Here is a 72,089-nt window from a genome sequence, read left to right as displayed (position 1 = left end):
ACTCCGTTCACGGCTGAGAGATGTTCTGTTACCAAGGAAGCTCACTCTTCTCCAGCTACAAGTGCTTATGGGATATTTGGTTTTCGCTTCTAAAGTGATTTCACATGGCACAGCATTCCTTCAGTGTCTCTGTAATGCCATGACTGGTGTACACTCCCGCTTTCACCTCATCCAGATTTCTTCCACCATGCGGTAGGGCTTGCGGATGTGGTTGACCTTCCTGGAAGAATACAATGGTATCTTTTTCGGGAGAGAGGAGTTGCTCCTTGAGGCAGAGCTGCAGGTGATGTCAGATGTGGTGGGCAGCTTGGGCTTTGGAGTGATCTTTAGGGCTCAGTGGTGTGCAGAGCCTTGGCTTCAGGCATGGCGGGATGCTGGGGTCACATCCAACCTGACATTCCTTGATTTTTTTCCCATGGTAGTGGCAGTGCACCTTTGGCCCTTGGACTTCCAGAACCGCACTGTTCGGTTGTGGTGCGACAATCAGGTGACAGTGTACGTTGTCAATGTGTAAACCTCCAGGTCTGCCAGGGTGATGCATCTGGTTAGGGCATTTGTTTTGCAATGTTTACGCTTTAATATTTTATTTGTGGCCAGGCATGTACCAGGCTTGCAGAATGACATTGCTGACACCCTCTCTTGCTTCCACGTGGAGCATTTCAGGGTGTTGGCCCTGGGCACATCACCTGACCCTGCACAGATGCCACACCACCTTTGGAATCTTGGGAGCTAGTGGGTAGAGCAGCTATCGAAGCGGCTCTAGTGCCTAGTACTAGAGCTGCTTATCGGTGCAGCTGTGCAGACTTCCAGCAATTTCAGGGGTCGCATGGCCTGCCATAGGAGTGGCCCATCCTGGTGGGTCACCTCATGCACTACATGGTGTCTCTCAGGGCTGCCAGTAAAGCGGTGAATAGCATTGCTGGTCACTTGTCTGTGTTGGCCTTCATTTGCAAGGCTAATGGCATTTCTGGTCACACCTCTGATTTTAGGATCAGGAAAATGCTGGAAGGATGGGCATGCACCACACTGGCTGTGCCTGATAAGAGCAGGCCTTTCACACCTGATTTACTTTTGCAGCGGTTGCCTGCATTTCACTCCTTGTGCTCATCTGCTTACGAGGCTACTTTGTTCTCTGCTGCAGCTCTTACAGCATTCTATGATGCTTTGCGTCCTAGTGAATGGCTTGCCGGCTCTCAGTATGATGCATCCCACAGTGTCCTTGGAATTGATGACTGTGTGGTGTCTGATGTAACAATCAAGTTGTTCCTCAAGCGATCTAAAACTGATCAGAAGGGCAAAGGGAAGATGATTGTGTTGGGCTCATACCCTCTGGTTGCATTATGCCCTGTTACGGCTATGCGTTCATATCTGATTATGAGGCCAGCTGGGCCTGGGTATCTTTTTGTCCACCACGACGGGTCTGCCTTGACTAAGTATCAGTTCTGGTCTGTGTTACAGAAGGCCTTGTTGGCTTGCAGGTGAGATCCTGTGGTTTTTGGACTACATTCTTTCCGGATTGGGGTGGATACTGCTGCGGCTCTCGTGGGCCTACCCCCGGTCAACATCCAGGCCATAGGCAGATGGTGGTCTGCAGCTTACAAGGCCTATATCAGGTTTTAATAAACAGTTCCATTGTTGTTAATTGTTTCTTTTGTTCTTACAGGTTTGTCTCGCCTCCCAGTCCTGGCTCATGTGGTTTTGTGTGGACATTCAATCCTTTTCTGGACATGGCAGAGGGCTAATGCTTCCCCGGTCAGGACTCAGCTCAGACTTTCAGCATGGGCCAGGGTGCATTGGAAAACTAGGAGGGGAACGTTATGGGGGGAGCTTCTGCCGACCATATGTGGGATGTGTTCAGAGGGAATTATCCCCCATATCTTAGTCATTCATTTGGGAGAGAATGACGTGGTGCAACGCCCAAGAATAGATTTACTTTGAAGAGTGACACATGACATGAATTGGATAAAACATAAGTTTCCAGGTTTGTTTGTCTTGTGGTCTGATTTGCTTGAAAGGAGAGTGTGGAAGGGGACATTGCATCTCAGTCATATTGATAGGGCTAGCAGGCGGGTGAATAGGAGCATCCATAAGTTGGTTTGGACATTGGGGTGGGCCTTCATTTCACATTCAAGGATCAGGTATGATGCCCCACATCTTTTCAGAGATTATGGTGTGCATCTCTCAGCACAGGAATGTGACTGGTTTTTGGAGGATCTGCAGAGCGGTTTGCCCAATCTCTTTTTGGTGGGTGGAGGTGACCAAGTGGCTGCTGATCGCCTCTTGTGGTGTGGAGTCTGGGCAGGTAAACAGGTTGGGGCTTAATGTAGGTATACTGAGGCATTTAGGGTTCAGGGGCACCCTTCAGGGATATTCCAGGGCTTCATGCCTCAGGGCTGAACTGGGGGGTGGCCTTGCTGGTCTGGCTTGCACTTTTTGGGTGAAGCCAGTATGGGGGGCCCGAGGGCATGGGTGGGGTCAACATCCTAGGCTCGCTCAACAAGGAGGGGGTAATTCCTCTTCATCCTTGGCTGGGGAGCCACAGGCAATGGCTGTTAACATGCCCAGGGATTGGGGGGGTGTCATGTTTCCCGAGTTTGAGTTATGTTCACCTACCCGGACATTTGGATTTTGGCATAATTTGGTTAATTCGGTGGAATTGGAATGCAGGTTCTCTAAAAAACATGTTATATTTAATAAAATATGACATCAACCCATTTCTGTTTCTCGAGTATTCCTTGGATGTGGGAGCAATTTGAATTTCCAGTGAGCACAGACACTCATGTGGGGATTCAAATGTACACATGTAACACATCTTACATAACCACATGCCGATATTAACTCAATATAGCACCCTTTAAAACCCCAAACTCTGAAGGCCTGTGGTTGTTTTGGGTGCATAAAAATATATCCTATGTAATCCTTTGAAAAATTACAGTATGGTTTATTGCAAAGCTTTGATTTATTTTTTTAAATGTGATTTTTATTCAGATCTGTGTATTTAACTGTAGTTTAATGTGCTTATATGATATGCCCTTTTTCTGTCAGGGGCAGCATGTGGCAGTGGGTGGGAATGGAACATGTGATAAGTTGAGCTAAAACTAAAAGTGAGTGGGGCACCTCCATTTCTCTCTCCTTTTCTGCCACCCCCTTCCTGGGCATTTCCCCCTCCTTTAATATAAATAGGCCAAGAGCCACATGAGACCCTTTGGCTTCAGGTTGCCCACCCCTGTTATTATATGTGTTTGAATGTGTTTGGATAAGACCAAGCTCTAGCTGAATTTGAGCAAGGGGGGCCACATAAACCAAGTATAGAATTGCTTTCTGCTACTGTTAGAGCTGCCCCCATATTTCCTCTCCTTAATGCAGCTGCATTTTGAGTGCACAAACACATGCAAATTATAGGGGCAGCCATGATCAGCAGGTGCCATGATGTATGAAAAAATACTGAAGCAGTGGCCAATAAAAGGCAGTAACAATATGGGAAAGATTAGGGGGTATAGCAATAATACATAGCGATCCCCCACAAATTCTAAAGCTCAATCCAAATACCTCTCCCACATGCCTGTATACACTTCAGAAAAATCACATTAAAATTTATTTATTTATTTATTTAATGTTTAAATGTTAGATACTGCTGGGGAAATACACAAGTCAATGGCTTTTAAAAAAAAGGTCCTTTGTGAGTTGTCCTGAAACTTTCAATTGGAATTCATTATGTTCTCTTGCAAAGAAAAGAACAGCTTCTACTTTAGCGAATGCTTAATGAAGTGTATATTTTATCTTTTCCTTGACTATGATACACAAACATTTGAACTCCTGTAGTCATTTTGAAAGTGTTAGATCTGTCATTATGCATTATGATGCACATGAACTAAACTTCATAGGGATCTTTTGTAACTCATTCTGTGGGACTCTTGGGCCAACAATAGGAGGCAGTAGTAAACACTTTGCATTTCATTAGACTGCACTGAGATTTTTTGTCATATTTGATGAAGACAACAACCCTATTCAGGCATTCCTTTCTCTACACTCAGGTTTCCAGTCTAGGGGGACAGGCTGTGTGCCCTCAGTAGGATTCCCCCTGTGCAGACATGACCATAACAAGTCGACAGCAGTGGGGCAGGGCCAGCAGGGGATGTAAGGGTAGGGCCACTGTTTGTAGCCCTTCACTCTCACCATGCAATCTTAATAACAGGAACAAAAGAACACCCAAACAGGGCTAACTAGTAGCAGCAGAGAAATGGAGTCGCCCTCCTGACAATAGTGTTGCTATAGTTTACCTAGGCTGTATAGACAGACTGGCTCCACTGGTGCATCTGCATAGCCCTGAGCATGCAGTTGCTTGCTCCAGCATTATCCACGTAGTGACACAGGTGGCAGGACGGCAGCTCTGTGGCTCTCCCCTACCACACTACTGGGGCTAACATGCATTTTTATGTTATATGATTGACCCTAGAATGGTTTCAGTAATGGAGCAGGTTAATAAATACATGTACATCACTTGATTTTTCACTACTTGCAGTTGAATATGTAAACAGACTCATGTATGAAGTGAGGAGAGCTGATATCAAAGTCCTGTCTGTAGTGTTTGATTTCTGATGGCTCAGTCACACATGAAACACCCTACTTGATACTGCAGTAATCAAACATGGGCACAGCAATCCAAGTCATGAGAAGCCAGGGGGGCTGTGGAGGAGCTGGTGGGAAGCTCCGTGGCATCCACTTTCTTTCAGGAGCCGCCAGGCCAGCTGAATGCTGGCTCAGTCAGGACCTACATATGGGGACTAGGAAGTAAAAGCCAGCTCTGAAGAATACTCCTACCAGGGAGTAAATGCTCCACATTGACTGCTATTGTAATTAATTACCTATGCTGACCATTTTGCCAGTGGAAATTTGGGCCAGATCACAACCCATGAGAATACCCCAAAGGGGTGTTGGACCTGGCAGAAGTCCGCTTCTCTCAGCTCCACCTCCGCCACACTCCTGGAATGCCCCATATTCAGGACGTCCACCACCTTCAGCCGACTCCGTCAGCTGGGCCAGGTTTCCCAGCAGATCCCCAACTAAGGCAACAGGGTACCAGCAGTGCTGTGGCTCCACCAGGATGAGGGGTTTCTGCCTGTGGTGCCTAGCGGCACCTAGCAGTACTAAGAATATGCCAGCTCAGCTGCAGGTCCACCAGGGAAGCCCAGTCTGGCACAAATTCAAGTTGGATTGTGTCCTAAGCAACCATGTGTGAGCTGGTATTTATTGTATTGCTATTCACAGATATCTGCTGGCATTTCTTTTGGAGTGGCTTGTTATTCATTGAAAGTGATTTTGCATAAGAAGAGAAATATTTGGGAAGAGCTGAATTACACCAGAAGACTTAGAGGCCAGGGACTAGACTGCAGCATCTCCTCAAATGCATTATATTGTGTGTGTGTGTTATATATAATGAATATTCATATATTATACAGCCACAAGAGTGGCTGCATACCATAGTTAGCATGGTTTTTCGCATTCCGCAATGTTAAATTGAAAATAACCCCCATGCCATTCTGATCCTTCCCATGAGCTCATTTCAAAACAAAACCTTACAAAATGTATAGTCCTGAACCCAGAAATGCTTGCCCCCTCCTGTCTCACACCCAGGGAGGGCCAGCCTTCTGCCAATTACAGACTGTCACTCTGAAGGCATCTGGTAACTTTCTCCTATCATTCAGTTCACTGCACAGGCTCCCACCCTGTGCAGGAACTACACATGTGCCACACACCCTCTCTGGAGCAGAGGCCGGGCAGGGGGGCCCAGGCTTGCAGCACTTACCAAGGACTTCAACTGTCTGGACAGACAGCAGCCCAAAGGACCTAGTAGCCAGCACCCAGATGCCAGATACTCATGCCCAGGGCAGGTCTTCTTCAGTCTCCTCGTGCTGCAGCTATTTTACCTATCCTAAGCATGATTGAAGGAGACTAAAATCCACTGAACTCAATAAACATGCAAATAATCAAATCTTCCCTCCTCCTCCCCCTCCCCTTCTTGCCTGCTCCCCTCCCCATCCTCCCCTCCCCATTCTCTGTGGTCAGTTTCACCTATCCTAAGCATGATTGCAGGGCAGTAAATCCCACTGAACTCAATAAGCATGGAAATGATTATTCCATTCTCAGCAAACTGGCACAGGATTCCATTTCTTATCTTCTGGATTAAAAAGCAGAGAAATTCACTAATAGGCAAAAACCCTTGCAGTTTAAGAATATACCTATAGCCCACATATATTTCTATCCAACTTTAAAAAGCAGGGAAATTGGCCAGCTATAGTGAATGCACCAGGGGAGAAGGTGAGCTGACCTCCTCTCTGAGATATTGTACCGCCCTACAAATGTGTCAAAATGCAAACACCATTTGGGTTGGTCTTTCACAGTCCAATCCACTTCCTGTGTAGCTTGGAAAAATTTGGTAACATGTGCCTCTGAGCATTTGATGAGTGGTGGGAACACCTGTAAACAGCCCAAATAACAGAAACTAGACATGTCCTGTACTGATCTTGTTTTAGCAGGGAGGAAACAACAATACTAAAACAGTTGATATAGTTCAGATAGTCACTTTAAATATGTATGATTTACTTTGCAATTTTAGTGAAGTTTTCTATAGTAAATCATTTTCTTTTGCTTCTGTTTCTGATAACATGTGAAGTACAGCAACACTTTGCAACACTAAAAAAAGCTCCAAAAACAATTGTGGAATAATGACACTGACTGTACTGCAGAATACTTTCCAATGGACACGAGGAGTATCTCTGTTTGCACAAGATAAAACAATGGGAGTTGAAATACATTCTAGCAAAATGTTAGACATGCTCTATGTTTTTAATTGACCATGCCCACCTTTCCTTAAGTGGAGTAGTTTAGCGTAGCAGGCTGAAAACATGCATCTTGGGCAGGTCAAGTTTGTTTTTTCCAACAGCTGGAAAGTAGCAACGTATTATAATCAGTCTGATTTTACATGACACTGCAGTTTCAGATTCAACTGTTAATGCGTCCATAATAGAAATAGAGCGTAACCTCCAGTTTGAAACACAAAAGACTGTCTTCACCATCATATTATATTGACCAATAAAAAGGCTTTGAAATTAATAAAAATAAATTTGACACAGATTTCTAGGATGAATAATGTGAGAAATATAATTTTCTAGATTAGATTCTCTGTAGAAACAGTAGTAACACAGAAAAGAAGCAAAGTAAGAAGAACACCAACAAACATACAAAAATGTAATTCTCCATCTGTGGAGATGGCAGGTGTTGCCATCACTCACCATATGCTCAGAGGCACGTTACCAAATTCTTCCAAGCTACACAGGAAGTGGATTGGACTGTGAAAGACCAACCCATATTGTGTTTGCATTTTGACAAATTTGTAGGGCAGTACAATATCTTACAGAGGAGTTCAGGTCTCCTGCTCCCCTGATGCATATACACTATAGCTGCCCAATTTCCCTGCTTTTTAACGTTTGATAAAAATATCTGTCGGCTACAGGTACATTTTTAAACCTTAAGGTTTTTTTGCCTATCAGTGAATATAAAGTGTATATTTATCTTGGATGAGTAACTGTATTTCATTACCAATGCAATAATAATTATTATTAAAATTGGTGAGATTTCAGAAATTTGAGGTTTGGCAAAGTCTAAAAAAATCCAGGTGTTTTGTCTGATAGTAATCTGTTGGTACTCTGGCATGAACACAGACAAAGCTTTATTTTGTTTTGGGGGGGGAGGAGAGATTTAAACACTTCATCTTAAATTGCATCTGAGACTTATTAGTGTTTGCTCTGGAGATAGGAGTTATATTGACGTCATAGTGAGCCTTGTTGTATGCATTGGCAATATCAGTACTGTTCCTCTTTTGGTTTAATGCTAAAAGTAGAACAGTCAGCCTAATAAATGTGTCTAGGGCTAAGATACCATATATGCCCTGATCCAGTGGTCTAGCAAAGTACAGGAGGTAGACAGGTTCCAATATATTTGTGGGGCTCCATTCATTTAATTGGGCAGTTCCATGTTCATATTGTTTTGCACACGTTGATCTACTATAGAAATGAATGAAGACTCTCTCTCTTGTAAGCCTTCTGCACTGTGCCCTGGGGAAACCATCTAAAGGATACTTCTCCAAAAAAATAACCATATATTACATAAATAATTTTGCATTTTCAACACGAGGACTAATTTATTTATAAAGATTACATCCACATTCAGATGTATCACATTATCACACAATCATTATATAGCTTTTAGAGAACAGGTCAGAGTAGGAGGAATAAGCAGTTTGAAATGGCCTTATATTTTCACTGTTCTAATCTGAATATTCTTTGATATTTTTGTCTTTTTCACTTTCAGTTGAATGTCCATCCCTTCTACTGCTTCTAGTTCTTCACACTGCAATTGATGTCTGTTCAGTAGATCATGACAGGTGGCTGGTTTCAAGTATTAAATTTTTCAAGTAGAAAAGCCGTCTTGCCATCAATAGGCATTTGAATCAGCTCCCAAAGCAGCAGGACTACCTAAAAGGAGCTATTGAATGGGTTGTTGGTTTTTCATTCTGCACTGAAACCCCTTCTGTACTTACCAAATTCCTACAGCACTTTTCCAATATCTCAGATCTTTATTTTTTTTATCTCAGATTTTTATACTTTACAGTGTCTTTCAGAGAAGCATATTGCAGCAGGCATTAACTAATATCAGATTCATTAATGTAGAGAGCATTAAAGGAGTACCTAATATGATCCTGCAAAGAAACATCAAGATATGGGAGTTGTGCAGATCCACTAGCTGGTATGATGGCAAAATCTAGTGTCTTGGAGAACTGCTGGTGAAGGCATAATGCTTCAGGATCTTTGGTTTTTGAAAGGAGGGGAAGTAGAATGTTGTGAACAGCAGCACTGATTTCAGGGAAGCTCACATACTGTACATCTTCCTGTAGTCACCATCTTGGGGTTATCAGCAGCAGGACCTCAAATCAAACCTGAACCAGTATGAACCCATTAAACTGTTCAGAGTTGGGCTTCCCCCTTCCTAAAAACAGTGGGACAAAATGGAATATGAATTTTAAAACTGTTAGTTGCCTTGAACCTAAACCAGAAGGGATCACTAAACCAAGGGCAGGGAATTTTGGTGCCAGGAACAGAATGTGCTGTATGTTATTGTTTTACTTGTATGCTCTTAAACTGGGTTGCAGTATTTTAAGTGTATGTCTAATTGGTTTTAACACCTTAATAGTTTAATTCTGTTTTAATGCTGATTTTATATGTTTATATGTTTTATATGTTTATATGTACTTAATGATATGTACTTACTTTTATCTGGAAGCCGCCTTGAGTTCCAGTTTGGAAAAAGGGCGGGGTATAAACAACAACAACAGCAACAACAACAACAACAACAACAACAACAAATGTCCTTTCTCTCTGGCTCTCAGAATTCTTCCCATGCCACACACCCTCTACCTAAGAGTGACCCTTACTGACCCTGCTTTGCACCTTGAGTGTTTTAGCCTGGCTCGAATATAGCTTTGCACTCTAATAATGCCTCTTGCTTGTCGGCATGGAGGCTACATAGGTGTGTGTGTGTTTTCGTGTGTAAAAACTAGCATACAGTACAAAGATAAAATTCAAATTAATTGCTCCACCTACATTTGCCTCTGGTCCCACACTCCACTGATGTGTGGCCCTCAGAGGATTGCCCAGAAGTCAGTGCAGCCCTCAGACTGAAAAGGGTCCCCTATCTAACCCCTAAATCAGCTTTCTCCAATCTGGTGTCTCCAGATATGTTGGACTCCAGCTTCCACCAGCCCGAGCCAGCATGGCCATTGATCAGGGATGATAAGAGCTATAGTCCAAGAATCTAGGGCTGCCGAGTTGGGAAGTGCTATCCTATGCATAAAATGAACTGAATAGTTACTTGTTTACACATTTGATTTTGTACTTTCAAAAATAAACATAAAAATAAAAAATAAAAAAGATTTTGTTCCAATAGATTGTACTTTCTGACACTGATTTACACCTAGGTAAACCAATTAGGTCTGTACAGTTCTTCCCACACTTCATTTTTAGACTGTTATTAATTGCAAGTTCAGGGGACAAAATATCATACCCTGCTTTCTCTCCCTCTCTACTCCCATTCTTTTTAATAACGAAGAATTCTGAAGAACACAAAAGCTTAATCACAACTTTGTGACATTTGAGTTGGTCTTCTTAAAGAATTACATCCCTATACTTTATCTTTTGGCTTTTTTCCATAGTGAACCAAAACAAGGAACAGCAAAAAAGAATGGAATAAAAGATGGAGGACTGGGATTTCAACTCCCATTCCTCAAGGTGGCCTGCTGTCAAATTGCTGCAACAGACTTCACCTCTATACTCTTCTTTGTCTCACAGTTGTAATGGGGAGGGGAATGTTCGGTCCAGGGCCTCCAATCACTTCACTCTGTTTAAGCTGAGCATACCTCTTTCTTTCATTTCTTCCCACAGCATATTAAAATGGGTTGCCAGCGTGGTGCCTGTGGGCACTAGTAGGCCCACCAGTACCTCTTATGGTGCCTGTGGAAAGTCTCAGAAATTATTCCCTTAAAAATCCACAATACATGAGAGACGGTTTGCTCTTCCTGCTCAGTTCTTGTTTGCACTGGCTTATGTGAAATGATCTCTTTGCTGGTTGCTCGAACCCCACCCTTTCAGGTTTGTAGCCAGTAAGTGAAGTCAGGGTTGTGATTGACAAGGGATTTCTGGGCCTCCAGGCAGTCCTTAGACTCCATTGCAAAGGTAGAAAATGATTGTTTTGTTCCTGTTTATCTGAAAATCTCATAAACTCAGTAAGTACCAAGCCTTTTTTTCACTTGTGTTCACAAGTCAAACAAGTTTAAATTTTCCTGGGCTGTTGAAGATGGCAGTGAATTCAATGAATTCAATGGGACTTACTTTTGAGTAGATATGGTTAGTATTGTGCTGTAAATTAATGGGACTTTTCAGTGAACATAGTAAAGAACTGTGTTTGTGTTGTAAATCTTTCTCTCCCCCTCCAATATTATTTTTAAAGCAATTAGGCAGGATTTACATAGATATCACTGCTTTTATTATGTAGGAAACTAATACCAATTTTATTTTATTTTTTAAAAAAGTTCTGCAGTGACCAACTCATTTGGACCATAAACTATTATATGGGGTGTATGTATTTTTACATCTCCAGTGTGTATGTATTATTATTATTATTTATTAAATTTATATACCGCCCAACTAGCAATAGCTCTCTGGGCGGTGAACATATTAATACGATAACATAGGAAATACAATAAATGACACAATATAATACAAAATAATACAGTCTAAAATCAATACAGTAACATTTTTAAAATTAAATCAATTTAGATTAAAATGCTTCAGAGAATAGGAAGGTTTTAACCTGGCGCTGAAAAGAGAGCAGAGTCGGCGCCAGGCGCACTTCCTCTGGCAGACTGTTCCATAGTTCGGGGGCCACCACTGAGAAGGCCCTAGATCTTGTCACCACCCTCCGGGCCTCCCTATGAGTTGGAACCCGGAGGAGGGCCTTCGTAGTAGAACGTAGTGTACGGGCCGGTTCATATCGGAAGAGGCATTCCGCAAGGTATTGTGGTCCCGCACCGTATAAGGCTTTATAGGTTAATACCAACACTTTGAATCTGGTCCGGAAACATATTGGCAGCCAGTGCAAGCGGGCCAGAACAGGTGTTATATGCTTGGACCGCTTGGTCCTTGTTAGCAATCTGGCTGCCGCATTTTGCACTAGCTGTAGCTTCCGAACTGTCTTCAGAGGTAGCCCTACGTAGAGCGCATTGCAGTAATCGAAACGCGAGGTTACCAGAGCATGTACCACTGATGTAAGGTCCTCTTTACTCAAATAGGGATGTAGCTGGGCTACCAACCGAAGTTGGTAAAATGCATTCCTTGCCACCGAGGCTACTTGAGCCTCAAGTGAGAGGGAAGAGTCTAAAAAGACTCCCAGACAACGAACCCGGTCCTTTAGGGGGAGTGTAACCCCGTCCAGGACAGGGTATATATCCACCATCCAATCAGAGAACCCGTCCACCAACAGCATCTCAGTCTTGTCTGGATTGAGCTTCAGTTTGTTAACTCTCATCCAGTCCATTGTCGCGGCCAGGCAACGGTTCAGCACATCGACAGCCTCACCTGAGGAAGATGAAAAGGAGAAGTAGAGCTGCGTGTCATCAGCATACTGATGACAACGCACTCGAAAACTCCTGATGACCTCTCCCAACGGCTTCATGTAGATATTAAAAAGCAGAGGGGACAAAACTGACCCCTGCGGGACTCCATATTGGAGAACCCACGGTGTCGAGCAATGTTCCCAGAGCACTACCTTCTGGAGACGACCCGCCAAGTAGGAGCGGAACCACTGCCAAGCAGTACCTCCAACTCCCAACTGCGTGAGCCTCTCCAGAAGGATACCATGGTCGATGGTATCAAAAGCTGAGAGATCAAGGAGAATCAACAGAGTTACACTCCCTCTGTCTCTCTCCTGACGTAGGTCATCATACAGGACGACCAAGGCTGTCTCGGTGCCAAAACCGGGCCTGAAACCCGATTGAAATGTATGGAGTTTTGCCAACAACCCTGTGAGGTAGGATTGCTGATTGGAAACCAAAGCAGCTCACAGCAAGAAATAAAACCCTTTAAAATCCAATAACCATAAAAACAAGTATAAACACTTGCAAAACAGCTTAAAGTAGCATGATTCTGAATTTGGGGTTGGGTGAGTGTTCCTGATCACTTGAGGCTGCAGTTCTGTGCACACTTCCCTGTTTGAGTAAGCCCCATTGAATACATTGGGACTTGCTTCTGAGTAAACAAACATAGCATTGCACTACAAATATCTTTACAGGTTTTGTAAATAAATATCTTTGACAGTCATGCTTATATAAATATTTCTTCATTTAAAGCACATGACTTCCCCTAAAGAATCCTGGGAAATGTAGTTTTCCCCGCACAGTTATTCAACAGTTGTAGTATCCCCCGCACTACAGTTCACATGATTCTGTGGTGGAATTCATGTGCTTCAAATGTGTGTTGAATGTACTTTAAATGAATGGTGTGGATCTGCCCTAGGTATGATGTGCATTCATTAGTGAATTGAAAAGAACAATTTTAAAAGATACTTTTTTAAACAGGAGAAGGGCTGTAGCTCAGTGGTAGGGCATATGCGTTGCATGCAAAGGTCCAAAATTCAATTTCTGGAAAAGACTATTGCCTGGAACCCTGGAGAGCCAATGTTAGTCCATGTCATCAGTATTGAGCTAGATGGTATCAAATGGACTGAGTCGGTATAAGATAGATTCCTTTGTTCCTAAAAGTGGAAAGACACTCAAGGGTCACAGTGACTCCAAAATTTATTTATGTATTTTATTTGCAACATTTATATACCACTTTATTGTAAAAAAACCCTAAAAGGGGGTTACAGAAGGAATTAAAACAATAACATTATTGGCAAAAACCATTAAAGACAGGTATTTAAAAACATTCAAAATGTATATAAAACACAATAGCTTCTACATTCCGGGATAGGCTTGCCTAAACAAGAATGTTTTTAGCAGGTGCTGAAAAGAGTACAATGAAGGTGTCTGCCTAATGTCAGTAGGCAGGGAGTTCCAAAGCATAGGTGCTGCCACACTAAAGGACTGATTTCTTACAAGAGCAGAACAAGTACTATGTGGCACATGTAGCATGGAAAGCTCACCTTGAACTTGGCCTAGTAGCAAATCGGCAACCAGTGCAGATTTCGGAGCAGAGGTATTTTGTGCTGATAGGCTCTCACTCTTGTCAGCAATCGTGCCACAGCATTCTCTACTAACTTCAGCCCCCGGGTCAGGTTGTACTGCATGGGGATTTCTGTGACTTTGGCTGGCTGGCTGCCAGGATTTTTTAGTTTCAGTTTTTGGTTAGGAACCCTGACTGGTTGTGGGATGCTGAGTTTTCTGCCTTACTCATAGGAATTTTGTTGTTGTTGTTGTGGTATTGCATTTAGGAAATCATCACTGTCTTTTATTTTTATTTTTCTGTTTGCATTTCATTTACCTTTAACCTCACTCCCTTTCATCTGTAGATGCAACAACAGTGGTTCCATGTGCTCAGCTCAACCCCCTTAAACCCACTGATGATGCACCTTGTTGGTTGCATGATGGTTTGTTTCTTGCCCAAGAGTGGCAAAAGAGAATTCACATACTGGGAAGTGTGGATGCAATTGCCACCACACCAAAGAAGACTTGTGACACATATATGGTATAATGTTATATTTATTAAAATATAACAAATATTGAATCAAATTCAATTCAGCCAATTAATCGAATTTCAACTACTTCGGGCAGGTGAGGCTTAACCTAACTGGGAGGGAATACTCCTTCCAATCCTCAAGGCAAGTCCGACACCTCGGAGTGTAACTCCCCAGTCAAGGATGTAGGAAAACTTATCCCTCCTTGCTATTGGAGTAACATATGTGGTTCCAACCTCCGCATCCTGGTCCCACCGTACAGACATTCACCATGATACGCAAGCCGGTCCCATGAGGATACTCCCCAGATCCCCACCAGACATTGTGCCCTGATGGTTCCCTAAGGAGTGCCCTTTACCAGAATGGCTCAGCCGCCTCAATTTTTACCCCAATTACCTCACCTGCCCATATTCCATGCCAGCCAAAGCAGGATAACCACAACCCTTCCCATCAGGCCAATTAAATCAAACCAAGCAGTATGGAGTAGGCAAAACCAAAGGAATTCTGAAATCAGGATCCCTCCAAACAAATTCCTACTCAGCCCCAATTGGCGACTAGCAGACCACATACTGACAAGGGAGGGAGGGAGGGTGCTGCAACACAAAAAAGGCAAGTTTAGAGGGAGGAGCAGTCTTATTTATACCCGCTCATCCCTTCACCTAATTGGTCCTAAGACTCCACCTGACCTATTCAAAACCTTCGGGAACCTTCCTGAGCCTTCTGAAGAATGGGGGTGTGTGGCAAACACCCCCCCACACACAAGGCAGGAATGCCATTGTTGTTGTTCCCAAGCTGCTGTCTGTGAAGGTAGATCAAAGCACGTGTGTTTTCTCTCTGTCAATTATTACTCACTGGAATTACATTGGCTGTCAAAGTGAGTTTATAGTAGCCCACAAGGTAGACAGAAAAGGGTAGAGAATCTTCTTACTCTTATTCATTTCTCAAACCTCTTTCTGAAGTGAAGGGTCAAATCTGTAAAGATGCTTGGAGTAGCCATGTTGAAAGGTACGGGCAGGGTATTGTAGGCAGGGGGGTGCCAACCCTGTTTGGATATGGATATCTTTGCAGAGGATCCCAGGTGAAGCTTTACCAACAGCACAATCCAAACCATATCTACTCAGGAGTAAGTCCTGTTGAGTTCTGTGGGGCTTAATAAGTGTGTTTAGAATTGCAGCCTTAAGGGGCATCCATCTTTACTCCTGAGTGCTCCTATCTAACATTTCCACAACACTAGGCTCCTTTCTTCCTACAATGGCCTTCTGGTGATTGGCCTGGCCTGAGGGAACTTAAATCCTTCTTGCCAGAATCAAGTAGGCTAGATTAGATGTTCCTTACCCAAGCTCTATCTTTCAGCTAAGATTTCTATCTTAATTTCCAGAAATGTTTTTGTTTGAATTGTATGCTCCAAGCAACTGTGGTTGATGCTTAATGTATCATGCTTAATGATATCACTTGGGCCCACCTCTATGACATCATTTGGGCTCACCCCTGTGACATTCACTACAGCCCATCCCCATGACATCACTATGACCTGCCCCCATGACATCACTAGGGCCCACCCCTGAAATCTCAGGCTTTGGGATGCTTCTGACCTGGCAACCCTAGTTTCTGCGGCTTTGCAAAATGTGGTACCTATCTTTCTCACTTCCTTCAAATCCTAATCAAATGCTGATGCTTTTATTATGCATTATTTTCTTCCAGTTTTATCATTAGTTTGTTCTGCACAACATAGGAAGCACATGTTTAGTGTTGTGGCACCTACCCTTTGGAATTCTCTTCCTTTAAACATTACACAGGCACCATCTCTGTTATCTTTTCATCACCTATTGAAAACCTTCCTCTTTCAACAAGCCTTTTAAATAGAGACCTTCAACCCAGTCTATGTCTATGTTGGAGTTGCTTTTTATGATGTTTTTAAATATGTTTAAATATGTTTTCAAAAATGTTTTGTTTTAATATGTTTGAAAAGATGTTTTGTTTTAATATGTTTGAAAGTCTTTGGTTTTTAAGATGTTTTAGAGTATTTTTACTGGCAACCTTCCAGGCATACGGACAGACGGTCACCATGGTGGTTGCCCCAGCAGGAGGTCACTCGGCTGTCGGCCCAGCGGGTCCAGCGGCCTTGTGCCCAGGAATGCCTGCATCGTTTCCCCGCTATAGGGGCCTCGGCGGAGGCGTCTTTCCGGATGGCTGCGGGTATGGGAACTTCATCTATTTGAGCGCCTGTGTGGATCTCAGCCCCTTCAGTGATGACTTCTGGTCTACCTTTTCCTAACTGGCAGGCAGCTGGAGTGGGTGGCCGTGGCCGACAGTTTGGAACACAGCAACAGCGTCGGGGCGGGGATGCTGGGCCACGGATTCTGGCAGGGTGGCAGTGGTGGCCTGCTGAGTGGTTATACGGACAGACTGAGTCTCTCCGTGATACGCAAGCGCCTAGGTGTGGTCCCCCCCACTGCCTGACTTGTGTCCTGTCATCATGCAGGAACCCCAAGCTACCACCTACACCAGCCTCTAACCAATACACCCCTGCTGCCTACCACCTTTACCATCACCAGCCCTACTTTGTCATTGTCGGGCAGGAGTAAGAAGACTCTGCATTACAATATAGTTAGGTTTTATTTCATTGTTTAGTCTTTTAGATGTGTTGTTGTTCTTGTATTGTTTTTGCTTTATACATCGCCTAGAGTGGCTGGATAGCCAGCCAGATAGGTGATAAACAAATCCAATAAATAATAATAATAATAAATTTTAGTGGTTTTGTTTTCTGTCCTGGGAGGAAGGAAGGAAGGAAGGAAGGAAGGAAGGAAGGAAGGAAGGAAGGATGCATGGATGGATGCATGGATGGATGCATGGATGGATGGATGAGCTGGGTTTTGAAGCACTTTGGACATTCATCTACAAAATAACTGCAAAAATATATTCTGCAAGACTTATAGGTAACAGTATTGCTACTGTCTTCGCCCATCAAGTATTGGCAATGGTTAATGCTCACTACCATCATATCTTTCAAAAACGAACTAATGGTGAGATCCTATCCTCAAACTATGCTGGCTATATGAAGTTGAAGATAGAATACGATTGGTACTAAATAAGCTACCATAAATCCAAATGGTGTATCTTAACTTCAGTAGCTAAAGGAGAAATGCATGGAATTAGAAGTGTGGTGAGGGTGGAATGGAGGAGTGGCCAGCATAGTAGGAATCCTATTCTCTCCTGTGGCTAATCCTAGACTCTCCCACAAGTATAAAATTAAGACAGCAAAATAGGTATCACAACAGAATAAACATCAATTTAATGCTCAACACAGCTCAACATACCAATAAGTTCAACACAGAGATACCTCAAACCCTGGGAATGTCTTGACATTTACAAGCATGCAAGTGGTAATTTTTGTGATAGGGTACTTTGTATCATGGAAGAGAGGATTTCTCCAACTCCATTTCTATGTTGCTCTGCCCTGAGTACCACTTCTCAGTTCTGAAAAATGAGGATTTCAGAAGTTAATTTCAGAATTGCAGTTTGCTGCAAGTTTCTTTGTTTTTTGTTCCTTTTATTCTAGGATGGAAAACTTTTGGCCTTCCAGATATTGTTGGATACTGGAGCAAAACACCAGTTGTCCCTTACATTGGCCATGTTGGCTGGGGCTGCTGGGAGTTGGAGTCCAACAGCATCACTGCAAAAAACGCAATGCTGATTTATTTATTTATTTATTATATTTATATCCTGCCCTTCCTCCCAGTAGTAGCCCTGATGTGATTTTATGTATGATTGCATCACGACTTTTTTGTGTGTGGTACACATGAACATGAACATTGGTAAAACACCACATGAAGATAAGATTGGTACATCTATATGCACCATAACACTGTTTGCTTTTTGTAGCATTCTCTATGAGCCTTGGGCAGATGTATGTAAGGAATGTGGGATAAAGATAGGAGTGAACAGAAGTCCCGCTCCGCCCGCCCGAGTGAAGCCTGGGTGGACGGTGCACATTTGCGGCCTCGGGTTGAAGCCCCAGTCGCCATTAGAGGTGTGGCCAGCAGTCGTATGTCACGCTGCTGGCATGTTGCGCATCTCACTGCTAAAAGGGGTGGGGTGACATTGGGTTATTTAAGCCTGTGCCGCCCTCCCTACCTCCTCTCGGCACGCGACACCCACCCCATCCTCCCATTACTATGGTGTGTTCGTGGTCGCTTCAGGGCCGAGTAAGAATTTTTGTCCTACCTACCCTAGTTGGCGGGTAGGTTTTTTGCCTGCTCCACACTGTAGTGGCAGGGATGGAATTGGGTAGGGGGTGTTGCGTTTCTAATAGGTTATTTTGGCTGATTTGGCTAATTCGACAAGATTAAGGTTAATCCCTTGCTTTGGGTATTGGTTTGTCTGGTCACTTGTGCGGATAGGTGCAGGAAGGGAAGTAGGTAAGGACAGCTTTGTGGCCCCCTTAGGCAGCTTTGGAGGTGATTGGTGGTTCCAGAGACCTGCCAGGAAGGGCTTTACAGCCCAATGGCAGGATATGGACTGCTTCTGGGGCCTTCATACCTCATCCACCCGGAGTTGCACGGCCCTGGGGTGTGGTGACGTGGGAAGGCCCCCCTGCTCACCTACAGGTGTGGCCGGGGTGAGGGGTAAGTTAAAGGGCTTACACTTGTCCCAGCAGGGGCTGGTCGCTCGAGAACTGTAAACAAAGACTTGCTTATAGATAGTTCGGCACCTAGGTTTTCCTCTGCAGGTTAGTTAAAGTTTGGTTTATAGTTTAATAAAGTGGCCCTTTTTTCAACCCAGTTTACTGTGTCAGTGTCTTATTTCAACCCTCTGCCGCAAGGCAATGGCAACTGTGGGAAACTGGGACCACAGTGCTTTGTACAAAATTTAGTTTGTGTTTTTGTGCTTTGTTTTTCTTTCAAAATGGAACAAAATTAATTTATTGTAAGCTGGTCAGCCAAGAATATAATTTCCTGGAATCCTAAGAACTGTGCAACTAATCCTATATGCCCAAAGGTTTGTCTTGCTCAAACAACAGCACTCTGTGTCACATGGCAAACTGTTTTTGAATCCAGGTTTAAAAAGAAGCTTGCAATATGGCTTGAAAAAGATAAAATCCCACTAGCCAAGCCCAAGCCCTTGGATACGCCTTTAGTAGTTATCTGGATCCATGCCTTTGTTTCTAACTTCTTCCACCAAGTTACACAATGTCTTAAAATCATGAAGTGTTCTTGAACTTTCGCTGTTTGGATTGCAAACCTCGTTTATCTCTCACAGATATATGCCTTCAGTTTCTCGTCGATCGTAAAAGCATTTTCAATTCTGCAGTATTTGAAAAGAGGGTGGGTTTGTTTAGTTGAAATGTTCTCTCAAATGACTGTGATCCCCCATGGGACAGTGATGTAGTTTTCCCAGTCCCAGATAATCACACTTCTGTTCCTGCAGGGTTTTCTTGTGTGCATCCATGATTTCTGACAGCTGTCTTTTTCTTTAGTCAGACAGTTGAAGAGCTAGTTTGTTGTGCTGGGCAAGGGAATAAATAAATCCCCAAGGGTTTCCTTGGCTGCCACAGTCAACATTCTTGTGAAACAGGCTGTATGTGCATAAGAGAAAGAGAGAGAGAGATGGGTGGGGGAGGGATAACTTATTTTATTCTTTTATTTCAGATGACCACTTGCAGCAGAGAGGGGAATCAGTTCGAGATTGTCCCTTACTGTTATTGAAATTGATAGCCACTGCCAATCAGCATAGACAATACTGATCTATGTGGACCAATGATCTGACTCAGCTTCAGGTAGCTTCCTATGTTCCTAAGGAATCAATAAGCATAACACATTCCTAACTAATGAGAAATGTAGATATTATATTTATGGGAAGAAAGCTTTCTCTAAAGATGACATTGAGTGTGTGTGTGCTTTAAAGAAATCTTTGTGTCAAACATTCGCTGAAGAAAATGTTCCAGCAAGGTCTATGTGTTCAAAGGTTCTGTGTGCCAACAAATTGCAGATTACTTTCTGAGCTAAGTTTGGCACAGGACTGTAATATGGGAGGCTTTGTAACAGAGTAATTTCTGGGCCTTTCATTCTCAAACAATGTCCTGCATATGATATTTGGCTTTAGAAAAAGAAGTGTAAAGAAAGATGAGTAGCCAAATAAGTGACCTCATGACAGATTGCTTAATTAGAATAAATTAGCAGAAAATATTGTTTTAACAGGAAAGAATCACTAGAGTTGACTTTAACAAGGCACTTAATTATATACATCAAGGGAAATTTCTTCGGGGATGTCTCTTTTCTTCATCTAAGTGACTCTCTTAATGCAGTTTCTCATTTGCAAATGTGATTGGGGACAAAGATCTAACAAGATAAATTAGATCTAATTTCATCAGCCATTTTTTTTAAAAAAAAAACTTTGTAGAAGTTTGAGCCTACAGGAGGAGTGATAGGGATGAATGCAGAATGTAGCTTTCTTTTGCTGACCGTGCTTTTTATTTTTATTTTGTTGTTAATTATGAATAAACAGTTACATTGAAAATGGTCTGAAACCTGTAATTATTTTGAATGCCAGGACACATAATTTTATTAGAACAAGGGAAACTGTTAAACTAAATGAGTTCTTTCATGGTTTCCTTCTGGGAGGAAGGGTGAGATAAGGCTAGCCTGGGAGGCAAGTTGAACATGACCCAGCAGTGTGATGCTGCGGCAAAAAGGCAAATGCGGTTTTGGGCTGCATAAACAGAGCTATAGTTTCCAGGTCGAGGGAAGTAATAGTCCCACTATATTCTGCATTAGTCAGGCCTCATCTGGAATACTGCGTTCAGTTCTGGGTGCCTCATTTTAAGAAAGATATAGACAAGTTAGAGTGGGTTCAGAAGAGGGCGACGAGGATGATAGCCAGTATGGAGAACAAGTCTTATGAGGAAAGGTTGAAGGAACTTGGCATGTTCAGTCTGGTGAAGAGAAGGCTGAGGGGTGACATGATTGCACTCTTTAAGTACCTGAAGGGCTGTCACATAGAGGAGGGTACAGATTTGTTCACTGCTGCCCCAGAGGGTAGGACTAGGTCTAATGGTTTTAAGTTGCAGGAGCGTAGATTCAGATTGGACATTAGAAGGAACTTCTTGACAGTAAGGGCAGTTCGGCAATGGAACCGACTGCCTAGGGAGGTGGTGGGTTCCCCTTCACTGGATGTCTTCAAGCAGAGGCTGGACAGCTATCTGCAGGAGATGCTCTAGCTGTGGATTTCCTGCTGTGAGCAGGGGGTTGGACTCGATGGCCTACAAGGCCCCTTCCAACTCTATGATTCTATGATTCTTAGATTGAGTTTATCCTTTTTTCTGTTAGAGGATTTTGATCTGGATCTCATAGCTGCTGATCCTAAGCTCAGTGCCCATACTTTGAAAGTGATATGGGCATCACCGTCTCCAAAAGGAATCATAGGTGACATAACATGCTGAATAAACATTAAAAGTTGCTAAAGAACGAGATTTACACAAAATTTGGATTTAATTCACAAGACAATACCCCCACCCCAGGAAAAAAGACCCAAACAATGGATAATTCTTGATTTATCATGACCAGGTAATTCATGCGACAATGTCCAATTCTATACACTTTTTTCTGGGAGGAATCACCACTGAAAACAATAGGACTTATCTCTGAATAGACATGTATAGGATTGCTCTGTGGGAAAGCCAACATCTAGGGAGGGATTTAGACGCATCCCAGCTTATAGCATGCTCTCTGCTTAGGTCATAATTTTCTGTCTGAATATCCCTGAGCCAATGCAATGCAAAAAAGTCCAAGGAGTCTAAAATACTTCCATTATCTTTCAAAAACATGTTTTGCTCCAATAAGCATGTCACCTCTGTTACTTCAAATATTTTATGCAAAGTAAGCTTATAAAAATCAACACTCAAATACAGTGCTTAAGCTACAGATATACATACAACTGCAGTTATAATGATCTATGCCTAGTTTAAAACGATAAGATCTCATTGTATTGGCTAGCTAGAACATGAGTCTAGATAGAACTATATTTAACTCCAGTAGGAAGGCACATAGGCTGTTGCTAGGGGAGTATTGATTCCCACTTTCCCTGCATCTTGATTAATCTCAGAAGCAGAATACTGATTTGTCTCCTCCTAACCCAGCTATGCAATTCCACATTACGTTGATTGATGGGCTCTGAGACCCAATATGCCATTATCTTATTTTACCCAGACTTTTCTGATCTCTCCTGTTGGGACCTTCAGCTATATTTGGATTCATGTGACACTTTCTTCTCTCCTCTGAACCCAGAACAAGGCTGAACATTTCCATCTGAGCAACCTTTGCCCCACCATATACACTCAAAATATTTAATTTGATTTATGAGATCTATTATGAAGACATTTAGAAGCTCCTGCTTTAGTACTTGAAAGTTGAAGTGATAAATCAGGGGAAAATGTTTCTTATAGATATTCATGAACATATAGATATTCATCTAAAACATGTATTGTAGATTTATAATTTTCATTGAAAAGTGTCTATTCATACAAAAATGTTAGCATTCATAATTGAAAGTCATAAAACATTTGATGTATTCGTATATTTCAGTATTGTTCAAGATGATAAGAATACTTGGATTAATGCAGTGTTGTATTTATGTCCTTTGTATGGATGTAACTGAATGAAAAATTGAAATTATGTATCATATATCCTTGCATAGATTTTTTTAATGTACCCTGAAAACTGCCTTAGAAGCAGTACAGGTGGGCCCCGCTTATACGGCAGGTTCCATTCTGGACGGCCGCTGTAAAGCAGAAATCGCCGTAAAGTGGAACCCATTGACGATAATGGGGCGCGTCATGTGAAAATGACATCAAAATGGCGCGCGACGTTAAAAAAACCCGTAAAAGCGGAACAAGCGCATTAATGTGGGGACTTTCCCAAATTCAAAGCCGCTGCATTAGCGAATCGCTGTAAAGTGAAGCGCTGTAAACCGGAGCCCTACTGTACTTGTTTTTCAAGGGAACTAGAACCCTTAAATCTCTTTTTTTTATTATATTGCTACTAATATACATTCTGGTGTTGTTTTTTAATGTTTGCTTCTCCAGTTCTGATCAGACACAGTGAGTTACGGTATGAAACTGACAAGAGTGTGAATGCCAACATAAATAGCTCAGTGTCTAGATCTTAGTGTCCTACAAGCTATTGGGTGCTGATGAACGAAGTTCAGTGAGAAGAATGGTGTTGACAATTTTTATTTGATTCAGCAATTAAAATGGTTTACATTTTAAAGGAAACACAGGAACAAAATAATTGTCAAGGGAACATAAGGCTACCATAAAGCCTCCACTATTCCTGATCATGGCCTCAGAAGGAAGGAAATGCCGTCCAGAATGGGAGGGTGGGAAAGCATCTGCCAGAATAGCATACTTCAACATCTTCCGTCTATATAGCCTGTGTTATTCTGAACAACAACAACAACACACACACACACACATGAAATATGGGTGTAGGGATGAACAAAATATGTGGAACAGATGCCTTTCTTCCATAATAGAACCCAAGGCAACATACAGAGAGCTTTCCCAGGTAGCCTCCATTAAGGTACTGACCAAATCAATACCTTATTAGCTTCAGCATAGGGGCTGTTATCATACAGCCCTGGGGCCATATCAGATCTCTTTTAGCTTTGCTTGAATTTACATATGTGTTTTGCCTGAGGTAGTACAGTACCTGAACATTTCTCCTTCATTTATTTTGCATTCTCAATAAATTAATGAAAACAGAAAATTGCATTTGAAACTGATAAAAGGGAGTGAAAAGTTTGGAGAAATTCTCATGGGTGGGGTGCAGGGTTTTGTGGTATTTAGTTTACTTTCACAGTGGCGAAGGGATGCTTGAGAGTGTCTGCACTCTGCAGCCTTCAAAGGTTCCTATGCTTCCTGGTGTCCTTGGTGTCGCGAGGAAAGCACCAATGCTTGTAATAAGTAATAAAAACCAGTTGAGGAGGGGGCAATAGACAGAAAGGGAAACTATTCTTCATTGCTGATTTTTCCTATAGTATCTACTTGTTTGTTTTTTCTCAGGCTTTACTTCTCTTCCTCTTCCTTGCTAGTCAGTCAGAGATAGTGGCTGTGAGTGTGAGCCTCATGGTTCTGCAATGGCCACATGTATGCCTATAATCAGAATGACTATATTTCCCAGTAGTAATAAACCTTACTCTTTTTTTATTCTTTCAACCAACAGTCTTATCTCTGCATTCCACTGAAATAAATATCAAATTCCAAAATTTGGCTGGGCTTTCTTCTGAGTGCAGAAGGTGGGGGTTCTGCTTACCACTTGCCTGACTCCTGCTCTTTGTTTTTTTTTAAATGAAGTATTTTTACTTTTAAAGAAAGCAGTGCATATTTTTTTTTAAAAATAAAAATAAAGGTAATCTTCCCTTAAAAGCAAAACGAGCAAGTTTACTGATCCCATGCAATTGGTAGACATCTTCTCCAGCTTCCCGCACTTCAGCTGGAACCTAGGGAAAGATAGCATGAGGTAATTTCTCCCTGGGTCTTATTCAGATTAGGGCATGCAGGCATTTCCAGAATGCAGCAGCCATCTTGTTAATATCGGGAGCATGTGACTGCACTGTCTTCTAATTTGTTTCTGGGTCCTGCCATTGGGTGGAGTGAGAAAATTGCCTCAGATGGCAGACATTGAGGGGCAGCAACAGCAACCCTCCAGGCATTCCTCCTGAGCCCTCCCTCCAGCTATTCCCCTCTGTTGGACATTGGAGCTATATGCCACACAGCCTGTCATGTACTCCATAAACTAGCCTGCCATACTCGGGTGCAGCAGAGGAGGACTCATGATGCCCGTACTGAAGTAAGATTCAACTGCAAGTCTAGTCAGCTTCTGTAGATGGAAAGGAGATGATCAAGAACGTCTTTGGCTGGCCTACTGGGCCCAATTCAAAGTGGTAGTGATTATTTTTAAATCCCTTTATGGTTTGGGACCAGGATTCAATGGCTTGCCACTCTGGGCTCCTTTGAAGGAAGTGGGGGATACAAATTTAATCATCATCAACAACAACAATAATAAATATCTGAAAGTGTGGTTTCTTCTATGCAAACCCACTTACCTACTGAGATCTTTTAGGGAGGCCCTTTTGTGTCCCAGCCTCAACATCCCCAGAATATTTATTTAAAACTTGAGACAGAGGACCTTTTCAGTTGTTGCAACCATACTCTGAAACTTCCTCCTGAGGGCACCTTGTCTTTCATGGGCTACCATTCAACAGGTCAAACCTTCCTTGTGAAGAAGGCTGTTGGACCATGGAAGGTTGTATTCTCACTGAATCTAGGGCTCTCTCACTGAACTGTTTACCAGACTCAGCCTGACGAACGCATTACTGACTACTTGTATTCTTTTGAACAAGACCAACGTTATCATCATTTTGAAGAAAATTGAAACAAGCATCCCCTGATGAAGGCTAGATTTGATTAGCCAAAACACGTTGGGCTTTTTACATATTTTAATTCTACAAACGGAATAAAATTGTGACTTTTATTTTGTCATTCTGGGCACCTGCCTCCAACCGCTTGTTATATTGAATGACATCCACCTTTTTCCACCCCCTTAAACTTGCTAGAAGCAGTGTGTTTAAATTAATTTTAAAAGTTGTCTGAACTTTTAAACTCTTTATTCTGCTCTTTTAGTGCTTCACTGCTGTTTTTAATGTTTCTCTATTATTTTACAGTTGTTTTAATTTATTGTTAGCTGCCTTGAGATACATTGAGATAAATCAGGGTATGTTTTAAATAAATAAATATGTTTCAATTTCCATACCCCTTTAGGCTAAAAGAGGAAAAATGGGACTGAATTACTTTTCCCTTCTCTGCTATGGAAGGAAAGGGGAATCCTCTCCTTATCTGCAGAGACTTTGATTATATTAATGTCATTATGCCCTCTTGTCTGATCTCCAAGAAGCTCAAAATAGTAGTTCTAGCTGATATCATCTTAGCTCTTGAAGATTTCATAAATGTCTATTAAATCCTTTCTTTCTTTCTGGGATATATAGATGCAGACTATTCAGAACATCCTCAGCTTTTGAGATTCAGATACAAAACCCTATTGCACAGCCCTATGCCATTCTTAAATGCTACTATATCTTTTTGACAACACATAGCAGAACTTATTGTAGAAGCCTAAGTGGGCTCTTATCAAAAATCTGTATAATCCTCTTATCTCTTTCTGAGATGTGTGCTTCTGTTCTTCTCTTTATCCTAACATCCAGAGATTTCTGTACCAATTTCCATTCTAGCTATCCATGAGGTATGGTGTGTTGTTGTTTTTTGTAACTTACATACACTGTACATGACAATTGACAACATATTATATTCAAAGATTTCCAGCTAATTCACAATTATATTCCTTTACCACTTGCACTGGTTTTATTTTACCATATGTAACTCAAATCCCATGAACTTCAGTGCCAGTATTATGCTATCAGTGCCAGTATTGTTGTCAAGAACAAATCTTTCCAGACTAATCTATCTCATTTTGTGATCGGGTAAACTCTCTAGTAGACTGTAGGAATGCTGTGGACATAATGTATCTCGACTTTAGCAAAGCTTTTGACAAAGTGCCCCATGATATTCTCATTAGCAAGCTATGTAAATGTGGACTGGATGGAACAACTATCAGGTGGATCCACAGTGGGCTACAGAAACGTACTCAAAGAGTGCTTATCAATGGTTCATTCTGAAACTAGGGGAAGGTAATGAGTAGGGTACCACAGGGCTTGCTTCTGGGCCCAGAATGACTTGGTTGAGGAGGTTTCCCATTCATTTCAGTGGAGGGCCCCAAGACACAAGCAAAGGAATATATAGGGAATGGATCCCTTCATGAGACATGTAAGACAGGATGCACAAAAGATCTGTGCTCATGCATCTCTGGATAGATGGTGTTGGCTGTTTTTAATGAGACTACATCAAAGTAAGTATACAATGGCAGATCTCCTATAAAATAATTTCTACTTTAATTTGATCTCATTTTAGGGCTTCCATCTATTTTTTAAAAATATTTCTCTCATCAACATAGTTTCCCACATCCTTTGCCAACTGCCAAGCAAGAATGATATTCCTAAAAGAGCTTTACAACTGCATATAAGCTCTGCAGAAAGGGTCACCCCTTGCACCTCAGACTTATAATGGGATTAATACAGTGGTACCCACTCTGCCCCTGTGTTTGGAGATAATTAAATCTTTATGGATGAGCCAGAGACATTTTAAATCATTAGTAATACAGTATGGCCAGCAGTTGTACAGCAGTCAAGATTGTGTATGTATATGTTTTAAATTTTACTTGCTGTTTGCTCTTTGGTTCACTCCTTTCTCAATTTTGAATAATCATCAGATTGTATGATGATGATAAATAAGAATAAGAATAAAATGTATATCCTGCCCTTCATCCCAGTAGGAGCCCAAGACATTTTATAAGTTTGCAGTTAGTCTTCTCTTACATTATTAGCTTTAAGAAGCAGGACACAAAGAACATTGTTTATGTGAGCTGCTGCAAAACCATGCCACCAGCCCTGTAGCCAGCCTTGCTTGTTAGGTGTGTCAGCCACATTTCTAGATGGGGCATTTTTGGGGAGGGGAGGTACATAGTGTCAACTAATATCCCCCCTCACTGGTAGAGAGGATGGGAGGGTCAAGCCAGGGGAAGAGAAAGGCAGTGACCTTCCCCCTGACGCCTCCATGCAGAGAGTGTATTAACTTACATAATGGGTTATATAAAGGTCAAGTTAACAGGAAATTTAGTATGAACACCAGGAATTAAATGACATACATTTTTATTTCATAAGAAAAAATGATCTTTAGGATACAGTGAACAAGGGGATACCAAAAGACTGAAAGCAAACAAAATAGTTTATGTTATAACTAGGAAGTTAAAAACTAGTATGGAGTTTGTTTTCTCAAATATTCAGTTTTAATCTTGTATCATGACACACCAATACAAAAAAAAAACAGGTTTAGAAACAGAGAAGAGCATTATTACAATGCAACCATAGTCAAGCATTTCATCATAGAAACTTTATTGTATATAGCCAAATGCCTTAACAATATATACAAGTATTGGTTAAAAGGCCCTTCTGGTCAGAACACACGTTAAAAACAAGACATTCATTAAAAGGCATCCAATAGAAAAAGAAGAAGCACTTGGACCTTGGGGTAGGATTTTATATTACCACTAAATTCTTAATGTGGTGGGCCCTCGGCTTCTTGGCTGCCAGTGCAAACTGGGCTACCAAATATGTGATAGATAAATATTTATTGGCTAAAAGTTCCACTACCACTTCTTGGAGCGTTCGATCAGAAAACAACCTAATAATATATGATAGGTATTTTTTGCAGGGGTCCAAATACAGGGGGCAGTACAACAGGTAATAGATTATATCCTCAATCTGATTACACCCACAAATACAAATCTGTTCTGTGACTGGAATTCTAAGGTATCTCCCATCAAGATATGCAGAGGGCATCTGCTGAAACCTAAGTTCCGTAAATGCCCTTCTGAGCTGGGGAAAAGTGAGAACCTCAAAGTAGTGAGAAACTACGTGATTAAGCTTAAATTGGGGATACCAAGGAGAGAAGCAAGCAGCAGCGATAACTGCCCTGTCTTGAGCAGCATCATGACTTCCAACTCTTGCTTAAATGTTTCTCCCCATAATTCTGCCCCATAAAACATTTGGGCAACAATTTTTGCGGTGTAGACCTTAAGAGCAGGTTTGATTAGTTGACTCCCTCTAGTATGGAATAAAACCCTAGACTGTCCAACTGATCTGGCGCACATTAATTTAATGGCTTCTAGGTGTTGTTTCCAGGATAGCTTCTCATTGAAATGTAAACCGAGATATTTAGTCAAGCATTTAGGAAGAGCGGTGAGAACAATATGCATAGCTTTGTTGCTGAAGTCAATGAGACTCAATTTTTAACTTTGTAAAATATTTACTGCATAACAGACTTCTTTTCATACGCTTTTTAAAATGCTTGATAAACGTGTAAGAAAGCTTTCTTGAGTGGTTCAAAATACACTTTTCAGAGAGAAAATAAATACTTTAGAGTGTGTTTGTTAACTCCTCCCTGAAGGTCCCTCCTTCTTGTCTTTTGATTTTCCTTCCTTGTTGAGCAATCAAGGGAGAACTTTTTAACTATTTGATATACAAAGGACTAACTAAACAATACGAATCTAACCGTGGAAAGCAATTAATTTTTTTTACAGATTGCTGAATTGATTTTTCTGTCCAGAAACCCTGAAAAGGCCTCATGCTGAGCTGCCACACATTGGGAAAACCAGAAATTAGGCCTAAATTATAGCCTAGGTGGCCAGCCAGCCAGCTAACTGTAGTGTACACAGCAATGTTTTTCTTCCTCTAGGGCTGTTTTCAACCCTTGCCATCAAGTACACAAGAAAAAGAAAAAAATTAGCTACTGTTACTGTGAGTGATTTAAAAGCATAAAGGTTAACTTAGGGTAGATATAGTTTCAGATCACTTTAAGTTATCTCTTTATTTGATTCTTTAGCAACAAGCACCCAATCCTGCTCTACTCATTGTAATAAATTCAGAGTAAACAAACTCTTACTTCTCATTGCAGGCAAACAAACATGTTTCTTTACTGCTGGCTGAGTAGAGAACAAAACAGAAACTGAGAAGCAAAGCAAAGGAAGTCTGAGGGGTGGGGTGTAACTGTAGCCCTTAATGCAGAGTTCTAATATATAAGTCTTCAAGGGTCATGTTACTATACAGGCGGGTTTTTGTCAGGATCACTTCTGTAATTATAGGGTGATTGTGATTATGAAAAATCCCCCCTTAGTCAGGGAAAGTCTTGAGTGAGCAGAGATTTGAGGGCTCTTCCAGATGGGATGATTGTTGTGCACTTCCCCTGCCTTATTCCCTGAATTTTCCAGAGGGTCCTGTTCTTAACCTGCTTATTCTTAAAACAAGCCATCATTCTTTAAATGAAGGCTGTCGTTGTCTGTCATGTCACAAACTAAAAATACATTTTTTAAAAAATACAGGGGGCATAGCACAGCTCGGGGAGGGTGCAGTGCACTCATTTGTCCCACCCTGGCTACAGGGCCGGGTGCCACAGTGCTTTTCCCCCTCTTCCCAACCCCATATGTCTTTGTTCTTACTCTACTGGATCTCACCAGAAACATCTGTAGATTTTTCATTTGCCACCCTGGGCTTCTACTGGGAGGAAGAGTGGGATATAAATCAAATGAATAAATATATAAATTTGTTTGCTTGTTTGTTTCTTGGTAGAGAAACCTCAGTTTCAAGCCAAAATTCAAAATATGTAACCCTGTGCATTGACTCTAAGTATAATGTTGTTGCTCAGACACCAAATAAATTGAACTATCGCCCATATCTGTATTAATTTACATGTCTCATCTTCAACTTTCTTAACCTCGTCAAACTCAGTGTAGCTTTACTTGCCATCAAGGTGTGAGCTATGAAGAGCCATCATTCTCACAAGTTACTTTGGATGGGCAAGCCACTCAAGCTACAAGCATCAGATCTGGGATATAACTAGTCTTTGGCCTTCATTGTCCTTACACCTGAAAGGTTCTGTCAGCATTGTCAGCCTTGAGAAGGTCAATGAGGCCATCAGAATCTAAGCAGGAGGGGGTTCCCTACACCCTGTTTTCTTGAACCAGTAGGGCATGAGAAGTTGTTTGGGATATCCCTTCTCCACTGTTATGCCTCAGGATGCTCACCAATGTCTACCCCTTCCTCTAAACCACAATGAACCTGCCCGAGGTGATCTATTTAGATGAGGAAAGCTTCAGGCCAAATTAAAAGAAAAATGAACCCAATCAAGACCAATTTAAGAGTGGAAACCAAAAAACCCACACTTGACCTCATTGGCAACTGGATAATTCCGTAATGCCAGATGAATTGGTGGGTGGCATGCCTCCATAACTACATGTGAACTACATGTGAGGTACAGCCACACCCCTTGATTGGCTGAGCTGCATCGAAAAACTGGAGCAAGCTTGTGTCTCATTCCTCTAAATGGTGAAGGCAAATTCCTGCACACAAATAGTGGAGCTGCATTGCTAATGAGGCTTGGTACATGCTGTTGCCATTGCTATTGTCAGGAGCTGCCTGGGCTCAAACTAGTGAATCACTGACTTGCATCTTCCTAAGCAGCTTCGTATCTTCAGGCCCTGAACTTTTCTCGCCCATCCAGGCTGACCACTGGATCCTCCTAGACAGGAAGCAGTATTTAGAGGGCTTCCTGTTATAGTCAAACCATGTTTGAGCAAGTGTCTGCTTAAGCTCTGGTGTACTCCTTTGGTTGTCCTTCAGTCTGGCCTTGTGGCTTGCTCCTTGATCTGGCCTTCTGGTCTGTCCTTTGATCCTGACTCCTCACTTCTCCCCTCCCCCCCGGTCTTCTGGCTTGTTCCTCAGTCCTGACCTTTGGTTTGTCCTTCACTGTTGATTTCTAGCTTCTCTGCTTCCTTCTTTATTTTTTATTTTTGATATACTCTTCAGTCCTGACTACTGGTTTCATCCTACAGCTCCTGGTTTCCATTTCTTGTCTTACCTCACACTGCTGTCTATGACCCAGCTCTGTTTTGATATCTATACAGAATATCTTTGTGTATGGCTCTTCACAGAGTAAGGCCCTTATCTGGCCCACACAGGTAAAGCACTATGGTACCACTTTAACAGTCGTGGCTTTCCTCCAAAGAATGTGGGAACTGCAGGTTGTTAAGGGTGCTGAGAATTGTTCTCCTCGCAGAACTATAATTTTCATAGTTTCCTGGGAAAAAGAATTGATTGTTACACCATTCTGAAAACTGTAGGTCCATGCGGGGAATAGACGTCTCCCAACAATTCCCAGCACCCTTAACAAATGACAGATTCTTTGACCATTAACAGATGATTCTTGGGGGGAGGCCATGACTGTTTAAGTGATACATTACAGCGTTAAATGTAGTATGTAAAAAAGCCTGTCCCAAGGAGCTTACACTTAAGTTTAGACAGTGTGTGGGGAGAAAAGGCAACTAAAGAAAGTGTGAAAAAGGCAAAGGTTACAAGAGATGAATGCAAGCGAATGCAGTGACATGTACTTAACTTTCATTTTAGTTAGGATCAGGGGTGAAGATTAAAGTAAAATCTTTTCAGAGCATAAATAAGCAAAGGGCCCTAGTTTTAATTCCTATTAGGAACTCTGGAGTGCTGCTGCCAGTCAGTGTAGATAATAATGAGCAAGAGAGACCAATGACCTAACTCAGCAACTTCCTATGGATTTTGAATTAGAGCTGAAGGAATCTAGTATGTGCAATTTCTTCATAATTTCACATAAATATTTTTCCAAGTTATGTATCTGAAGATACGTAAAGGAGCATTGGTGTAGTGCTATTGAGACTTCATATTCTCAGTGCTGAGTTCCTTCAGGTATAATGACACTTCATTGTTTAAACATGTGAAGCCAGCTTTTATTTCTAAAAATCTATGCCCATTTGAGAGATACAGTGGGTAATTTCCTTCCCTTACCAAGATAAATCCTTGGCTTTGTTTATGGGATCCTCCTGCCAATCTGGAATGCCATCAGAGTTCTTTCTTGGCCCTATTCGTATACACTATTATTTATTTAATGATCCTATTCTAATCCTGTGAGAATGAGAACTTAAATGGGGGAACAACTTTCTCAAATATTAAATTTGCATGTAGAAAGCAGAACGTTTCAAAAATCTGAATTTTGGATGTGATGTGCTGAGTGACTTGGCTTGGGAAGTGGTGCTGCATTATCATTGCTTATTATTTATTAAGACGTGTATCCTGTACTTTAGGTCCCAAGGAACCTTTATGGTGGCTTACACAAAATTAAATCAGGGATGGGGAACCTCAGGACTGGGAGCCTAAAGCAGCTTTGTCTGGACTTCAGGATTCTCCACAGGCCATACCCACTCCTGAGCCACATCCGTTACTTTGTACTCTCCTTGAGTGTTTTTGCCTGGCTGAAGTGCCCTTGGACTGTGATGGTGCTTCTTGCTTTCCTGGATGGAGGATAGAGGGGTTGTGTGAGTGTGCATAGAAGCTAGCTTACTGTTGCTGTTGTTATGTGCCTTCAAGTCGATTACGACTTATGGCAACCCTATGAATCAGCAACCTCCAATAGCATCTGTCATGAACCACCCTGTTCAGATCTTGTAAGTTCAGGTCTGTGGCTTCCTTTATGGAATCAATCCATCTCTTGTTTGGCCTTCCTCTTTTTCTACTCCCTTCTGTTTTTCCAATCATTATTATCTTTTCTAGTGAATCAGGTCTTCTTATTATGTGTCCAAAATATGACAACCTCAGTTTCATCATTTTAGCTTCTAGTGACAGTTCTGGTTTAATTTGTCTAACATCCAATTATTTGTCTTTTTCGCAGTCCATGGTATGCGCAAAGCTCTCCTTCAACACCGCATTTCAAATGAGTTGATTTTTTGTATTATTTGCTGAAGAAAAGGGGACTAAAGCATGCATCTGACATTAAGCAAGAGACAACTTATTTATAATGAGAGAACAAGGATGTGATTGAGCCTTGTTAAGCATGGAGCTGAGTGGCACATTTTTGTGCCTGCACCAAATAAAAATGGGCACCCCAAGGGTTGGGTTTCATGGTCACTTATGCATTACCCAAAAAAGAAAATGTATGAAATTTGAATATTCTAATTTATATGTACAGATCAAAACTTAGAAATGATTACTATAGTTTGAATAGCTCTGCAATATATCTCACCAGAGTGAGGAAGATTGTGACCAGCTGGCCTGTGTGTCTGCTGTCCAGGTGCCAACTGTTGATGTACAAATTCAAGGTCTGCTCTCCCTTCTGATGGTTCTTTATCTTTAAACAGGACTTAGATTAGATAGCCTTCAACTACTAGAGCAGCTTTTCCCAACCAGTGTGCCTCCAGATGTTGTTGGACCACAACTCCCATCAGCCTCAGCCAGCACTGCCAATGGTCAGGAAAGATGGGAGTTGTGGTCCAACAACATCTGGAGGCACACTGGTTGGGAAAGGCTGTACTAGAGCATTGTCCTCAGTAAAATATGACACATGGCTGCCATTTTTAAGAAACTCCCTAAAGCTATTACCACAGCTGATGTAGCTACAGGTCTAGGACCAAGGGGAAGGAGATAAGAGTCAGCTGAACTGACATGTTTTATCTGACTCCATTTTGCCCTAACGCCACTCACAATCCCTAGATTCTGTCCCCAAACATTCTGTCCTGCCCAAGATGACCGGCGTTTGTTTGCATTTTAAATCATGGGCTGGCAACCATAATAATTTTATTCATTCTGAGCCTTATAGTTATGCAATGTTCATATACTATTTCTCAGATTTTGCCTTGAATTTTTTTTTAAAAAAAGTCAGAGGGGGGAACATATATTTCCAGTAGAGATAATGCTTTGTTTTTGTTTTTTTTAAATTAAATTTTCTAAAAGTGTGGATAAATATGGCTTGAACATGCTGTTAAATTTATTGCTTGACTGTAGTGCTAGCTACAGAGTTCTGGCTTTGTGCCCAGGATTCCAAGATGTTACTGGCTTTGATAAAATTCTTGAAAAACAGAGGGAAAAACTGAAGGATGCAGATTCTTTTACTCTAACTGCTTTACTTAGTACTGTTATTTTTAGACTCCCAAGTTCTTATTTGAGTAGATTTTCTTTACAAAATATTGATTGAGTTTTCCAATAAGTTCAGGTTTTAAACAAAGATTGCTTAAAAGTTACCATTGTATAAATCAAGAAACAACTATATCAGCTGGAGTAAGGTTACTGTCAATTTATTTCATTGAAACTGAATGTGGGTTTGAAGCTAAAAAAGAGTATATCAGCAGCTGAACTTTAAAACATTTAGAATAAATGAATACAGCAGGGGTACAATGCATAACCTATTAATCAGAGGAAGAATGTGGAACCAAGGGAGCATGTTCTCATTTCATGTTCTGGGAACGATGCACACAATCTCCCTTAAGTGTCAATTAGAGATGAGACTATAACCCTTAGTTGCTGCTCTTAGATCACAATGGACAGACAAGCTAATGCATTACATTGCTATTGTCCATCAGTGATAGTATTAAAGCAGCAGATTGAGGGAGGGGAAAAAATGAAAAGCATTCTGCTGGGAACAAAAAAGATTGAAAATGGGAAGTTTACACTGCCCTTTTCAATAAAGCCATAGACTAGAAATAGAAAAAGAAACTAAGCTGCAATTCCAGAAGGGTCTTAGAAAAGCTTCCAAAATCATTAAACACATAGCATTGTGGCTTTGAAATGTTGATTTTTTAAAAAAAAGATTCAGAGGTGGTTTAACGATATCAGCTGTGCACAGAAACCACCATCCCCTCCTGAAGAAATAAAAGCCTATAGTAAAGAGTAGCACTGAACCGATATCTTTGTGCAGTTAGATGTGAGGAGGAGGAATTTGCCATCTGAAGCCTGGGGGTTGAAAAGGAGAATAATAACAATAACAACAATCCCCTAATCCCCACTTCTTCACACCTGTTTACACACCTTTCCACAGCCATTGTTTCCCTAATTTGTTGGAAGGGCGAGATAAAGGTTCTCTGAAGATAGCTTTTACCTAAAAATGTGAGGGGAAGGGATGAAAGGGAATGAAACCCATTATACTTTGGGGGGGGAGGGTGTCATGCTGTAAGTCACTTGGAGACCTTTGGGTAACAAAACCCACTAGCTGTGGAACACTCCTTTCGGCAAGAGGCTAGCAATCCCCATTTCTGCCCCCTCGTCAATTTCTGGAGCATTCTTACACTGGACCCAATAAGAGAGAAAATAAGGGCCAGAACACATCAGAATGCAGTTTCAGAACCCAGTTCAAAAACCATTCTCTAGTCAAATCCCTCAATCATAACTACATATGAATTACTTGGTGCGGTAGGGACAGTCACTATAGGTAGCATTTTCAAGGGGCCTCCTTTTTTTTAATGTACCAGTTCTGATGTTTTGATCGTCTGAAGTTTAATTTATGTTTAACATTTTGTATAAGGTATTTTTTTTATTATTTTGTAAGCCACTTTGGGATCCAGATGGTTAGAAACGGGTATAATTTAAAAAAAATAAGTAGAGTATTATTGCCACAAAAGCAATACAGTCATGTTGTTCCATCTACATACTTTTCATTGCTGATTGCCCTTGTCCCATGACACATGTTAACCCTTAAAAATTATATATTTGGTGGATTTTTTTTATTGATGAGAAAGGAAAGAAGTTTGTTGACAGAAGAATGATGGAAATAAATGCAAGGGGTGGTGGTGAATGAATAATCCAAGAAATGATCACCTGAATACACCAAGAGTTTAACATTTCCTTATTATATTCATAGTTGGACAGTGAAAAAGGCAGATAAGAGAAAAATCAATTCATTTGAAATGTGGTGCTGGAGGAGAGCTTTGCGCATACCATGGACTGCGAAAAAGAGAAATAATTGGGTGTTAGAACAAATTAAACCAGAACTGTCACTAGAAGTTAAAATGATGAAACTGAGGTTATCATACTTTGGACACATAATGAGAAGACATGATTCACTAGAAAAGACAATAATGCTGGGAAAAACAGAAGGGAGTAGAAAAAGAGGAAGGCCAAACAAGAGATGGATTGATTCCATAAAGGAAGCCACAGACCTGAACTTACAAGATCTGAACAGGGTGGTTCATGGCAGATGTTCTTGGAGGTCACTGATTCATAGCGTCGCCATAAGTCGTAATCGACTTGAAGGCACATAACAACAACAATATTATATTCATACCCTGCTGTTGAGATTGGCTCATAAAGCAGCTTAAGTCACACACCATATTAAGTTAGAGGTTCCTTTGCAAAATGAGTCTTACGATTTTGTGAATTTACTCACATAATATCACTACTTTGAATGAATGAAGATGAATGACTGAAAAATCTGGAATGAATGTAAGCTCTATGGACTGAAGGACGGTTGCTGGTGGCTGTCCTAAATAAACAGGATTTAAGAGATGATGAAACAAAAACAGAGGAAGTGTCATTTTTTTCAGGACAATTATTTCCATTTGCCTAGAGGGACCCTAATGGTTGGATGCAAAGGCCTTGCAGTCAGAACTTGGAAAAGTTACTTTTTTGAACTACAACTCCCATCAGCCCCAGCCAGCATGGCTACTGGATTGGGCTGATGGGAGTTGTAGTTCAAAAAATTGACTTTTCCAAGCTCTGTTTGCAGTCCTGAGAAAGCATACTTGCCATTTAGTCTCTGCAACCAAAAAGAAGCATCTACAATCAACACATTAGTCTAAAATGCTAAGCAAAGAATATAAGAAGTTTGAAATCATAACTATCTTTGGGTAAAAACCACTGCAGCACCCCAAGGATCAGTATGAAGTCTCCATCAGTGCCTCTTCATACACCTCCTTGGCTACAACTATATTTGGTAACTATATCCCGGCAGAGCATATGTGAATGTGTTGCAGAGCCCTTGAATAAGTGAAATCAAATTATTTTCGAAAACTGGTACCAATGCCTTGGTCTCTATGCCTTCCTATTCTAATACTGGGTTGCATTCATTACACTTACAATTAAGATAATTTGAGATATATTGGGGAATATATTTGGGAAGGGCAATCTTTTCTGGCCTGGAAGCTAGTGATAAGTTTAGGTTCCAGGTACCAAAGAGAATGGGATGAAAGATCTGCAGAGGGACTTAGGAGCTGGTTGATGGTAAAGATGACAACCCAGAGAAGCAACCCGTCTGTTAATCTACAGACTTTTCTGGTGCCTCAAAGGTGGATGACACCATCCAGGTTTCAGCATTCTTCCTCTAGAATGACCCAGGCCAGGGAGTGATGCAGAGCTGTAGCTGAAGCTTAGCTAGTCTGGTTGTCATAGCCTCAAAGGAACACTGCCCCAGAACCATATAAAAGCCATTCTAAACACCTCAGAGAAAAAGCACAGCGCAAGTCTGATTAATGAATAAATACAGAGACCTGTCATGCATTTATTTCATGGTGAAAATTGTGAGGGGATGAGATAACCTAAAATGAGATTTGTTATGTCAGCAAATTTACAGAATAATTATCATAATAGTAGGTAAGGACAGGATAATGTATTTTTCTAGTCTGGACAGTGTTACTTGACTTGACTTTAATGCTAGCTGAAATCTCTCTTCCGGTATTCTTGGAATTAAGGTTAATCACACCAGTAGCTCTGCTCTGTTAATGAAGGAATCTATCGCATCTGTTATGTGAAACCACTAAAAATTTAATCTGAGCATATCTCATTGTAGTATTTATTTTAATAAAACTGTGCACTCCAGTAGTTGAAAATCCATTGAGATTACATGGAGGCATATATAGATTCTGCATCATATCCTGCTGTCACTCTTCCTTTAGTACTTCCACCCACCCATGACTGAAAATGATAAGTGGGCTACTGATGATAAATAAAATTAATCAAAGGACTGAGATAAGATGAAAAGGAGATAGCAGTTTTAACAAGATGAAGGTTAGTTTAGGGCTTTTCCCCCTTTTTCTACCATGAGTCATTCTACATCTCGAAATGCATATTAAAAATGTATCAAAAAGAATATTTGCATTTTCTGATGTTTGTATCAATCCATCAATATTTAACTGGAGATACTGGACTGAGAGTCATAGACTCATGGAGAAAAATTAAACAAAAGTCAAGATCTCACTCTTGTAAACAAGAAGTTGATTTAAAAAACAATCACAATCTGTTACAAACTTGATTGCTTATAGTCAAAAGCCACCATAATTCCTGGTAAGGCAATTGATAACAAATAATGTAGTAAAAATAGACAAAGCCAATTGAATTAAATCTAGAGGTAACAGAATTGCTTCTAATACAGACACAGTTATGGTGAAAATTGTTTTAACACAATTAATCAAATGTGGATTTACTGTTCATCCTTACTTTATTAGCTACCATCCCCACAATCTTTAGGATATACTACAGTCAGAAAGACCAAATGACTTCATATTAATAGTGAAAATGGAAATTTGAAGGGCAAATATTTGCCAAGGACAAAAAATGCATTGATCCCCTGCAAAGGTTGCTCAGAAAGATTAAGCTTCATTAATTCGTATTCTATTATTTATATTAAATAATATATATATTTAAGGATGAGCATTTTAGGTTCCTGTTTTACTCTTATATTTTGTTTTAAAGTTTCTTGTTATTTTATTCTTCCTCTAGAAGCCTCTTTGAGACAGTTTCATGTAGAAAGTGACCAAATAATAATAATAATAATACTGGTGGGTAGACCAATCCTGACAAAGAGACAGGAAGGCACAGAGCAGCAGACCCACTGCCGCATCTGAAACCCAACCAACTCCATGATTTTGCTACAGTACCAGCTGAGAGGCCTCAAAATTGGGCTCCCTTGGGGATCTTCAGGGTCTTGAATTCATCAGATTTAAATCCTCTGGCACCTCATTTGGGTTATTTTCCCCACTGGCTACCACTAGCAGCAGCTTTCCACCTCTTAAGGCAAAGCTAAGGGCTTCCGATGTGGCTGAGCCACCAGCACATACCCCAGTCAGTCATCACATGGGGCACTGGGATTGCACTCTTAAGTATGTCTTCATTCTGCAATAGTAGCATCAGTTCAAGGGTATGCATCAGTAGGACCAAAGGAACTGAAAGCTGCAGGAAATTGCATGGATGGTGCCCTTTACAGATTTTTTTTTTTTTGGTAGTGCTCCATTGGACACCGATATTGAGTCCACTTTGCAAATGAGAACAGCCAATTTGGGCCTTTTTATCACATTATGCTAGTGCTTTATTTGCTGCATTGGTTCCCAGTCCATTTCCAGACCCAATTTAAAATGCTGGTTTAAGCCTACAAAGCCTAAATAGTCCAGGACCTCCGCTTGTATATGTCTATCCAAACTTTAAGATCTTCTTCACATACCCTGTTCTGAATGCCCTTGCCGTGTGAAGTCAGACAGGTGACTGCCAATGAGAAGGCCTTTCAGCAGTGGCACCTGAGCTATGTAACAGCCTCCCCATAGAAACTTTCCTGGCACCTTCTTTTTAGTCTGACAAAACTGTCACTTGAATCAGGGAACAGCTGCAGCACTGGGAGACTGGAGAAGACCTGCCCTGGGAGTGAGTACCTGAGTATTTCGGTGCTTGCTTGCTCATTCTTCTGGGTTGCTGTCTCTTGAGACAGCTGAGGTCCCAGTATGTGCTGCAAGGACTGGGACCCCTTGCCTGACCCTGACTCCAGAGAGAGGCTGCAGTCAATCTTGCAGCTTCTTGCATCAGCTCCTGGCTGGGTCAGGGGGCATAAAAGCCCAGCTGCCCTTGGGGATCACTCCTTGGGGAGCCCCTTAGGGAGTCCTGAGGGTGAGGGTGCTACCCCCTTCTATTTTTTTGAAAAAAAAATCTAGAGGAGATTGGTAATGGGGAGGGCGTATGGTGCATGTGTAGTTCCTGCACAGGGTGAGAGCCAGTGCAGCGAAGTGAACGATAGGAGAAAGTTGCCAGATACCTTTTGAGTGAGAGTCTGCAACTGGCAGAAGGCTGGCCCTCCCTGGGTGTGAGGCAGGAGGGAGTAGATGTGCCCTGTGTGAAAGTTATTGAGTGGGTTTGACTGTTCCCAGTTCTCTCAGAGGCCTACTGGGATAACTGGTTCAGGTAGGTTTTGTAGGTGGGCTCTTGTTGTGTCTTGTTGTGTTGGTGGGCTCTTGTGTTTATGAGGAGTCTTAGAAAGGAGGAACATGGGTGATACCACTCCAATTTCAGTGATCATAGGTAGAGGGAGGTATGACCATGGGGAGGTGGTAAACTACCACAGAAGACGATGCCAAGGCTATCTATGCTTTGTTCCTCTCTCCCACTCACTACTCTCGTGGACAGGTTCCTTGTTGCTCATCTGCTGTGCCCACTGGCCTGTGTGTGCTATTATTTAATGCCAGACTGGTACAAAATAAGACCACATTCATCCATGATCTGATAATGCATTACCGAGACCTGAGTGTATGAGCTGGGACGAGTTGATCTGACCTGGTGCAACACCAGCACAGGCTGCAGGGACCAGATGGGGTGGGGTGGGGTGGGAGAGAAGTTGCTGTGGTCTATAGAACTTCCATCTCTGTCACTAGGAAAACACTCTGTCTTAGAGGTGGCTGTGAGGGCCTGCACCTGGTGTTGGGCCAAGGAGACAGTAAACTAGGGTTGCTCTGGTGTACTGTCCCTCCTGCTGCCCGGCAGCTTCTCTGACTGAGCTGGTGGAGGCTGTCTCGGCTGTGGTGTTGGAGGAGCCCAGAATGACAGTCCTGGGAGATTTCAATGTCCATGCTAAGGTTGCCTCTAGTGTTCTGGCTCAAGACTTCATGGCCTCCATAACGACCATGGGGCTGTCTCAAGTTGTCACCGGCCTAACACATAGGGCAGGGCACACCCTCATCTTGGTTTTTGGTTCAGATGGAGGAAGGGGTGTTCTGGAGATAGGGGGTAGATGTCGCCCCATTGTCATGGTCAGACCATTTCCTGGTGAAGTTTAGATTTATGGCTCCAATCCCTCCCTGCAGGGGTGGTGGACAGATTAAGATGATCTGCCCCCGGAGACTAATTGAATCCACAGGATTCCTGAATGCCCTGGGGGAGTTCCCAGTAGATAGAGCAGGTGACTGAAGCCCTTATCAAGCTGTGGAACTGTGAGGCGCATTGGGCTCTTGACATGGTTGTCCCTGAGATCCCTCTCCAGTATTGTGGAACACAGTTTGAACCTTGATACAACAGTAAGCTAAGGGCAATGAAAGAGGTTGGACAGCGGCTAGAGCGCAAATGGCTAAAGATATGCTGTGAGGCTGATTGGGCATGAGTTAAAATCATAACCGTGCCTACTATGTGGTGGTGAGGGTGGCAAAGAAGTCCTACTTCTCTGCCACCATCACATTCTCAAGTAGCCGTCCAGTGGAGCTTTTCTGTATTGTCATCAACTCCAGGAAGTTGAGTTTTAGACTCTTTGGAGGTCCACTGTGAATTGTTTGCAAGGCACTTTGAGGGTAAAGTTGTTTGCCTCCGTAGCAATGTTGATGCCCTATCCACATCTACTGTAGTCCCCAGTGAGGTGTCCAGTGCAATGTCTGGTACAACTTCTTGGGATTGATTTCAGTTTATGTGGCCTGATAACGTTGACAAGATGCTTGCAATGATGCAGCCAGCAACGTGTCCTCTCAACCCTTGCTCTTCTTGGCTTATTAAAGCTTGCCAAAGGGGGTTGGCCGAGTGGATCCAGGATGTAATCAACACGTCGTTGCAGGAGGGAGTGGTTCCAGCTTTCCTGAAAGAGGCGGTGATCCAAGCGCTCCTGAAAAAGCCCACTCTGGACCCATTGGTTTGTGACAACTACCGCCCAGTCACAAATACCCCCATTTTAAGGAAGATGATCGAGACGGTTGTGGGACAGCAATTGCAATGAAACAGATGTTCTTGACCCATTCCAGTCTGGGTTCAGGCCTGGTTATGAGACTGAGTTGCCCTTGGTCACCCTGATGGATGACCTCTTACTTACTTGATCTCTCAGTAGCTTTTGATACCATTGACCATGGTATCCTTCTGAGCTGACTTGGTGAGCTGGGTATCGGAGGCACTGTTTTACAGTGGTTCTGAACCTATTTCCAGAGAATAGCATTGGGTGATTGTCTTTTGTCCCCCTGGCAGTTGCGCTGTGGGGTGCCGCAGGGTACTATCTTGTCCACCATGCTGTTTAACATTTATATGTAGCCCTTGGGAGCGGTTATCAGGAGATTTGGGGTGAGATGTCAGCAATACGCTGACGATACCCAGCTCTATTTCTCTATAACATCAGAATCAGGAGAGGTTGTGCCTGGACTTGGTGGTGGGCTGAATGAGGACCAATAAACTGACTCTGAAACCTAGCAAGATGGAGGCTGTGTGGATTGGTGGTTCCTGAGTTCAGATAATTGGTCAATTGTCTGCTTTGGATGGGGTCGTACTCCCTCTGAAAGAGCACACTCATAATCTGGGGGTTCTCCTGGATCCATCTTTGTTTCTAGAGGCTCAGGTGAACTCAGTGGCTAGGAGTGCCTTTTACCAGCTTCAGCTGCTAAGACAGCTGCAGACATTTCTGGACCAGGATAGCCTGATCGCTGTTGTCCGTGTACTGGTAACCTCCAGGCTGGATTACTGTAATGTGTTCTACATGTGACTGCCCTTGAGGTTGGCCTGGAAGCTGCAGCTGTTGCAAGATGTGGTGATGAGACTGCTTACTGGGGCAGGGTATTGCCAATACGACACCCCACTGCTGAATGAATTGCACTGGCTACTATTAGCTACTGGGCTAAGTTCAAGGTGCTGGGTTTGGTGTACAAAGCCCTATACACCTTGTACCAGGATACCTGAAAGACCGTCTTACTCATTATATACCCAATTGATCACTGTGCACTGCAGGTGAAGGCCTGCTGGAGATACCATCTTATCAGGAGGTCTGTTCCGCACAACATAGGAAACGGACCTTTAGCGTAGTGGCCACTACCCTTTCGAATTCCCTCCCCTTAAATATTAGACAGGTGCCATCTCTGTTATCTTTTTGGCACCTACTGAAGACCTTTCACTTTCAACAAGCCTTTTAAATAGAGACCTTATCCCAGTCTGGGTCTGTGTTGGGAATTGCTTTTTAATGCATTTTTAAAGCTTTTTTTTTAAAGAAAGTTTTTTTAAATATGTTTTTAAGGATGTTTTGTTTTAATCTATTTTAAAGTCTGTTTTTATGATGTTTTAGAGTGTTGTTAGTGCTTTTGTTTGCCACCTTGGGCTCCAACTGGAAGGAAGGACAGGATATAAATCTAATAAATAAATAAATAAATATAAAATAAATGTGGGCTATAAATTATTTGATGCTGCCTCCATGCAAGGAAGGGTGGTGGCATCTTTTATTGTTTATTGTTGGTTTTTAACTATGGTTCTATCACATTTTAAATATTTTGTTGTACGTTGCCCACTTATTGTTATTATTATCAACAACAACAACAACATTCAGAGCTCCAATCTGGGAGGAAATTCAGTTCAGGAAAATTTCATCTACTTCCATACTGCACACTGGAAAAAGGCACATAAGGTGGATGCAGCACATATGTGTCTTCTTGCAAGAGTCACTGTGCAGCACAATAGTGAGCAGACATGGATGGATGTTGAGGTTCAAATGGAAACAACGTTCAAATTTTACATCCCACCCTTGAAACATTTTGGTTACCATAGAACCAGCTATATTTAGCTCAGACCTGAAAGCCTATTGTAGGTGTCTACTGCTTTCCAACTCAACCCAACCAAATCCATTTCCATTTTTTCCTTCATTAGTAAGTCCCAATGAGTTCAGTGGAACCTTCTCCCAAGTGTGCACATTAATGCAGCCTTCATGATATTGCAGTTGTCAGGCAACATAGCAGAAAAAACTTGCCTTGCATCAGACACTGTGATAACTCATTATGAGGCTCAATGAATTACCAGGTGCTAAATTTTCAAAGCCCAAAGGGTTGGTGATGGCAAAACAATATCATCAGCATTCTCAAAAAGAGGTATGGCCCTGTTCAATGTATTAACATTAGAGAGAGATAATGAATGCCTTTCAGCAAGTGGCTTGGCTGTTGAAATAAAACAGAAATGGAACCAAGAGGCAGGTTTGGCAGATACTGTGAGTTTGTTTTTGTTTTGTTTTTTAAAAAACAAGATCAAACAAGGAGCTTTGGGAATTTATTGCAACCCTAGCATAGATATCTGTCTTCTGAGGTCAATGTTAGAATTCTCTATGCCTATAAGCACTTGTGCCTTTGGTTTAGTAAAAGCCACACTTCAACTGCAATATTTCCTCACAGAGAAAAATTTCAGACAACCAGGATTTCCCCCCCCCAGGATAAAATAGCATTGGCAGCCACCAAGTAGCAAGGAACCTGTAAAACTAAGAACTCATCTCTACCATCTCTAGATAATGCCACAGTTGCTCACACAATCAGAGGCAGTTGTATGATGACCACATTTTAGCATGGTCCTGCAAAATGCCAGAAGGCCACATTATAAATTTGCTAACACTGTGTGCTAAACCTCAATACACACAGAGCTCTGAATGTATAATCAGACATCACACAACTGCTTCCACTCATTACACTGCCAACTTGAAATTGGCACAGGTAGCAATTGCCATGCCAGAGATGGCCATGATAATGGCCCAAAGATACCTGAAGATGCTGACCTACTGAAGCTGCAGTCCTACCTCTGTTTACCTGGGAGTCAGCCCCACTGTATTCCATAAATCTTACTTCTGAGTAGACATGGTTAGGATTGGGCCGTTAATGGACCTATGGCTACTATGTAGCGGATAAGGTTTAAAAATCTAGTTTGCTGAATCTGTGGGGTATCCTTTTTTCACTGGACTGTAATAGGCTCCCCTCTTGACAACCAAATGTGAAGGTGGCAGCAGGGGATGGGGAAGAGACATAGGAATCACACCTTTAATCTATCTAGCTCAGTATTGTCTACACTGACTGGCAGATTGGGGACATTCCCTGTTGTATGGATATGTGCGGGATTGATCCTGGGATCTTTTGCATGGAAAGCAGATGCTCTGCTAAAGAGCCACATTCCTTCCCCATAAGGGGGGAATATAAACTTTTTTTGTGCTTTACTACAAAGCCTCAAAAACAATTTTTTTCCTGAAAGTTCAGTAATAATCTCAATTTCAAAACAAAGAATGACACTGATTTTATGGATTTCCTGGTCTTGTGTAACCGTCCAGTCCTTTGCTATTTCAGTGGGCTCCATTTCCGACTCTTAAATTATTAGATGAGTACTATAACAAAGTAGGATAGTGTGTATTTGACAAATTAGCATGAGGATTGCCATGTCAGACTGTTGAGTCCTGGTCTGGCTAGGAAGGTTACACATAGTAGCAAACTTCAGGGGAAGGGCACATGAATGGAGTCAGAAGGGTCTTGAGCACACATGCATGTGCATGAGCACAACACACACACACATTACAGACACGTTTGTGTGTGTATTACAGGGATGGAAGCATCTATCAATTTCAGTTCTCTCAGTTCCTCATTTTTCCAATCTTAAATTTGGTTCTCCAATTTTCTGCAGCAATTTGCATTTTTTTTTTTAAAAAAAATCCTCTTGAAAATTATCCAGCATCAAAAAACAAAGATGTTGGTGAAAAATTTAACTTTAAGGGAACAGAAAGAGTTAATGGACAAGACAGATTTTACAATAGAGAAAAAGTTGAAATATTTAGGTATCATTATGACAAATAAAAACTCAAAGTTGTTTCATAATAATTATGAAAAATTATGGACAGAGATTAAGAAAGACTTGCTAAGATGAGATAAACTACAACTGTCATTAATGGGTAGAATATCTGTGATAAAAATGAATGTATTACCGAGAATGATGTTTTTGTTTCAAACAATACCTGTAATATCCTCTGATTTACCTTTTAAACAATGGCAAAAAGATATTTCTAAATTTGTATGGCAAGGAAAAAAACCAAGAGTTAAATTTAAACTACTACAAGATGCCAAAGAAAGAGGAGGACTGGGATTACCAAATCTGAGACTTTATTTTGCTGCCTGCTGTCTAGTCTGGATAAAGGAATGGATCTTATTGAGGAATAAAAGACTATTGGATTTGGAGGGCCATAATTTGAAATGGGGATGGCATGGATATCTATGGTATGACAAAGTAAAAGTAAATGTAGACTTTAATAATCATTTTATAAGATGTCCTCTGTTGAAAATATGGAATAGATATAAACCAAGGCTTTATTCGAAAATACCATTATGTGTCTCAAGTCAAGAAGCGTTCTACAGAAGAGAAATGGCTGGAAAAGAGAAATGGTTAACTTATCAAGAACTATTAGAAAATGTACATGGAGAATATATAATGAAAGAGAGAGAACAACTGACAAAGGAAGGATATAGTTTTCAATGGTTTGCCTATTTACAATTGTTAGAAAGATATAAAATGGACAAGAAAATGTATGGGTTTGAAATAAGTAAATCTGATTTTGAAATAGGATTGTGTACAAATGATGAAAATATAATTGCGAAAATGTATAAACTCGTATTGAAAATGGATATGGAGGAAGAACAAGTAAAAGAGTGTATGGTAAAGTGGGCAAAAAATTTTGGTTATAACATACAAATGGATCAATGGGAAAATATGTGGAAAAAAGGCTTGAAATTTACACTATGCTATAATCTTAAAGAAAATTTTTATAAAATGATGTACCGTTGGTATATGACTCCAGAAAAGTTGTCAAAAATGTATAGTAATGTTTCTAATGTTTGTTGGAAATGTAAACAACAAGAAGGATCATTTTATCATATGTGGTGGCTGTGTAAAAAGGCAAAATCATTTTGGGCACAGATAGGTAGGGAGATGCAAAAAATTCTAAAGATAAATATTCAGTCAAAACCAGAATTTTTTTTATTGGGTTTTATGGATGAACAAATAGAAAAGAAATATGGAAGAATAATATTATATATGATTACAGCAGCAAGATTATTATATGCACAAAAGTGGAAAATGGAATCAACACCAACAATGGAAGAATGGCTATTGAAATTAATGGACTTAGCAGAAATGGATAAATTGACATGTTTACTTAGAGAAAAATCGACAGATACATTTCTTAAGAAATGGAAGTCTCTCTTAGACTTTTTGTTGAAAGATCAAAATAAAATGATGATACTGGGATTTGACGATTAATTAAGACAGCCTATGGAGAAAAGGGATTCTGTATGTATACATTAAGGGACAGGTTTGATGTATATTATATACTTATAGCTGATCTGCGACAAATCGGAAGTCAACTATTTTATTTTTATTTTTTGTTGCTGTATTGTTATGTTTTTTTGATTTTGTTTTGTTTGTTTTTGGAAAAATTTGAATAAAAATTATTAAAAAAAGAAAAGAAAATTATCCAGCATTTTAGTGCTAATTTCTCCTACAAAACACATTCTTAAATGAAGTTTTGACTCATGTATATAATTTTGCAAGCTCTCTCTCTCTCTCTCTCACTCACTCACTCACTCACTCACACACACACACACACACACATACACACACGCTAGCTACCAGCAAGTGCAAAAGTGGCATGCCTATTGCCAGTTGTTTGGATCCAACAAACTATGAACCAAAGCCAAAATCGCAGGGGAATCAGCTGCCAACCTGCTCCCATTTTGCATATCCAATTCCCACCATGTCTCTGGAAAAGCAAGTTGGCACCCAGACAAATTTGGACACACATATATCAGCAGCACAGAAGTCACTGGTCTCTCAGCAAAACCACTGCTTGGAAGCCATGACTTGGATTTTGAAATGCAAGAATGGGGTGAAAATCACTCCAAAATTGAAGCTGTGGCTTCAAGTAGAAGTTTTGCTGAGAGATTATGGCCCAGCTAGGCTCTGACAAGTCCACACTGCCTCTTCCAGCCACTCACGTGACTCACTGCCACTCATAGCACTGACTGCTGCTTGCCTTGCTGTACTTCTTCCTCCTTGCAGCCCATCGTATGTAAGTTCTAGGGATGGGCTAATCTGCTCATTTTATCTTCTCTCTACTTCTCACTTTTCAAAACTTAAGTTCAATCCTCCACAGTGTCACATCAGTTTACAAAAAAGAAGAAAAGAATAGAAAGTTCTTACGAAATTTCATCAGCATTTTAGTGCACATTTCTCCTAATATACACATTGCTGTATGCAATTTTGCTTAATATATACATTTTTGCAAGTGATTTTTCCTGAATACAATGCATTTTATATGTTAATTTCACTAACAGATGGATTTTATACACAATGTTGCTCTAAACTATGCATTTTTGTACACATGACTTGGCTGGGGAGGCTGCATTGCAAAATTCAGGCAAGTACACATTTTGAAGGATGGCTGTATTTTGGGTTTGCACATTGTTTGGAAATTGCAAATTAGTTAGATTCGCCTTTAAATGTAAACTGAATTTAATTTGTTCCCCGTATCTGGTAGATGTCAGCTACCACGGGTTGACTGGCCAGGCCTTCCACTGAAAATAATCCCCCCCCCAAAAAAACACTTCACAGACACACACAGCATTCAGAAACTGGATTTTGGAACAGGAGACTGGCTAGTCTATGCTGTTAGAGCACTTTAAACAATGATGTGGCCCACAATGTGAGAAATTGTGGCATAGCAGATTTATGGCTTTTGAATACAGCTCCCAGTGATGCTTCAGATGGGAAAAAAAGTAGGAGAAAATTTCAAAAGTAGAAGGGAACTGGCAACTGCTTCCTTTATTCTTGCTGCAAGTAGCTATGTCTGTCTCTTAAAACATTCCTCTTAATCCTCTTTTAGTGATGCTTCAGTTCTGTTTACTAACTATATATGCAAAAATTCATTGTGTCTCCTGTCCTGAGTGATTTTTTCCCCACACAAAGGCATAGTTTGGCTCCACATTATATTGATAAAAACACTAATTTAGTTTATTGGCAGAGTTACCGTAGAAATGAAGATTCATCTGTCACCATCCATTAACTACTATATGTTACTCTAGGCAACATAAATAAGCAAACAAACAAAGACAGGCTGCTAATTTTGGTTAGTTTTGTGCAGCTGATTTTTGGTTTGTTAGCTTCATATTTGCCTCTGCAGTTGAAACACATTTTGTGAAAGTTGTGCTTTCCTCAGATTTCATGTACATGGCAGCTTTTCTAGAACAGCACTGCACCCCTAAGCATGTTTACTTAAAACTTAGAACCACCATTAAAATCAGGGATGGGGAACTTTTTTCAGCCTAAGGGCCGCATTCCCATCTGGGCAACCTTCCGAGCCACATGCCAGTGGTGGGCGGGGCCAGAGTGAATGGAACAATGAATGTAAATATTACCTCTGTACAGTCGCATAGCTTCTACACACATGCACATGCATGTGTGTGTGCGCACGCATGCACGCACACACACACACTGTCCTCCATCCAGGCAAGTAAGAGGCATGATTAGAGTTCCAGCTAGGGAAAAGCACTTGGGGAATGAAGCAGGGCCAGTGATGGGTGTGGCCTTGGGAGAGTTCTGTGGACCAGACTGAGAGACATGGAAGTCCACATTTGGCCCCTGGACCTGAGGTTCCCCATAAGTGGTTAAAATAAATGTGATTTCCCTCCAAGGATAATATTTCTTTGGATAGTGGATTGTCCCTACTATCCCCATGCGAGGGCATGAAGAAGTCCCCCCATGCTGGTTATTATGCAGTGCTCAACACCATGGAATGTCAGAGCTCCACCTAGCTCAGTATTATTTACACTGACTGGCAGTAGCTCTCCAGGGATTCAAACAGGATATGTTCCCTAGAGAATCTGGGGATTGAGCCTGAGACCTTCTACATGCAAATCAGATGCTGTATCACTGACCTAAGGCTTGCTAGGCACTTTATAGTCTTATACCCACCCTTAGATATTAATGTGTATTGCTTAACGTATCTCAAAATATTCCTTTGGAGGCCCTGCTGTTCATTCTACTGAGTGGGGTCCTAGACTTCTGCCTCAAAGTCCACTGGAGGTAGGAAATTAGGTAGGAGTGGCTCACCAGTGAGTCAGAGCTACAGACTTAGCCTGCCAGCAGGGGTGTCTCTGTTGCATGCTAGGAGGAGTGAGGTGGTGGCAAGGGCGGACTGTGTAGGTACACCAGTGGGAGCTCTGCCGTTTTGCTTGCATAGTCCCAACCTTGCTGCCACCATACTTCTCCTTCAACTCTGATAATGCCTCATTTCCCTGGACTGAGGATAGGATGAGTGTGTGTACAAACTAATCTAATATAAAAGGAACAGTTTACATTAAGTGCACCACCCACTTTTGTATCTGGCCCTGTCCACCACTGGCAAGCAGCCCCAGAGGGGAAAACAGTTCTTTAAAACTTGAAAATATTTAGCACATACACGGTGCTCACAGGCCAGTCACAGAAATTTTGACCTGCCCATTTTCTGTTGCTGTTAACTGACCCCGTTGCTCTTTGTATGCCTGCTGTCTCTACCACCATTTTGTACTTAACATGCATTCCGTGTATGCATAGCAAAACAGGCACATGAATATTCTTCATATTGTGGTGGTGTGCATTCATCGATCAAGAGAAGAAAAAAGTAGGGGAAAAATCATTGTGGGTATAGCAACCCAGAAACCCAGTTCCAAGACAGATGTAACATACACTTTTATCCCCCTTTTTCCTGATCTCCTGTACAGTAGGGCCCTGCTTTACAGCGCTTCGCTTTACAGCATTCCGCTAATACAGCAATTGTGAATTGTAGAAAGGCCCTGCTTTACAGAGCTTGTTCCACTTTTACGGCATTTTTTTGCCGCCGGGCGCCATTTTGGTCAATGTAAGTCAATGGGATTCGCTTTACAGCGGTTTTCGCTTTACAGCGGGGGTCTGGAACGTAACCCGCTGTATGAGCGGGGCCCTACTGTATGTGAAATATTTTTCTCCTATTCTTCAATCTGAGCAAGCCATCATTTATTTTATTTTATATATTTATTAAATTTATATCCCACCCTTCCTCCCAGAAGAAGCCCAGGGCTATTCAATTGACTATTGAAGATGATGGGGCTGGGGGAAAGGACCTCCCTCCACCGCCTTCTGGTGTCCCAAGGGAAATGTATGAGTAGCTCCATACATCAGAATAACCATCTCTGTAGATGTGCCCCTACTTATCTGTGGGAGGTTTTAAACCAGATCACCTAGTCTAAAACAAACATTCTTTTCTACCACATGCTATAAGTCCAAGACATTTGATAAAGAGCAAGCCATGATGTGAACTTTTTAAAGTCTGTTTTTCAAAGGAGAACTCGCTGTGTAGAGCAGAACAACTACTCTGACATTTTATTAAAGGCCTCCTTTCCCCCATGTCCTCTGAATGCTTAATTCATGCACTCCAAGTTGAAGAAATTTCCCCTCAAAAGCAGCAATGTACTGCTAATATTTAGCCAAGGGGCTCATATGAAAAGACACTCTATCCTGGTTAACACTCCTTGTAGCCAAGCAGTACAGGTACTGGAGCATAGAGAAAGTGAGTGACGATCTAGGGCAGAGATCCCCTCATTTATTCCATGTAAATAAACGATATCATCCCCTACCCAAACCCAAGAGAGAAGAGCAACACCACAGGGAAAACCAATGGAACACTGCTTTTACTGGTGGTGGCGGTGAGGATGACTACTTTGTCCTGGAAAAGCAGGCCTTAGAATAAACAAACAAATAAATAAATACCTGCAGTAGCACCTTATTCACGTTAACAGGGGTGAGACTGCAAGGCAAAGGTCTCTTAGTTGCAACTGTAAACAAGGATCTTTTGCCATCATATCATATACAAAAAGAATATTCAAATATTCTCCTTAGATATTTATCTACAGAGATATCAGGAAGCAGCTTATTGTGTAAAATGAAGACATCTTTCCACATCATATATGGCTGCGTATGTACACACCATACATTTAAAGCATATTCCTCCTTCCACCAAATAATCCTGGGAACTGTAGTTTCCCCCTCACAGGGCTACAATTCCCAGCACCCTTAAAATTACAGTTCCCATTATCTTTGATAGGGTGTGTGTGTGCTTTAAATGTGTATGCAGGCGGCGGACATCTCAAAATACATACAGGAAACTCTCTTGTCTAATCCACAAGCTGTTAGTTCCTCTTTTCCCTAAAGAAGTCAGGTGTGATAATGTTTCCCATACCACCCCACAGCCCACAGAGAGACAACTCTATAATGTCTGGGAGAATGGGAGAATTCAGTGCATCTGTGGGAAGGCCTGTTTTCCTTTACAGGATTATCAATGAACATGCCAACATAGAAGCTAGGCAACTGTGGTTTGCCCTCTATTCAGGAAGACTGTTCAGAAGGTAACCTTCTGCCTGATATAACCACTGGACACCTATTCACAGAGAGAAACCATTAACACATATCCATTTTTCCCCCTCTCATCAATCTCTTCAGAAACCTGACTGAAAAGCTCTACTTCAGCTTGGCTACAGAAAAGGGAGAATATTCTGGTTACAATCTTTGCCCTGCTGTGGTAATTGCTGTGCTATTAGCCACCTTTGTACCCTTTTCGTAGACCAAAGCCAAGATTAATTAGCTTTTGGGCCTATCCTGTGGAGAAACAGTGCTGCCTTTTAAGTACTTATATTTGGGTTGCCTATCAACAATTCATCTAAGAAGCTAATATGCCAGCTGGAAAAATTCTAGGATGTATTTCAGCTCTTCCAGAGTTTTGTGTGTGTTGAGGGTGCATTCTAGGCTTGTCTCCAAAGCAAGGGTTGTTGCCTGTATGACAGGCAGGAATTCAAATGATAAAACTTCTATAAAAAGGCGAGATTCTGATAAGGAAGTGGCATGTCTTGAATGGTTGCCATGCAAAGGAACCCTTGCAGAAAAATATATATACTGTAGACAGGAATGAATTTATAGTAGATAAAGTCATAGGCCTACTGCAACCCATATAACCGAAAGACATTACAGTCTCTGCTGACCTTCATTTCAAAGAAACAAACTCTGGGTAAGCACTGGAACCCCTGGAAGTTCCTCACCACTTGAAGACTGGGTACACACAACAATATATTTAAAGCACTATTATACCACATTATACTACAGTAATGGCTTCCCATAAAGAATCCTGGGAACTGTAGTTTGTTAAGGGTGCTAAAAGTTGTTAAGAGACCTTTATTCCCCTCACAGAGCTACAATTTCTGCAGTTCCCTGAGAAAAGGATTGATTGTTAAACCACTCTGGGAATTGTCATTTTCTGGTGCTTGTTTGTGTCTTCTGATGGGCCTTACAACATGAGGCTATCCAGAAAGCTATTTGCGGAGTTCTGATGAGCTGTGAATTTTTGTTGTTAAAGTAGAGGAATAAAAGATTTTTAAAAACTTAAATGAAACTTTTAATTTCTAAAAGTGTAACAAGAAACAATGCAGAACTGTCCAGTGCTCCACATGCAACATTTTGGGCAACATCACTCCTTTTAAAGTCTATGAACCTAGAGAAATATAGAGATATAGGAAAACATGGAACTATACACTACAGAAACATCAGAGTGTCATGAGCTTTGTGGTAGACTTGATCCAACTTGAGGGAGAAGTGCTATTGACACTGCACTTTGACTTAAGAGAGCCCCCTGAATCGCCCTGATTGATGTTGTTATCTCCACATCCCCTGAACTTATGTACAACCCTAGTATGTGCCACATTTAAGAATACTAGCCTGCCTCCCCCTTTAATGTATCTTATGTAAAAGAAGAAGAAGAGGGGACAATCAGGGATTAGGGATAATGCTGACTATTCTGATCCTTTCCTCTTCTGAGAACTCAGTTTAGATCACCATCCAGCCATGAAGCTTGCTGTGCGAGCATGAGCCAGTCATTAAGCCTAACCTACTTCACAAGGTTGTTGTGAAAATAAAAATTGGGGTTAGAACCTTGAGTTCATTGGTGGAAAAAAAAGGAATGTGAATGTGATAAATAAATGAAGCTCTATTTACACTAGCAGAGAAAACAGACCTGAGATATATGTGGGTGTGACTATGCAACCCCAAATCTTGAAAATACAGAGGGGTGTGTAAAGTGCATGAGGGAATGGCATGCAACACTCAAGAGCCTCCTGATTGTCTAACACAGTCTGCCATTGAGAACTGGGCTGTTGCTTTCTTAACATTTTAACATTAAAATAGTGTGACTGGGTGATCAGCCCTTGTTAAACTGCTTGCTTGCTAACAGCCAGGGAGAATTGATTGATATTTCCTCAGCTAATGATTTGGAGCCCCCCCTCCCAAACTGGACAATTCTTGCAGGGGTACAAAGAGGATTTGAGTGAGAGAAACGATTTCTGAATTGGAGCAGAGAGATGGATATTTCTGAACTTGGGTTTGAGCTGGAAAGTAGGGGGGGGTCTATTGTTGAGCTCTACATTGTTGCTTTAAGGCTTCTGTTGCAGGATCTTAAGTTTTGCTACCTGTATTGAAGAATCTGCTTGCTTCCATCAAGCTCTACTTGTATTTTTTGTAAATAAGGCAGACATTACAAACACAGTATATGTTTCTACTGTGTTCTCTCATGCAGAGAAAACTAGGCTGTTCAATGCTGCACCTGAACGTCTCACTGCTCAGGGAAATAGGGAAGTATTTCACAACATATAAACCCATTCATGTAGTATTTATCAAAGATACATCTAGTAAAGCAGGATGGTATGTGTTTCATCTTTCTGCAACTTTGCTTCCATATTGGTGAAATGCATATAAGGAAGTTTGTCCCTTTGGTCACTCAAGACATTGTCCGAGAAAGATACTTGCAAGAAAAAAAAAGTCAGATTGTGAATTTTAATGTGTGCGGCAGACATACTGCAGACTTCTAGGATTCATCTGAGAGAGGAGCAACATGAAACTTGAACTACTGAAAATTGCAGCAAAAATTTGGAACCAAAGCCATAATTTTTTACATCAGCAAAGTAGCACATCTTCATTTATTTTATTTATTTATTTATTTAATTTAATTTATATACCGCCCTAAGCCCGAAGGCTCTCTGGGCGGTGTACAAAAAGATAAAAACAAGCATAATATATAAATACAATAAATACAATAAACCAAGAAACAAAACAAACAAACAATAAAGAACCAAACAATGACCAAAATACAGAAATGTTGTTAAAATACACTTTAAAATGCCTGGGAGTATAAAAAGGTTTTCACCTGGCGCCGAAAAGATAGTAGCATCGGCGCCAGGCGCACCTCATCGGAAAGACTGTTCCACAGTTTGGGGGCCACCACTGAAAAGGCCCTGGTTCTAGTCATCACCCTCCGAGCTTCTCGATGGGATGGTACTCGGAGGAGGGCCTTAGATGTTGAGCTCAGTGTACGGGTAGGTTCACATTGGGAGAGGCATTCCACCAGGTATTCCACCATGTAGCTTCCTAACCATATTTATTTATTATCTAAAATATTTCTATCCCACCCTTCTACCCTACAATGGGGCATCCAGGGTGGTTCCCAATGCCACCATACACAATAAGTAAAACACATTTCTTTTTAAAAAAGATAAAAAATACATAAAATACAGTTAAGAGAAGTGCTATTAAAAAGGGACTAAAGAGGTAAAACTAGAAAGGGGAAAAATAAAATCAGTTTCAGGCTATACCTTCAGTAGCCACTTGCACATCACAAAAAGAGAAAGGGGGGAAATGAATCACCAAAAAAAGGAGACAAAAGGGGGCAAAGATTTGCATAAAATGTGCATATTCAAATGTATGTGTATATATGCAAATTTAGAAATGATTGCTATAATTTAAATAAAAATACAATATATCACACAATTGTGGGGGAAATTGTGTGCCTTCAGTTTGTCATCCATGTACCAACTGTTGATGGACAACTTCAAGGCCATGACCAGGCCCAGGGCCAGAGGGAGGCCAGCTTGGGCACTGGCCAAGGGACCCTGTGGCTGAGAGGGGCCTTGCTGCTGGGGATGGATAGATGTAGGTCCAGTTCTGCGATCCATGTTAGTGTCAGGTCATGGACCATGCACCCCACAACATGATGCTGCCATGGATCACGGAACGTGAGCTACCCTCCCAGGTGACAACCCTCTCACCCCATCAGCATGGGCTTAAAATACTTCCCTTGTTGCCGCATTAGTGTGCCAGCGTGCTGTGCCGCCACTGCAGAGGGCCCACTGCAGTCTGGTGCTGGCCCTGGCCACGACTAACCCTTCTTATGGCTCTTTAAACCAGACAGGCCTTCAAACAGAGGACTGTACTCTTGCACCCCTTCCAAGAGAAAACTGTCCTCTGTGAAACAGGACATATGGCCACCCTATAACCATGCCATTTGTTCACACAGTTGGCAGAGATCACTGAGTATCACCTGAGATCACCTACCCATTTTGAGGCCAACTAGTTCTCTGCTCCAGAGGCTGAACCATCCAGACAAGAGTCCTGCCACAATAGATTACACATCCATGCAAAAAGCCAACTTTTTCTATGCACACACACACACTTCTTCATCCAGGCAAGCAAGAAGCCTGATCACAGTTCAGGGACACTTTTCAGCCAGGCAAACATCATTCACGGACAGCAGATAGCAGGGCCAATGAAGGGCATGATCTGGGGAGAGGGGGGTGGCCTAGGGAATTGTTCTACATTGTTTGTCCTTACAATAGGCTCTGTTAACTCAGAAAATAAGAAAAATCCTCAGATTGCCAGGGAGGAAATCCACTCTCCCTAATAGTTTCAGATCATAACTGAGCTATTAGGATAGCAAAGTTGAAGTGTCCTCCTGCTGGAAAGTCTTATACTCTCAGACTTACTCCAGAAGCTCACAACTTAAAATAGTTCAGGAAAACAAAACCAGTGTAAGGATTAATTGAAGGCCAGCTTTAATCATCCCTTACTTAATACCATGTTCCCCTTTCAGATCTGATCCACATAAAGCTCTCTTGTCAGGGCTTTCAGAGAACAGTCCATTTATTGTTGAGATGGTAAGCCAGGGATGGGGAACTCCCACTGCCCCAACCCTGTGGGTCACTTTGACAGGTGGGTGATTCAACTCAACAGTGCACTCCTAGTTCTTCCTTTCTTCCTTTGATTCACTCTTAAGTGTAATCCTGATTCTTCTTTTGAAGGCAGGGCTTGTTCAATTTAAACTGTGTCTTTAAGCCCATTCTTCATTTGTTCAAGCTGCCCCTGCAAAGGTTTTGTTTTCCTTTGCAGCTGTAATAAACGCCCACAATATTACTTTGATTGTTAGGTGAGAGTTCGCTCCCAAGTACAGTGTTCCAATATTACTCAAGGAACGATGAAACGACTATTAGAAAGCAAAACCAAGTTTTATTGAAACACTTGCGCAAGTGGAGAAACGAACCAGGCCGAGTCTGCCACTTCCTGGACGCAGCCAGGCTTTATACCTTTGGCACCACATGCCTCATGCATACATTATCTATTTAGCCAGCCCATTTCCTCATTCCCAAACTTTTCCATATAAGGCTTGTTTGGCACTTTTCCACCCTTCTCCCTTCGGGCGTTGTCTCCTTGCCCAGCGCCATTTTATGACCTGTAAAACCAGTTTAACAGGTAAAGTCAGCCTACTGCAAGTAGCAAGGTAATGTTTAACAGGAAGGCATTGATTGTTTTATTGCTCACACAGCCACAGTTTCAGTTAAAGTGTGCTTCCAATTTGTAGTGTGTGTTCCCAGTTCTTCCTTTTAAATGTTGGTTGTGGATTTTATCTGTCCTGTGTCTGATACCATATGTTGTTAGTTGATGGACAATGGGCATAGTTTGGTCCAAAGTATGTCATGGACCAAATGGGGAGCCTGGCAGGCCTAATTAGACTCATGGGCCAGAGTTCTCCCACCTCTGTGATAAACCCATGGCTGATCTGTACCACTTCAGACTGCGGATGGGCTCACATCAGTGAATATTTCTCCAATAACAACAACAAAGAATCCTTTTACATAGAATATGGAGACAAAGATGTCACGGAGAAGTGTTCTAGTGCCTAGCCTTCATCTCCACCACAATTTTGGGTTTTTAAATGTTTTTATTATTAACCATAATAACTATGGAAAATTCAGTCACATAAAGTCCTAACTACAATCTGAAGCGGTGCAACCTATAGACAGGTTTACCACCCCAGTGAGAACTAAGTCAAGGTCAGGAAAAACACAGAGCTGTGGCACTGAATAGCCCTGGGTCACAGTGGATCTGTTTCTCTACTTTGCATTCCCTTCATGAACATGATGCCATAGATTAGGCCCTTTGTCTTTGGCCAGCAAATTGGACAACCCATTCATAATTTTCATTGGAAGCAATTTGCGCTTGGAATGAAAATGAGCCTTTCATCAAGAAATTTTGCATTCATTAATGTTCTCTTCCAGCAATGAAATACTAACGAAATGAATGCATTCCAAAGGCATGAAGCATACAGGAATTGCAATAACCCTAAATATTTGATTCTTGGTTTTTCTGAACACTGAATGGTCCATGGCCAACTGATTGCCTATTAACGTTTCACAACAGGGCAGGCAATATAATGATTCTGCGTACCAAGTTCTGATTTAACCATAGTTGGCCTTCCTTTGATATATTTAACCTGAAAAATTGTCACTAAAACATGATAATTAAGCTTTCATTGTTATACTTTTTGAATCACAGTTTATTGTGCAAGTGGAATCCTAGTTTACAACTAGAGCTTCAGTCCATTGCACAAAGTTTCCTGAGGGTGAAAAGATGAATTAATCTGATATTATGTCAAGTAAATTAAGAGAGTCACTCTTTGATGAAATATAAATGCTTATTATTCATGCAGTATTCTTTATAATCATTTCTGAATTCTAAAGCCAGAACCCAATCTAAACCTGCTTATGCAATCCTTTCCATAGCCTCATTTCCATATTAAGGAATCCTTGTGTTTATATTTAATCAAAGAGTAACTCTCTCATATAAGTTTTCCTTGAAAGCTGTCAAGTTCATTATTTTACCCCAAGGAACTATTGTGAAATGGCCCAAAACATTAATTATAATAAACCCCTAATTTAAAAAACCATGCTACACATTAAATACAATAACTTATGTGTAGTCAATTCCCTCCTTTATTGTTTTACCTTGGAGCTGGCTATCATTTCTATGGAATAGAATGCTATTCATCTTTAAAAGAAAAAAAAAAGACACAGCCTTTGATTACTATGATGATTATTTTTCCTTGGATCAATCTCTGTGCGTCTGGTAATACGAGAACTGCCAGCCTGGAGGTTAGAATCTTGTGCTGATGGTGAAGCAAACAGCACAGCAGAAAAATGCAAGGAGGGAGGGGACAATGGTGTCTGATAAAGAAACACCATTCACTGTAGAGGAGTAAAGGAAATCAAAGAAATGTTTAACCAGAATGTCCATGCACAGATTGTCATCCTGCATGATAAAATAAGTAACAGTGCAATCCTGTACATTTCTGCTCAGAAGTAAGCCCTACTGCCTCCAAAGAGACACAGGATTGCTTGTATTCAACCTAGCACTAAGGTGAACATTCTGTTGGCACAAGGATTTCTCCTTCTGCAGTGAAGCATTTTCCTGTCTCCTCCCTCCATGTGCCCCCTAAATTTCTTCTGAGAGTTCCTCCAGTGCTTCAGAGCAATTTGGGGACAGCATGGGGTGCATGCAGGGGGAGGAGAAGGGGTGAAGTCCCATTGTGCTAGTGCTAATCCTTGCGCTAGAGCAACTATTTCACTGAGTACCACCCATAGGACACAATCTTAACTCCACCTCCCACTGGTGGAGCTTTGTAGACCAGTGCAACCACCGCCAGATTTGCAGCCCTGACACTCACCGAAGCCATGGAGAGAAGAGGGGCAGGACACTCAGGCTCAGATAGGGTTGGATGCCACCACGTTGTGGCTGTGAGACTGGGTCAGGGCCATCTCCTCCACACCTTCAGAACACCCTGTTTGAGGGCTTTCTGCTGGTTCGTATCACTAGGAAACCTGTTGGTGTGCCTCCTTTCCACCTACTTAGACGTTTAGTAGCTAGAGGGAGGCTGGCTGAGCCAGGGGAGCTGGGTGGAGAGACACATCTAATCCATCTCCCCCTCCCCACAAGCAGTGCAAGGGGGCATAGATTACTCCCTCATCCTCAAGTAAATGAGCATAGGATTTGATCCTAAAGCAACATTTCTCCATATTTCTACCAGCAGAGATGCCTTAGAAATCTTCGAAGTAAACATTACATACATGCTAGAATTGTGAAGAAATTGATTTAAACAGCAAAGCTTGAAGATCAATATATTGCCCATTAAGCCGCAGATGCACAGACATTGAACGATATAATGTGATCGAGTGACATGGATGGTGTGTATTTCACTTTTTATTTTTTTATTTTAATTGACTTTGAATGAATGTTTATTTCGGTCCATGACCAGCAAGCAAAATAAATACATACAAAAAACATAAAACACAAGTTTCCAAATTCATAAAATACATATTAAAATGGTAAGAACAGGGATTAAAATGATTAGACCAAGCTCTTTCTGCGGGCCATGGCCACAACACAGAATCTAGATACCATATCAGTAATGAATGGGTCACGATCCTCAAGTAGAGTGTGGAAGGAATTTTCTTCTAATATTCAAGCTCTTTTAAGAAGACACAGGGCAATGAACAAAGTACGTAAATCAGAGTAAAGGGCACAGTGCAATAATACATGTTCAACGGTTTCCACCGCATCAGAGTTACAAATACAAAATCATTCTGAATAAGGCACTCTCTTGTACCGCCCTTCCAATAAGGCTGAAGGGAGTACATTATATATTGCTAGAGTAAATGCCTTTCTATACTTAGGGATACACAGATTAGATAAATAGCCCGCCGAAGTAGGTACATTTACACTGACCCGAGTATTAGGGAAAGCTGCCAAATGAGCCAGATTATTTTGAAGTTCAATATCCCTAATACGTTGTGGAATAAGGTCTTTAGCCTTGAAGTACCCAAGATGTAATACTGCTGCCTGAGAAAAACCAAGTGATTGGAGTTTGGAGATCACCGCAAGTTTCCATCTAGATTGGTAAGTATCAATGAGAATTAGCGGAGCAAGTTCCACGGGAGAAAAAGTTAATTTTAGCCACAAATTCAACCTCTGGACCCAAGCCCTAGACTCAATCAGCAGGGTGTCTACTTCCCGGCGGAGAGCAACGTTTGGAACACAGCTTGGAAGACCTAAAATGGTCCTGATAAATTTAGATTGGACACATTCCAGAGGGGCATAATTACCCTGGGAACATAGCTGGGTGCCATAAAGAAGTTGGGACACCACTCTAGCGTTGAAACACCATCATAGCTGAGGGAATATGTTGGCCCCCATTAGTAAAGAAGAATGCCAATAGTGCCCTAATACTTCTCTGAGCAGTTTCGACAACATTGCTCAAGTGGGGTTTCCAAGAGCCCGAGGAGTGGAAAATAATTCCCAAGTATCTAAACAGGGAAACTTGTTCAATAGGGTGATCATTTAATAGCCAGCGATGTTTGAGCCTTTTGCGTGTAAATACTAAGATCTTAGACTTATCATAATTGAGTATTAGCTTTTCTGTCTTACAAAAAGAGGTAAGCGCTCTCAGAAGGCGTCGCAAGCCCACGCATGTTAAGGACAGGAGGGCAGCATCATCCGCATAGAGTAGAGTCGATAAAGGTCTACCCGCCAAGATGGGTGGGTGGGCATTTTCCTCTGTGAGATGTTTGATTAAGGGGTTAATATAAAAATTGAACAGCGAGGAGGCAAGTACACAGCCCTGCTTAACACCATTATGAGTTGGAATAGGAGCGGTTAACTGTCCTGAGCGGTTGCACCTAACTTTAAAATAGGTGTTCTCGTGTAAGCTCTTAATCAGAGACAAAAGTCGTCTGTCAATGTTACGCTCCATCAATTTATTCCAGAGTCTTTCCCTAAGAATCAGGTCAAATGCGGATTTAAAATCTATAAATGCCGTATACAGGGTTCCCCCAGAGGGGGACATGTATTTCTCCACAAGATTATGTAATATCAGCCCCTGGTCAAGGGTAGAGCGTCCTGCCCTGAAGCCGGCTTGTTCATCATCAAGGATCTTATGGATCTCAAGCCAGTCATAAAATTTCTCTAGCAAATGGCTGGCATACAGCTTGCTGATCACACTTAGCAAGCTAATTGGGCGATAGTTGGCAGGGTCCGAGCGTTTCCCTTTTTTGAAAATTATAATGGCTAGTCTCCAATCATCAGGTAGGCGGGCAGATCGATCAATGTGCGTGAAGAGAGCAGCCAAAAGTGGAGCCCACCGGTCCACATTGTCTTCGAGAAGGTCCGGGGGGAGATTGTCACTACCTGGGGCCTTTCCCGGTTTAAGTTTGTTTATAAGCGAGACAATTTCTGATATTGAGACTGGGGGCCATTCAGGGAGCGTTTCCAGGTGGCTAATTGACTTTATCCACTGCATGCTTTTTATATTTGTTGATGTACATGGCTTGCAAACTTCCATAATAAAGTGGTATATAAATAAATTAAATGTAAAATAAATAATAAATCTGAATTAGTAAAAATCCATATTGCTCAGTGTTGCAGCTCAGAGACCCCTGATATCCATTTGACAAGCTGCCTCACTGCAAGGTTCACATTTCTATGCTACAGATGAACACTCAAATAGGGTGCAGCTTAAGTAGTTTTAAAGATCCTCCGTGGCGCAGAGTGGTAAGCGGCAGTAACACAGCCGAAGCTCTGCTCACGTCCAGAGTTCGATTCCAATGGAAGGAGGAAGTCGAATCTCCAGTAAAAGGGGTTGAGGTCCACTCAGCCTTCCATCCATCTGTGGTTGGTAAAATGAGTACTGCTGGGGGGTAAAGAAAGGCCGGGGAAGGAACTGGCAATCCCACCCCATATATACAGTCTGCCTAGTAAATGTCGCAAGACGTCACCCTAAGAGTCGGAAACAACTCGCACTACAAGTGCGGGGACACCTTTACCTTACTTTTAAGTAGTTTTAGAAAAGGAATAGACAAACTTATGAAATATAGTAGTTAAAATATCCATTGATAAATCTTAGCAAAATCTTCCTTTTCAGAGACAGAATACAACTGATGGGCCCTCCATCCATCACAATGAGGCTAAAACAAATTATTTTCCATAAAACTGGAAAAAAATATTTCTCTGCCCATTCTAAAGTTTCAGCTCCATTATGTTTCCAATGACATCCATCACTGTTTGCAAAACTGTGTACGTGAGTCAGAGCTGCATACAAAAATGAATTTATTAGGAGAAACTGTCACTAAAATGCAAATGAGATTTATTTTTATTGATTTTTTAAAAACTGAATTTAAGTTTGGAAAAATGAGAGAACCAATACAGACAGATCCTTCCATCCCTAATCAGGAGTGCAAGGTTTCATAAGTCATACCTGGCAACAGAAGGGGTCTTTTGATAGGGAATAATGGATCCAAAGCCTACATCATGTGCTCTAATGCTATTGCAGCAGCACCCTCAGCATCAGGACTCTAATGATATGTTATCTTATGCGCAATAGGGCCTGACATTTGCAGTGGGTTCAGTAGTATAGTGGCAAATCCAGAAGTGCAGGACCCCTTCATGATAGTCACAGCCACACCATCTCCCCCTTTTTTTGCTGCTGGGTTGAGAATGAGATCCTTGTTAATGCTTTCTCCCACAATAACAGACGTCCCTAAGAGCCAATCAACATGAGAGGGGAGAGTGTTAGCTACTGAGAAGAGTCTTCTCAGTGGCTGACTCACCTCCTCTCACTCTGATTGGCTCCAATCAGCAGGAAGGGACAGGGAAGCATGTTAGAAGACACTTCTCAGTAGTTAACAGACTCTCCTTTTATGCTGATTGGCTTGTAGGATGCTGGAGACATAGGGATCCTGCTGGGACTCTGTTCCCAAAAAAGTAAGGGGTCTAAGACCGCCTCCCCAAAATGGCTACACTCCTGAATGGGTTTGGAAACAACATGCTGTGGAAGCTTCCAGACCATAATGGAGAATCAGGTGCCCAAAAGCATTATGTGGAAAGCCAAAGGAAAGTGGGTACCTGCATCAATGGGAAGTGCCAGTACTAAGCTCATTATGATCTGGCTGAGGGTTCAGAGGTGGTTTAGACTTGAGGATTCCAAACTCCAAAATTCACTGCTATTGTGAGTTGGAAAACACCAAATTTAACCATTCTACAGTGGAATTCTAAACTAGAAGAAGATGTTTTTATAGGTCAGATTCATCCCAAACCCTGAGATTTTGGGGGTGGGCCCGAGTGATGTCACGGGGTGGGCCCAAGTGATATCATTAAGCATGATACATTAAGTATCAACCACAGTTGCTTGGAGCATACAATTCAAACAAAAACATTTTTCTGATTGGAAATTAAAATAGAAATCTTAGCAAAAAGATGGAGCCTGAGTAGGGAATATTTAATCTAGTTTACTTGCTTCTGGAAAAAAGGGTTTAAGTGCCCTCAGGCCAGGCCAGTCACCAGAAGGCCATTGTAGGAAGAAAGGAGCTTAGTGTTGTGGAGATGTTAAATGGGAGCACTCAGGAGTGATGATGGATGCTCCTGAAGGCTGCAATTCTAAACACATTTCCTAAGGGACTAAGCCCCATGGAACTCAATAGGACTTACTTCTGAGTAGATATGGTTTGGATTGTGCTGTTGGTAAAGCTTGACCAGGGATCCTCTGCAAAGATATCCATACCCAAGCAGGCTTGGCAACCCCCTGCTTGGAATGCCCTGTCCGTACCTTTTAACATGGCTGTGCCAAACTTCTTTACAGATTTGACCCTTCACTTCAGAAAGAGGTCTGAGAAATGAGTACCCTTTTCTGTCTAGCCTGTGGGCTGCTATAAACTCACTTTGATAGCCAACCCAATTCCAGTGAGTAATAACTGAGAGAGAAAACATGCATGGTTTGGTCTACCTTCACAGGCAGCAGCTTGGAAACAACAATTGCAACCACACTTCCCAGTATGTGAATTCTCTTTTACTATTATTGGGCAAGAAACAAACCATCATGCAACCAGCAAGGTACATCATCAGTGGGTTTAAGGGGGCTAAGCTGAGCACATGGAACCACTATTGTTGCTTCTATGGATATAAGGGAGTGAGCGTAAAGATAAACGAAATGAAAACAGAAAAGAAAAACAAAAGACAATCATGATTTCCTAAATGCAATACCACACCAACCACAAGATTCCTATGAGTGAGGCAGAAAACTAACCAGTCAGGATTCCTAACCAAAAACCGAACTGAAAAAAATCCTGGCAGCCAGGCAGCCAAGGTCACAGAAATCCCCATGGAGCACAACCTGACCCGGGGGCTGCAGTTAATGCAGAATGCTGTGGCATGATTGCTGACATGAGTGTGACTCTATGAGCACATAATACCTCTGCTCTGAAATCTGCACTGGTTGCTGATTTGTTACCAGGCAAGTTTAAGATGTGCTTTCCATGTTACAGGTTCCACATAGTACTTTTTCTGTTCTTGTAAGAAATCAGTCCTTTAGTGTGGCAGCACCTATGCTTTGGAAGATATTTATAGTGCAATCCAATGTTTGTTTCCTGAGAAGCAAGTCCCAATGTATTCAATGGGGCTTACTCAAATAGGGAAGCATGCAGAGAACTGCAACCTCAAGTGATAAGGCACTTCATTCATCCAACCCAAAATTCAGAATCATGCCACTTCAAGCTGTTTTGCAACTGTTTATAATTGTTTTATGGTTATTGGATTTTAAAGGGATTCATTACTTATTTTGAGCTGCCTTGGTTTCCAGTTACCAAACCTACCTCACAGGGTTGTTAGAAAGACTCCATATATACACACACATACTGGAGATGTAAAAATACATACACCCCATATAATAGTTTATTGTCAAACCAGTTGGTCACTGCTGAACATTTTTTTAAAAATCAATATTGGTTTCCTTGATTATAAAATCTGTGATACCTAAGTAAGCCCTGCCTAATTGCTTTAAAAATAGGATTGGAGGGAAAGAGAAAGATTTGCAACACAAACACAATTCTTTGCTATGTTCACTCAAAAGTTGTATTAATTTACAGCACAATCCTAGTCTACTCAAAAGTAAGTCATATTGAATTCAATGGTGTTTACTCCAGGTATGTGGGATTAGCATTACAGCTTTATTTATTTATTACATTTATACCCCACCTTTCTTTTCATGATAGAAACCCAAGGCAGCTTACATATGGTTCCCAGGTGGTCTCCCATCCAGGCACTGACCAGACCTGACCTTGCTTAGCTTCAGCAGGGTGGTGGCCTGATGTGCCTTCAGACCACAGCTTTACTCCCAGAAAAGTGATTATTGAATTAAAGCTTCATATTGGGAAGGTTTTCAAAACACAGACCTGTTTAACAGCCTAGGAAAATTTGAACTTGTTTGACTCCTGTACACAAAAGAGAACAAAAACGGAAAGCTATATACTTACTCAATTTATGAGATTTTCAAATACTCCAGAAAAAAACCATTTTCTGACATTGCAATGGATCTAGGCATTGCCTGGAGGTCAACAAATCACAACCCTGAGTTCCCTTATTAGCTACAAACCTGAAAGGGTGGGGTTAGAGCAGCCAGCTATGAGCTGATCTAATAGAAATTGTGGAGGGGGGTGGCTGACATTTTGGTGTATATCTTGTGAACCAGACCACCTAGAAACTTATTTTTTTATTTTTTTGTCAATTAAAGCTGAAGGTCCGGAGATGAAGGTGAGTCACCTGGAGACCCAGAGAGAACCCCCCAAATCTGAAGTCTCCAGACAAAAACCAGAGACCTGGCAACCCTATTTTATACCAAGGGAAGAAGGGACTTTATTTTCTGAGGGAACCTTCCTTCCAACTGTTAGATAAAGGTACACAGTACTGAATTTTTGCCTAGCACACCACCTAAAATCAATGCCCAACTTTTCTGATATAAGGATTGCCTGGTTTCTCTTGAATCTTCATTTCCACCTACCAAAGTACCTGTGTGTTTCATCTAAGGACGGAGACAAACTTGGGTAACAGCCATTTTTTGTGTTTTCAAAGATGGAGAATCAGTTATTTTTATGCTTCTTATTCCTAGTAGGCGTTGCTGCAACCTGATATGTGCACAGCATTTAGATAATCTTATTTCAATGTCTGGTACCTCCCCAATTCAAGATTTTGACCAAGTGCAGACTCCATGGGTTCTAAGTAACTCCTCCCTCCCCAATTTTCTGTTTGCCATCTAATATGATGACAAGCTCTGGAGAATTGAAAGCCTGCACACTATTTTTTAATAATTTGGTTGGCCTGATAAAGTACTGGACCAGATAGACCTTTATCCGATTCAGGAATACAGTTCTTTCTTTTTTAAGGGTTAGAGTAGTCCATATTGAAGGATGATACAAGGCCTTGCATTTCAAGAGTCTTCTCAAATCACCTGGCATGGTGTTGGGCTAAAAGGTTCAGAGGGCTTATATCAGGAAACTACAAGTATACCTGTCAGCTTCGCCTGTCACACATGCCTCCTACATGAGAACTCAGTAGGGTATAGTTTCTAAGGCCATTTCTGCTGACAGTTTTCCTTCCACTATAATTTCAGAAGCAGAGTCACCCCTATACTGCTATCATATAATTCAGTCAAATTGCATATTATTTCAAATGTAATTGTAACCTGCATTAAACTCAGGCCAACAGCAACAAGTGAATCCCTACTGAGCAGCAAACTTTTGAAAATCAATTTTATTTCAAATATCTGTAACGTGAATAGTTTTAGTAATAGCTAATCTTTTAAGGGATTTGCATGTAATCTTTCCAGTATATGCATAAGTTCAAACAATTGACAGTTTTAATATTTCAGCTAAGAAATGCAGAGTTCTCCTGAGCCAGGCTGGAAAGAGAATTTTAAAAAGAGAGGCAAACTTTACTAGCCTGGAATTTTTCTCTAGTTCATGTTAAAATCTGTGCCAGAGAAGAATTATTGGCTCTGTCATTGACTCTGGCTCCACCTTCTGTTGGGCTCCTTGCCTTCTGCTCTACCAGTCCCAATGGGCACCAGCCACCGCTGTCAGGCAGAAATTGAAACAGGCATAGCACATTGCTCATAAATACCACATTGTTCCAGTGGCTGTTTATCTAGAACAATTTCAAACTGGGAAAGAAAGAGGCTGTTGGAAAGCTTCTCAGGGGATTCCTCAGTGAGAAGATCTGCTATGGCAGAATACCACCTGATAATGAGGACCCAGCTTCCACTAACAATCTTCTTCTGCAATGCTCAGCTCCAAAGAGCACCTCTCCCTGCATCTACCAACTTGGGCCTTGCGATCTGCAGAGGGAGCCCTGCTTGTGGCCCCACCTATGAGTGTTGCTTGGTGGTGGCCCAGTACTTGCCCTTCACTGTTATGGAAGCCCACCTATGGAACTCTCTGCCCCTGGTACAGATGACACCTTCAGTGCTGACCTTCTGTCACCAATTAAAAAGGCCTTTGGAACATCCTGATATGGTGCGCTGTGTCTTAGAATGTTTTTATTAGCTGCTGCATTATGATTTTTGAGCAGAATTATGTTTGGTTTTAATATGGTTGTATTTTACTGATGAAGTGTGATGGTGTTTTTTGTTTTACTGTTCTGTGTATTGTAAACTGCCCTTATTTGTTTGTTTGTTTGTTTATTTATTAAAGCATTTCTAAGCCACATATTTCAGAAAGTTACATCAAGGTGGCTTACAACATACAAAGACATTATAAAATTAAAAACAAATAAAAATTATTAAAAACTACCATAAAAGCAGCAACAAATACTGTATTGGTTGGAATAGAAAATTTCACAAGGCCTAGCTAAAAATTTGATTTCTAAGAGACGCCTAAAAGAAAAAAGGGAAAAATGGGATTTTAACAAAGAACAATCTACAAATAAACAAATAATACTACTAATATTATTAGTATTCATTCTAATGGGCTGACTATGGAGGCCCAGATTTCATCGGTGTGCCGAGCAGCTTGGGGTCAATTGCGTCTCATACGAAGGCTGGAACCCTACCTTCCTGTACATCATCTCCCACTCGTAGTACACGCTCTGGTCACCTCTCGTTTAGATTACTGCAATGCGCTCTACGTGGGGTTACCCTTGAAAACAGTCCGGAAATTACAGCTGGTACAAAATACGGCGGCTCGTTTACTTACGAATAGCCGCCGTTATGATCATATTACTCCAGTGCTCTATAATCTACACTGGCTTCCAGTTGCTTTCCGGGCTCAATTCAAAGTGTTGGTATTAACCTTTAAAGCCCTATACGGTGTCGGCCCAGTATATCTGATGGAGCGCCTCCACCATCACAAACTGAGCCGCCCTACAAGATCTGCCACGCAGGGCCTTCTCTCAGTCCCACCAACTAAAGTGGCTAGGTTGGTGAGGACTCGAGAGAGAGCTTTTTCTGTGGCGGCCCCCTCGATCTGGAACTCCCTCCCAATAGATCTTCGTCATGCCCCTTCCCTGGATATATTTCGCCGGGGCCTGAAGACTTGGCTTTTTAATCAGGCCTTCGCAACCTTTGAGACCTCTAAGGTGAATCAGCCTTGAACTAAAATGTTGATAAATCTATCATATTGTAAACTTTGTATTGTACTGTACTGACTATATTTATTATTGTATTTTATCGTGTTTTATTGTTCGCCGCCTAGAGTGGCCATCGGCCAGATAGGCGGCTTATAAATTAAAGTTTATTATTATTATTATTATTATTATTATTATTATTATTATATTAATAATGATGATTATGAAGAAGTGTTGTGTGTGATTTAGGATACATAGGAAGCAGGGGCTATGTAGCAGATGTACACATGGCCATGGAAAAGGTTTATTGAAGCTAGAAAATTTAAAACAACAACAATAATGTTCTGGCTATTCCATTCCATATGCTGTTTGTTTTCTGCAGAATTATTTAGAAAAAGCCAATGGCATTTGATGTGTATGTTCTACAATGTGAAGAGAACATTGCAGGTGCTTAAATTAGGAACTGAAGAAGGAACCTTGCCCAGGCAAAAGAATGCACCCGTGGGTATGCTTCCTCCACTACGATGAAACACAGCAAATTTGTGCACAGTGTACTTCTTACTTATGCCACAAAACAGTGGATTTGAGTGGCTTTTTGTGCATGTTTCCCTCAAACTGTATTAGGGTATTCTATCCCACCTATTACCCCTGGCAAAACCCCTGATGATTTATTGTGAAGATGATTGATTGTCCAGTGGGAATGAATTCAACTCTGCACTTTTATCCATCCCTGTTTAGACACTGAAGTTCAGAAACCTTCTCAACACACATTTGATCAAATTATTATCATCTCTCTAAATGTTGACCCTGTTTCTTTCCTCTTTGCCAGAGGCAGAAGGTTCTGTGTCTGATAAATATGTGCTACTAACCCCCCAACATGATAAATGAGTGAAGGACTTCAGGTTACTAAGATCAGAGGCAAGCTCAACACAGTAACTGTCTTATCTGTCTTGTCTTGCACTAGCTGTCTTGCATTTGGGGTGTTTAGTATTAGCCAAGGTTAGAATAAGTATATTTTCAGCTATTTGGAACATCTGTTTTATGTGATGACTCATAAGTTATGCGTCAGTGGCTACTCATATTCTTATTTGTAAGGCTTTATCTACCCACTCAGTGACAGATCTGTTTTGCAAGTTGCACAGAAGCAGCAATTTCTACACTGCTGAATATTATGCATAGGGAAAGCAGTGCTGCAAGTTAGACACATGAGTTGAAGAGCATTGGGAAAACACCGTGAATTCTCCCTTTGTACAAGTCATTTGTGCATTCTTATTGCTTCTTCCTTGAAGCATTTATACATAGTGCCTGTGGCTTAGGAAAGTCAGTGATATATCTTCACTTGAAGGTTTCATAACCTAAAAATTCAGTAGTGCCATGTGTTTGAGTCACTATTTTAAATTTCTCATAATGTGAGGCCAAAGTGCTGGATTGATGACAATTCTGCAGCCACAATATGCCAATGCTTGGAAGGGGAATTGGTGGCAGAACCAGCGGAGGGGCCCACTCAGTGGTGCCTATCATGGAGAGCAGGCAGGACAGAGGTTAGTCCCAGTGGGCCCTGGCAGTTGCCCGAGTATGTCAGGTGCTGATGCCTGGCTTAGATCACAGAGTCCAGATTCTTGCCTTCAAATGGAGGGGGAAGAAGAAGATGTCAGCTCTCAGTTCTTTGTGCAGGTGATAAATTTGTTGGTAAACTAGCCAGATATTGC

Source organism: Rhineura floridana, chromosome 4 (genome assembly GCF_030035675.1).
Source record: "Rhineura floridana isolate rRhiFlo1 chromosome 4, rRhiFlo1.hap2, whole genome shotgun sequence".
NCBI classification, from domain to species: domain Eukaryota; kingdom Metazoa; phylum Chordata; class Lepidosauria; order Squamata; family Rhineuridae; genus Rhineura; species Rhineura floridana.
This window is presented reverse-complemented; position numbering follows the sequence as displayed.